Raw genomic sequence first — 72,089 nt, 5'->3', positions numbered from 1 at the left:
TCCTCGATAATGGTTCATGCTCATATGGTCGAGGTATACGTTGTAGTCAGCAAGTCATAGTGATCTATGACTGTATTTTGCCTATGATCACGTAGCTTAGTGAACTTCCCACGTAGACACCATTAGGACATGCCTCAGTACTTCATCGAAATAATGCGCAGTTGATACACAAACAATGCTGTAGAAACCTGATATGAATAAATAACCCACAAATCAACCAAGTATTTGATAGCTTAAACAGAATTTTCTTGTCAAAGAAAATGTCATTTTGTCTTTGTTTTGGTAAGAAAGGATGCATCCTTGTTGAAGACAGTTTGAGTGTTGATGTTGATTGTTTGGTTAAATGTGATAAGTGGTCATCGTTGGAGTATTTCACAGTGTTTGTTTGGTATCTACTTTGAAAAATGTATGTACAAGGTGTTGTCATGTTTTTTTTTATTTTTGATGTTTTCTGATGTTTTTGGATTTTGTGATTTTTTTTTTTTGAATGTTTTTGGATTTTGATGATTTGTTTTCCAATATTTTTGGATTTTGTGAGACGATTTTCCAATGTTTTTGGATTTTGATGATTGTTTTTTTGAATGTTTTTGGATTTTGATGATTTGTTTTCCAATGGTTTTGGATTTTGTGAGACGATTTTCCAATGTTTTTGGATTTTGTGAGACAATTTTGAAATGAAGAACTCAGTGAATCACAAGACAATGTAGCATCCACTTGCATCAAACAGGTTAAGGGTGTTGCCCCCAGTTTTAGGCATGACTTTGAAAAAGAAGGATGCAAGACGCATGAAGTACTATCCTTAATTGCAGATCAATAACAAGCCATGGTTTGGACAGGTGGATGAGTGAATGTAGTGAATGTGATCGCAACAAGTCTGAAAGACAATGGAGCCATAGCCTTTACGAGTGGCGCTTGTGTGCCAGGTTTTCACCATTGCACTTACCCAAGGTGCCACCGGAGTGGTTTGTTCACCGTTTGGATGCATGATCTTTCTTTACTATTTTGATGTTTTTGTATTTTCTTCAGAACATTTTTTAGAATGTTTTGGTGTTTTGTCGGTATGCATGGGAGCCTGATGCTCTATACAGCTTTATGTATAAAATCTTTTGAGGTGCATGTTATTGATCGGATATGCTAGCGGTTCTCCTTCTGAAGTAGCTAATTGATATGCCTCAGACCCAAATACAACAGTGATAACATATGGGCCCAGCCAATTTGACTCAAACTTTCCCTGATGTTCTCGGTTTGGTTGGTTTCGAGGATTCTCTCGAAGAACAAGATCACCTACCTCGAATGTACAAGGTCTAACCCGATGATTATAGCTTCTGCTCATGCACTGCTGATAGGCTTTGAGGTGATTGTATGCAACTTGTTGTTTCTCATCAAGTAGTTCTAAGTCCTGAAGACGTGATACTCTATATACTTCATCATCAATGAGATTATGCAATGAAACTCATAGAGATGGTATCTCGACCTCAATAGGTAAGATAGCTTCTGCACCATAGACCAGTGAGTAGGGAGTTGCGCCTGTAGGGGTTCGAATACTAGTTCGATATGCCCATAGTGCTGGATTTAATTGAATGTGCCAATCACGACTGGCATCATTGACTGTCTTCTTTAGGATTCTTAATATGTTTTTGTTTGATGCTTTAGCTTGACCATTGCCTTGTGGGTAATAGGGAGTGGAAAAGCAGTGTTAGATGTGAAATTTCTCACAGAGCTCACGAACATCCTGATTTTTGAATGGAAGTCTATTATCTGTGATGATGGACATGGGTACACCATACCGGCGGATGATGTAACTGAGAATGAATGAGGCGATCTGCTTGCCGGTGACTTGGGTAAGTGGAACAGCTTCGATCCACTTTGTGAAGTACTCGGTGGCGGTAATAATGAATTTGTGGCCATTAGATGAAGATGGATGGATTTTACCCACAAGGTCAAGGCCCCGTTGACAAAAAGGCCATGGTGTTGTGATTGGTTGCAATTCCTATGCTGGTGCATGTATCAGGTCTCCATGAACTTGGCACTTCTTGCACTTTCTGACAAAGTAGTAGGAGTCTTTTTCCATAGATGGCCAATAGTATCCAGTGCGAAAGAATTTCTTGGCTAGTGACGGACCGCTTGCATGAGTTCCACAAATTCCTTCATGTACCTCTTCCAAGGCCTTTGTTATCTCATCTTGTTCCAGACATCAAAGGACAGTACCATCAAGACTGTGTTGGTGTAGGGTTTCAGCAATAATGGTATATTGAGCGGTTTGGCGAATGAAGGTTTTACGTTGGTTATTCGATTGGTTAGGAGGAAGTGTGTGATCGCGAAGGTAGGTATAGAACTCACCGTAGCATGGGGATTCAAAATCAATAAGGTGACATATCATCTCGGATTTGAGGATATCATAAGCGGGGATCCAAAGTTGTTCTGCCAAGAACTCGTAGCGTGTTGAATTATGTGGAAGATCTAGGAGAGATGCAATGGTAGCCATAGCGTCAGCAGCTTGATTCTGATCTCTTGGTATCTGCTCAAAGGTGATAGTAGTAAATGATGCCTTTAATTTTTCCACCATTTGTTTGTATGGCATGAGTTTGTCATCTTTAGTCTGATATTCATCAGTTGCTTGTCGAATGACCAGTTGGGAGTTGCCATATACTTGTAGTTCTTGTAATTTCCATTGTATGGCTAGCCTTAGTCCTGTGATCAAGGCCTCATACTCTAGTATGTTGTTGGTGCATGGAAATTTGAGTCTGTAAGATTTCGGGATACTGTCACCTTGAGGTGTGATAAACAGAATGTCTACCCCCAAGCCATGCCTAGTGTATGAACCATCAAAGTACAGTTTCCATGGTTGTGATGTCGTGATCATGAATATCTCTTCATTTGAAAAATTGGAAATGAGGGGATGATCGCCTATGAGGGGAGCATCGGCCAACTGATCAGCAATAACTTGACCCTTAATAGTCTTACGGTCCACATACTCAATGTCAAATTCACTTAGAATCATCACCCATTTGGCCAAGCATCCTGTCAATGTTGCTTTACTGAGTAAGTATTTGAGTGGATCAATCTTTGTGATGAGTTGTACCTTGAGTGTTAACAGATAGTGCCTCAGTTTAGTGGCTGCCAAAATTACTGCTAGGCAAGCTCACTCAATAGGGGTGTAATTGAGTTCATAGCCAACCAGTGTGCGAGAGATGTAGTAAACAGCACAATCTTTCCCTTTTGTATTATGTTGTGCCAGTAGTACACCTAATGTTGTATTAGTTGTTGAAATATAGAGTAATAAAGGTCTACTCGGATCTGGTGGGACCAACAATGGTGTATTCATGAGATAGTCTTTAAGCATTTGGAATGCTTGCTAGCATCTGGCATCCCATTGAAAACGGATGTTCTTATGTAGTAGGTGTGTAAAGGGGTGACACTTATCTGCCAGTTGTGCAATAAATCTTCGGATAGATTGAAGCTGCCCTTGTAGTGTCCTTAGCTAGTTGATGTTCTTTGGAGGTGGCATGTCCATGATTGCTTTGACCTTTGATGGATCGACTTCAATGCCTTTGCTTGAGACAATGTATCCTAGAAGCTTCCATGAGGTTACTCCAAAGACACATTTCTTTGGGTTGAGCCGAACATGATATTATTCCAGTCTGTCAAATATTTTCTCCAATATGTCTAGATGACCTTCTCTTGTGAGTGATTGTGCCAGTAAGTCATCAACATAATCTTCCATTATGGTATGCATCATGTCATGGAAGATGGTGGTCATTGCTCATTGATAGGTCGCTCTTACAATCTTGAGACCGAAAGGCATTACATTCCAACAGTATGTGCCCCATGGACATGTGAAGGTTGTCTTATGTTGATCCTCTGGTGCGATCTTTATCTGATTGTATCTTGAAAAGTCATCCATGAGTGAAAGCATGGCATGTCTTGCTGTTAGGTCCACTATTATGTCGATGTTTGGTAGGGGGAAGTCATCTTTAGGACATGCTTTGTTCAGATCTCTAAAGTCAGTACAAATACGGATGCCCCCATTTGGCTTGCCGACAGGCACAATATTGGATATCCAATCTGCATAATCAATTGGTCTAATGAAACCAACATCCTGACTAGTACTGCAATCTGAGGATGCATCTTGCGAAGCTTCTACTTGACAGGTTTGGCTCCTTCTGCTATGGTGAGGTGATGCATGACTAAATCAAGATCAAGCCTAGGCATGTCTGCATATGACCATGTGAAGTTGATTTGACGCTGTAGATGTATAAAAATGACCATATTCCTAAATGAATATTTTATGTTCATTTCTCTATTTAATTAAATTCAATTTAATTGAAAAATCCACATTCCTCTATTTAATTGAGTAAATTACTCAATTTATTTAAATTAAATTCACTATACCCATTTAATGAATAAATCATTTTATTCAATTAAATCCCTTCTATCCACTTTTAATTAAATTCAAATTTAATTAAATAGTTTATCCTAAATTGAATAAATCTAATTTATTTGATTTCCCCAATTGCAACCAAATTAAAAGAAATTCATTAAATTCAATTAAATCCTATTATCCCTCCATCCACTTGCAAAATCCTACATCTCCCACTTGCTTCTTAAACCCTATTCCTAACCCCCCTTCTAGACTCTTCTAATTGCTTCTAATTAGCCTAACCCATCTCCTAAACTTTGTCACATCCCTAAGCAAAGGGAAGTCACTTCTCAAACCCTTAAAGTCTTTGATAACCATTAAAGGCTTCAAGTCTTCAACCACTTAATTTTCCAAAGTCTCCCAAACCATTAATGGTTAACTCAACCCTCTAGCATGATTAGAGACTTTCTCTAAACTCAGCCTCCATGTAACCCAAGGGTCTCATCAAGCATTCATTGCTTTGACCATGGTTATCCCTTAATCATTTGCACAAGAGTTTATCCTTGGATTAACTCTTAATCTAATGGGTAAGCCTAACTTAAGCTTAACCCTTATCTCTAGATGACCATGAGGTCATCTCAGGCATTTAATGTCTCCAACCCCTTCTCTCAACCCAACTCTATGTTGACACTTGTCACCATTTCATTGGTGCAAATTGCAAACATTGATTCCTAACTTTCAAACTCAACCCTTGATTAAACCTTTCAATCCTGACTATCCATTGCCCTATTTTTTCTATAAATAGAGCTCTCATCCCTCCATTTTAATCATCCAAGTTTTTAGTATCATGCTTATGCTCAAATACATTCAAGCTTTCATACCATTTTATGCTCATCATTTTAGCCTCTCTTTAAAATAGAAATTAATCTAATATACATTTTAGAGCATTTATATTATCATTAGTTTAAATCATTAACTAATATAGTATGCTAGGATAGTTTGTTTACTAACCTTGTCATCTTATAGTTAGTTTATTGCATTTCTAGAATCATGCATAGCTTAGGATGCATCTCATATTAAAATCAACAAAAGCATCCCTCGTTCTTGCATTTGCCATCCCTAAACCATTTTGCTCAGTGATCTGAGAGCAAAAACATTGGTTTGAGGGACCGTGTAAGATAGAGAACCATGGGACCAACCTTGGGAAGCTGAGTGATACTTTATTACTCCATAGCTTGCACCAAGAAGTCCTGTGAGTGTGTGAGCAAGCCTCCATAGAACTCCATTTTTCACATATTGAGTTCTATCGACCCGCTTTTCCCGCATACAGACGCTTTTGGAAGAACTCTACAAACTTAGGTTGTTCCTCTGGAGTTAAAAGAGATGCCAGATGTATGTGGTGAGGCATTTCAGGAGTCCCCACATTGTATTCTTTTGTTTCCTCAATGAGAATTGTTGATCATTCCTGTTGTGTACTAGAAGGGAGAATGTCAAACCTTTCATCCTCCGGCACCTCAGAGAGGTTTTCACCATTGGATACGCTCTTTCTTTTTATGTTTGTGGGATCAAACAGTACCACAGTGTGGTTTTCACTGGAAGATCCATGTTTTATTGTTATATTTTTGCAGCTGAAAGGTTTGGCATCCGCCCCGAAGTATGTTGCGCTATTAAGTTCATTGGCGAATCCGGCTTTATGATCCCCACTTGGTATGTTATCCCGTAGTTCCAAAAATCCAATGATCGCCTCATCGTTTTGGAAAAGGTGAAGACATGGGGGATTAGGTTGGTTCCATTCGATGAGTTCAGTATGGATAATGGGCATTACCTCATTGATTAGGTTAAGTTCGTGAGACGTGTCAGTGAGGGTTAAGACGTTGTGGTGAAGGTCATTGATGGTACTCTCCCTGTCAAAATCAGGCGTAGGATGGGACGTAGGGTCTGTGGAAGAAGTTTCTTGTTCAAGAACCCAAGAGGTATTTATCTGTGCTTCTCCATAAATAGGGATGTCTTTGCAGGGTGGAGGTAGTGATGTGTCTTCCTCATCTGAAGTATTAATCTGGATGGAATCAAATTCCCATTCATGTAAGTCAGTCTTTGAGTCACTTTCCAGTATCTGATTACTATACCATACTGGGATGTCCTTTGAGTTAAACACTGCAGGTGTGACCGGTTTTGTAGATGAAATTATTGGTGTTGCAGGAAGGATTATGGGGATCAATGAATCCGATACAGAGAGTATTGGTAGTGTTGACTCTGTTGCTTCTGCTGGAACTGTTGATGTCGTAGATACTGTTGTGGGTTCTGATACAGTTGTTGTTGCTAATGGTGCTATTGATGTTATTGTTGTTGTTGATGGGATTGTTGGTTTGATTGGTGGGATGAAGGGTGTTGTATATGGTTTTGTTGGGATGGTATTTGATGTTGCTTTTATAATCAAAGGTGACCTCTTTGTAATAGGCTGATATAGAGGTTGGTTGGGTTTTCCTTTGAATCTAAGCTTAGGAAAGATCTCCTTTTGAAAGCCTAGTCCTGTATTATCCTTGGGCTTTAATTCCGGTTGCAGCGGTTCATGTCTTCCTTGTTTTCAAGGTCCCAAAGCACTCTAACCATCATAACCCATTCTTTGCATAATGAGAAGGCCTTTGCCATACTAATCTGTGGGAAGCTTAGCTTGCGAAATATCAGTGATGATGGGATCTTTATAGATCCATTCTGCTAAGTCCCCATCTCTTGTTTCTTCTTCTTGACTCTTTCCCAGGATGAATGGCGTCAAAGGACATTTTGGCTTGTCCAGTGGCGTTTGAAGTAACCGTTGAGGTTTTCCATGTGTTCTAGGAGAAGTAGGCATTTGTCCCACACAAAAGAGTTGGCTCAAATTGTATTCCCCAGGACCTTCCTCTACTATTTTCATCTTAATCTTTTCTTGCTTGGGTATAGTGGTGTTTGAACTGGCAAGAGAGGCTGGACTTATGTATGATGTGGAGGAGATGGCTTCTCTATTGTTAGGAATGGTAATCTCTGGTTGATGACTGATATTATGACAATATGCAAAGGGGTTGGCATCGCCCAGGATTGTAATTTCTACACCATTATGCGGGAACTTGATACACTGATGGTAGGTGGATGGAACGGCTTGCATGGCATGTATCCAAGGTCTTCCTAACAATAAATTGTATGGCAGAGGAAGGTCCAAAACTTGACAGATGATGTGTTTCACCACAGGGCCCACTCGGATTGGTAGCACTACAACGCTTTTGGATGAACGCTCTGCATCATCATAGGCTTTGATTGTGATCTTCTTGCGGGGATCCACTGATTCAATTACATATCCCAAAGTTGTAACTAATTGTAGAGTACAGATATTCAGGCCTACTCCATTGTCGATCAAGACTCGCTTGATCCTATGCTGGTTGATAAACCCTTCAATATGGAGTGAGACGTTATGAGGTTGCTGGAAGGAGGAGTTGTCACTTTCTGAGAAAGTGAGACAAGGTGATGATCTTAGATTTCCGACCATGGCTTGGAACTGATCTGTATTTAGGTTTGTAGGGACTGACGCCTCTTGGAGAGCTTGATCCAAGATTGTTTTATGGGATGGAGATAGGCGCAATAGCTCTAAGATAGATATCAATGCGGGTGTTTTGTCTAACTGTTCCACAAGGTTATACTGCTTTGGGATAGATGGGGTGCCTTGTGGAGCTGCTTTTATGGTAATCTTGCTGTGACGTGTAACAACATTGCAAGTGGAGCTAGGTTTTTTATGGTTATAGTTGCAATCTGTTCACTGGCATCGTATAGGTGATTCACAGTGTAATTATACGTGGCTTGCGTATAATTGGTGGTATCTGTGTTTCGCCCTGAAGTGGAAGGACCCCTTTGATTTTGTGATGGAAGTGGATTTTTAAACATGAGATGATCATTGTTTGTTGTCTTTGGGTCATGTCCTTCGATTTCGATTTCACCTCGATCAATAAGATCCTGAATAAGATCTTTCAATCTGTGACAATTGCTTGTCTTATGCCCTTTTCCTTGATGGAAATCACAATGTTCAGTATCCCTCCACCATGAAGGTTTGACTTGTGGTTCATAATTTGATGTTTTGGGTAAGGTTACCAGATTTTGAGAAACCAGCTGTCGTAACACTGTTTCGATGGGTTCCCATAAGGGAGTGTATGTTCGTTTAGGTTTAAAATTTTGTTGACGTTGTCTGGGTTCCTCTTGAAATGTATTGCGTCCTTGACTTGGAGGAGCAACTGTGTTATTCTTGGGTGGGGGGTTCTATCCTGCAAATCGTACCACAGGTTGTGCACTTTTGATAGTTTTTGCATCCACAACCCCGTCGTTGACGACGTTTTTGTTTTTGTTTCAGAAGTTAGGCTTGTCACTATTGAAGCGTGGGCGAGGGTCGTCCTTTGGTTCATTGTAGATTTTGATAAGTCCTTTCTTGTTGAGAGATCGCTCACATTTCGAGCCTTTGGTGATCATGTCATTGAAAGAGTCTGTGTCTTTTACGTCGAGGTGAAATTCCATTTCGTCATTTAAGTTGGAAATAAATATTTCCACTAGTTCTTGTTCAGGTAACTGAAGAGAACGTTTGCTAGACATTTGATGCCATCGTTGCAAAAAGACTGAAAATAGCTCACCTGGTTTTTGTTTCGTGTTACATAGATCAGCCATGGTGATATCACGTTCAATGTTGTGTGAGTAATGTGCCAAGAATTTCTGGACTAACTCTTCAAATGTCCTAATGTCACCTGGTAATCTGGAAAACCATGATGTGGTTGTTCCTCCCAAGCTTTGGGGAAAAAGGCGCATTAGGTATGTATCCTCGTATGCCACTTTGAGGCAAGTTGAATGGAATTCTCTAACATGATCACGAGGATCTCCTTTTCCTCTATACTTTTCGAACTTGGGTGTTTCAAACCCTCGCAGAAAAGGTGGCATATGAAGATTCCTATCAAAGGGATAGGGACAAATGTCATTGAGTGAAAATTGATTGGTTTTTACACCACTATGAAGTTGTTGGGCAAGATTTTCGACTTGTTGCCGCAACATGTCTATTTCATTTGGAGGAGGAGGAGGTGGGGGATTACCTTGATGAAAGTTGTATCTAATGTGTTCTCGGCCTCTTTCATCCTCATTATGACTTTGGCGTTCTGATGCTTGTCTTAGTTGCGCAACATCAAAGTCAAAGGGTAGTTTAGCCCCTTCTTGAGCAAGTCTTAAAAAGTGAGCATCAGCATTACTCTTGAGTATCTCATCAAAAAGTCTATTGAAGAGAGGGTTGTGTTGCGCCCTTTCTATTGCCGCAGGAGTAGGAGTGCCTGGATTTTCATCATTTATATTTCCTCCAAGTGCTTCTTGGAACTCATTGATATTTTCTTCCTCTTCCTCTTCAATTTCTTGTTGTCTAGATCGTGATCTGGTATGAGCCATTTTGTTTATAAGTTTTTTGTTGAAGTTGGGTGAAAATGATGATGAGTTGTTGATGAAATGAAAGATTTATGGTTGGTGTGGTGTGTTGCATATGGATCTCTAGCACTTAAAGGTAGATGTGACCAAAGTTTTCTTCTTGATTTGCTTGTTGTTTTTTATGAGGTTTGATGTGATAAGGTTTAGAGGAATCTGAGATGTGTTACAGACTCAACTACCTAGTAATGAGAGGATTCACTCATAGACTAGTTTTAACCTGCATAGAAATGTTTCTTAGGACAAGTTTATCCTAGATGTAGAGACACTCTAAAAAGTGATGTTTTGTGTTTGATTCGAGCAATATTAGAATAGAACTTAGGACAAAAACCTTTGGATGTTTTGAGAGTTGGAATGGAGTTGATGAGATATGGATATGATAATGGATGAAATGTTTAACTTCAATAAAAGCTTTGTGTCACATATGGAACAAATTCTTCCTCTTCTCTTTTGGGAGTTGGTGGTGCTTCCTGAGCTACATTATATGTGATGCAAATGTCTAGAAAGAAGTCAGGATTGATCTTGCCTCCTTTGTTTTTGTGATAACTTAAAGCTCGATATTGTGTAAAAGCTCTGCGGTTTAATGACTCTAGATCAAATTCATTTGATTTCCCTTGAAGATAAAGATGCATGTGACGTAAGAAGGCTCTGTGAGAGACAAAGATTTGTCTATTAAGATAGAAGAGTTTCCTCCTTTTGATAAGAGTCTTTGAGCTCAATGGTCTTTTCTTCAAGTTAATGTGTTGATGAAGATTCTTCTTTCTCAAGATGTGAAGAATGGTCATATAGTTTGATGCTTTTGTTGTTGTTCTTTGTTTTTGATCTTTTTGTTGGTGTTTGGAAGTGTTTATGTTGGATGAATACTTGTTCTTGGAATTTGATTTTTGATTTTTCTTTGACAAAAAAACAAAGCAAGCACACAAACACAAGAATGTTGCCTCAAAAGGCACAAATAAGTATGGGTCTAGATCAACCCAATCCTTGGACTTTTTATGACCCTTTTCCTTTAAGTGTATTTTTAGGTGTGTTTCCAAAGCCTGAAGTCGGCTCAATTTGCACTTGGTCTTTGACTAAAACGAAAACACTTCAAACAATTTTTATCCCTAAGGTCAAATGGCCAGTTGCGATAAATTCAGCCCACATCCTGATATTTCTTCGACTTTGGTACTACATACCTTATAAATCTCATCATGGCAGGTAAGGATGTGATATGTTAAGTCTTGCATGAGCATAACAAATAGATGATCCCTATGATGGGGGAGTCATCACTTTTATCAAGCCACAAGTGACTTTTCTAAAGCTATGTTTCTACTCAAGGAAATATGTATGGTGAGTATCTTGGGAGCAAAACCATCTATGCTCTTGCACTAAATTGTATCACAAATATCCTCAATCAATAGAACAGGTGGGCTACTACTTAAAGGTGTTTAGTAATGTTCGATGTTTTTGGACATAAGTTCATTCTGCAGTGACTCACTTAAGAGCCTTGTAACTTGTGGTGGGACCCATTTGTCCTTTCGGCAAGTTACACTGTAGGAACAGCTATATCCAAGGCTATAGCTTTCGCTCTCACCTGATTTCTATAGCGGCTCGAAAGATTTACCGTGTGAGGTCGTTCCCAAGAGTGATGTGTCTCTTGGCAAGCCTCTCTTAAAAAGATAAAACTTGAATGTTACTAACACTTTTCTCTTGCACCTAGGACCACGAAAGTCAAGGGAGAGAATAGTGTGTGTTAGAAGTAGGACCACTCGACAAACTCTTTTGCACAAGTGTGTCAAACACAAAATACACTTGTTCTTTTTAATTTGTCATTGCAATGATATTTTATCTATTTGGAGATGTTGCTCCAACAACCATGATGTTCTTTTTAACTTCAAAAGCAATGTGTTTGAGTAAACTAGAATTGGAAATCCTGGTCAACTGAAATAAGAACACGTATGCATGAAGTATAATCGTTGTGCAAAATAAGACAAATTGATTTTTCTTTTTAGTTGCCCAAAAATGGAAGTGTGGATTGTGAATTCTTAGTTTGATGCAAGAAATAAATTTTGCTTTGTTGATTTTTAAGCACCAAATGAAGTGAGCCTATCTTGCAAGAAATGAAGTTTGTTTTTGTGAATTTTAGAGCACTAAAAAGAAGTGATCCTAACTTGCAAAGAAAGAGAGTTTGTTTTTGTGGTTTTTTACAGCACCAAAAAGAAGTGTTTTTTATTTTTAAGCTAAAAAAAGAAAGTTATTTTAAAACCTGTAAATGAAGCAAACGGTTAGAAAAAACCGAAAACATGGTGGGCTTCCACAAGCCTAAGAAAATTTATTTCATCGGTTACATGACATTTTTTACAACGTTATATTACAATAGCGCTAGTCTGTGTGAAAACAGAAGCGCTATTTTAACACAAACGCGCTAAACTGCTACAAAAGCGCTAAAAGAAAAGATGTCTATAGTAATACAAAAGTGCCAATATAAAAACACACGCGCTAATTAATGCACAAAAATGTCAAAAGATATGCAAAAGCACTAATTCTTTGACAATAGCGCTATTGTAAGAACAAAAGCACTAGAAGACAAAAAAAACAATAGCACTAACATGCGAACAGAAGCGCCAAAGTGCGACCTGTGTGTCAAGCTAAACAGTCAAACAAGTTAGTTTTGTTTTAAAAAAAAAAATTGGGTGCTTGGATTCACGTCGGGTTCACCAAATGATGCTCTGCGAAATGGGAGAAGGTTAGACTAGAACCTATGGTGAAATAACACACAACAACCCAAGAAACCATTAGTGTTAATCCATTCAAAAACTAATCTAAGCAAGCATATCAAAAGAGACACCAAAAACATGAAGAAATATTTAACTAGGAAAGTAAATATAACGAGACATCTCCAAATGCCTCCTAACATGCTCTTAGCTCCTTCTCCTTTGTTCCTCTCCTCTCCAAGTTCCAAACTAGTGTAGCTCTCAGCAGTTTTTTGCACTATGGATGCTTATGGAGGTTCAAGATTGAAATGTTTACTCTAAAATGCTATGCAAATGTGAATAAAAACTAATATTAGATGCTATGATGCTAAAATGATTTATTTTAAGTCAAAATAACAAGATATTAGTGATTTATGCTAAATGCTCTCTAGAATTCACTATAACTTATATGCATACAAGTTTTAGGATCTGGATTATGAAGAAATGGGCTCTATTTATAGGAAAAATGGAGCAATGGATGGTTGAGATTGACTAATCTCAACAAGGGTCAAGATTGAATGATATTAAATCCCTGTGATGGCTTTCAACCCAACCCTAGGATGACAAGTGTCCATATGAGATAGGTTGAGATGAGAGGGAATAAGCATTAAATGTTTGACATGACTTGAGAGTTAACTTGGGAGTTAAGGTCGAGGTTGGGTTGAGTGAATAAATTCTTTATTAAAAGAATAAAACTTTTATCCAATGGATAAACTCTTGTGCAAAGGTAAAAAGGATAACCATGGTCAAAGCAATAAATGCTTAAAGAGACACATGAGTCATATGAGGGTTGAGTTAGGGGTTAACCATAAATGGTCATGTAAGAGCCATTAATGGTTTGGAAGACTTTAAAGGTTAACTTGTTGATCACACCAAGCATTTAATGTTTTTCAAAGACTTTGAAGTTTTTGAGAAGTGACTTCAAGTTGCTTAGGAATGTGACAATAATTAGGGGATGGATTAGGTTAATTAGGAAGGGGGTTAGAAGAATCTAGAAGGGGGTTTAGGAATGCAAGTGGATTTGGTGGGTGAGGGAAAATAAGATTTTAATTAAAATAAATTTAATTTATTTCAACTTGTGGTTGCAACTTGCATTTGTAGGAAAATGCAAGTGGGGGGGGGGATAAATGATTTAAATAAATGTTTTATTTAATTTATTTAAAAGAGGAAAAGGGGATTAAATGAAATAAATATGATTTATTCATTTAATTGATTTGTGAATTTGGTATAGTGAATTAATTAAAATAAATTGAATAATTTATTTAATAAATAGGAGAATATTTGAAGATGAATTAATTAAATATTAATTTAATTAACTGATGGCTAGTGAGTTTTTAATCAAATAAATAGCAAATATTCATTTAATTAAACTGGACAGATTTATGTGACTACACATAGTACTCATTTCATCTACCTATTGGTTGATTTGTTATACAATTTGGACCGTTTGAAAATTCACTTTTATCAAATATTAAAAACATCTCTATTAACCATAATTTTATTTGGAGATTTATCTAGTAGTCCAATGTTTTTTATTGCTCAATATAGCCAACAAACATATACAATTTTTTTTTGGCTTCTAAACAACTTCTCATTTTCTTCCAAATATATAAAAAACAATTAAAAAAAAAAAAATGAATTCATTTACAAAATATTTTCTATCTATCCATGTTTCCTCAAAAGTGGCATTCTATATGACTTTACTAAAAAAATCATGTTAAGAATGTAGACCCTTTTATTCATAGCTTTTGCCCAATAACTATCTAGCACATTCTACGAGTGAAAATCATGTTAAAAATGTAGACCCTTTTATTCATAGCTTTTTCCCAATAACTATCTAGCACATTCTGTACCATGCATCTCACCATCTGCATAGTTGTCTTATTCCCTCTTCCACAATTCTATTTTGCTGTGGTGTGCATGCTAGTATATTATCAATGTATACCTTGTGGTAAAATCCTTGAACTAGTTTAAAGATATTAAGATGATGATGATGGTTGAATGATGATGATGTAATAAAGGAGATTGAATGATAATGATGCAAAATAAATTAACATGGATACTATTTCTAATGAGCAAAAGTTACATAATTAAATCTTAAGCAGCAGCTTAAAAAAGAATATTTAAGAATTATAAAATATATACAAAACATAAGTTTTATAAAAAAATTTAAAATGTATAGATTTTTTTATTTTGATTCTGTAATTTTTTTAATATCAATGGGTCATGCTTCATGATCTACCATGAAGATAGACTATTCTCTTTTCTAACATTATCTCATCTTGACGGTAGATCATAGAATATAATATGATGATCTGAAAAGTTAATAAATTGATGTTTAAAAAAAGTGTACTATCAAAATCCAGAAATCTATCTACATTACTATCATAAACTGTAAAAATTCCATGTTAATAGAAAACAAAACTAATATTTAAAAAACTAATATTAAAAAAACTTGCCATATATATATGCATCACACTAAAACTACAGCAAACAGCATGAAAAATTTGCCTGTAGGTCAAACTACGCTTCCTTCAGCTTCTTTACCAAGGCGTCTCCTCTCCAAATTTTCCTGCTGCACTTCCACTGCTATTTCTTCTTCCTCAACAGACAAAAATATCTCTACAAACAAAAGTTACAGAATTAAATCTCAAGCAGTAGCTTAGAGAAAAATATTTAATAATTAAAATAAACTCTAGAGATTTTTGGATTTTCATTCTGTAATCTTCTTAATCTTTTTAATATTAATAGATCATATTCTATATTATATGATCTACATTATTCTCTTCTCTAACATCTCATTTTGATGATAGATCATTTAAAAAATTGATGTTAAAAAATTGCAGAGTCAAAATCCTAAAATCTATGTACAATGTTATCATAAATTGTGAAAATGTCATGTAGAAAACAAAGCTAATATTAAAAAAACCTTGCCCTATATATGCATCACAAAAGAATTACAGCAAAATATACGTTAAAAGCATGAAATTTTGCCTGTAGGTAAAACTGCGCTTCCTTTGGCTTCTTCTCTCCAACTTTTTCCGCTCTTCCACTGCTATTTCTTCTTCCTCAACAGACATTTCAGCCTCTTCCAACTTCCGATCTGACTTTTTTGGCTGTGCAAAATTAATAGTTTTCATCTGTCCGTGAAGGGATCTTCCAACTCTAACGGGATTACTTGCGGTGCAAATGCTGAATGGTGAATTCCCATGCCTTAAGCAATTTTTCGCTTTCACACAATCGCACTTGATTCTCAGACGCTTCAACGCCGGTTTGCTTGCTGGTTAACTCCCAGAAGAATTTCAGCGCGCTTTCTTCTTTTACTCCTCACGCCATTTTATTTTGAATATAAATTTGAAATGGGAAAATTTTGAATGTAAATTTCAAATACACTTCATCTGCTCATTAGTGAGTTGCATATGTATGATGGTTAAATTTTCACGATAAACATAATATGATCTAGAATAAATAGACAATTCTTTTTGTGTATTATTCAATTGCTTCGACAATTTTACTCCTGGTTTTTCCCATCCTGACAAGCACACAAGGAAGAAGTGGTAATGCTTCTTGTAGTAGACGGCTTTCTTCAATATAACCAAAAAAAAAAGAGAGAGTACATATCTATGTTATATTTAATACATCAATTTATAATATTTATTATAATAGAATATATATATATAATTATGTACAAATACCAGAACTTTAATATATTTTGTTGAAAATAATTAATTTAAAATAAAATATTTTATATAATTAAGTATATCATTATTTTATAAATGCTATTTAAAAATATATCCAATAAACCCATCAAATATGACAAAGGCAGTCAAAAGAAACAAAGAAAATACTAAGATTATAAATCAACATCAACCACACCAAACATCACCTCACCAGAAGAGACTAAAAATCTGATTGATACATTAATTCTATTTTTGTAATTTTTAATTTTACTTTTTTTTTAAATGACTATTTATTTATTTATTATTTGAATAATTCTTTTGATTTATTTTTAATTTGAAAAATATAGTAAATATTACATATTTATATATTACTTTTTAATAGTTCTTTTTATAGACATTAATATATATTTTAAAATTTCGACCTTAATATTTAAAAAATAAATCTCTCACAATTTTCCTTTGATGATCACAACATCAAATACTTCTCCCCCTTCTCCCAATGTAAGTTACACCTCTCAAGAATAATTACAAGTCAACTTCATTGAGACTTAGTGGGAAAGTCTAGATTTTAGACTTAAGTATTGGTTAGTCCATTTGCTATCAGTATCTTCTGATGTAGCTCCTGAAGGGGTTCTCTATTCCATTTCTACAAAATACATGTAGCCTTCATTGGGTGTTTGGCTGGCTTAGACTTCTAGCCATGTTGAGTTCTTCTTTGTTTGCCATTTGGAAATTTCCTACATTATCCGAGGACGCGTCCCAGGTTGTTTTGTCAGGCATCCCTATCCTGAGGATAGGGGACTCCTAGGGGACATCTCCATAATTTCTGCTATAGACAGTGAATTTTGACAATGTTTTTTTGTCAGGCATCCCTATCCCGAGGATAGGGGACTCCTAGGGGACATCTCCATAATTTCTGCTATAGACAGTGAATTTTGACAATGAATTCTATAAGCAATTTGACGTTGACTCTCAATTTAACACAAATTTGCCATAAGAACTTTGCTAGTTCTTGTGTGTTAAGGTTCTCTAATGTATATGTGCATGTTTTATCCATCTTTTCATATGAATATTTTAAATTTCCTTATATATTTTAATTTTCCCTACTTTTATGTAGCCGTCCCCTTTGCCATCCCCAAAATTGACAAAAAGATCACCGTCCCAGAAACACGTGCCCCCGTCCCCTGCCATCCCTGTCCCGGAAACTCGAGGTAGCATAGGAAATTTCCTTGATGAAATGCCATATGATCAGTGTTTACAAGCTACAGATGTCGGATTCTTTATTTGTTAGTTTAGACGGCTCTCTTCCTCGTATAAAATTACAAGGCACATATCCTTACCAGACCTGATCTGTTCACATCAAAACATGCGTATCTCTCCATATAACAAAGCCTAAGTGACATTTATACTCTTGCAATGTTCTGTCAACCTTTAAGATGAGATGCAACCTCAGGCAATGGGCTCAAATCTTCAGCTTCTAATTACTTCAAGGAAAACATACTCAGAAAACGGTGTGTGTATTTTCCCTTCTAGTTTCCACGTTTTTCCATTTTCTGCAACATGGTTGTTTCTTTACCATTCAGGAAGATCATATTCATGATAGCCAACTGTCTTTGTTTCTCTTTTCTTTTAAAACTGAATTGTCTCAAGACTTAACGCATGATTCATAAAAAATAAAGGTAAATTTCTATTGTTGTCTACTTGGACTTTCGTCGCTGCATCTTCTTTATTCCATCAATTCTCTACATTTTCTCCAGTAGGAAACTCGTTGCACAGACATATGTTTCTACCGTAATGCAGTAATATTTATCTGAGAAGCCTAGGTCCATGCAAATCCTTTCACATCTTCTCTCCATACAAGCTGGTCTTCAATTTTAAGTGGTTGCTATGCATCTTTTTTCTTTTGGAGAAGAACATCATATATTACTTTGAGCAGATTATTGCATCAATCTAACAATAGGGACACAAAGGAAAATCTCTTCTTAAAAAAGCCAGAAAAGCCAACGATTATGCTTCTTCTCCTAACATTAGGGCCATTCACTAAGAAGCAAGTAATCAACCTCTTTGCAAAAACACTCAGAAGAGCCTCATATCCCTACACTGAGGTGAAGAAACCTTGTGAAACCAAATTTATTTTTTTAAATGCATGAATGAAGTTTTTTAAAATTAAATTTAGTGAGATTTCCATCAATTTTTAAAAAAATCAAATCACATGGCATTTATTATGGTTGGAAATCAAGGTTTTTTGCGCTCATGTGGGTACATTATTCAATGTGTATCCGGGCTGTGTCAGATATGTATTTGTTTCGGATACGGGAACGGATACGGGGATACGCATGCCCAGGGAGGGACAAAGGAGTTTCAAGCTACTCTGACTTCATGCCATTGTGTATAGAAATTAAAGTTAAGAGAGTGTGAAAATGGAAACACAGTAAAGAGACAATAATTGCCATTCTTGTTAGAAATAACACTGCACAGGCAAAACTGTCTAATTGAAGGCAAAGCACAAAAGATTAGGCAAGTTATTTGAAATGGGTGCATTGGATATCCTTTATTTCATTGTTCCAGTTACATGTGCAGACAACCTCATTAGATAGTGGCACCTGAACAGAGACCTATAAGGCACACACATGATTCATGGTATTGTTTGAATCCTGCAAAATTGATAATACCATTTTTTATTTTAGTACTCTCCTCAATTTTTAATTCATTAAATGAAGGCACCTGACGACTCATTAGAGATATTCCTGGAGATATAGAAATGATGATTCAACAGAATACTCTTCCTTGTCACAGACAGCATGTGAACCCCAAAGAGAGTAGCTATAGATTGTGATCCAAATAAATGTATTTTTGCCCTTATGATGGATCACAGACTTTGAACCATAATGTTGATATCAAAATGAGGACAACTTTTACTTTTTCTGGAATCTTGTTTTATAATGTTCATGGACTGTGGAAATATGTCTTTACATCATCTATATTGTTTTCTAAAGCATTCATCTTGCATTCTCCGAGAATATTAATTATGGCCTCCATGTAAAATAGCTCTATACCATACATTTGTTACAAAATGATGCAGAAAAAAAATTATGCATAGACACTTCTAATATTAAGTATTCCCAAATTTAAGGGTTGACAGTCTCCTCAAGATCCTGTCCTCTCTAATCCACCCTTTCTTCTGCAGTTTCAGCCCAGGGTGAAAAATTCAGTGGTCCCCACTGCTCATAAAGTACATGGACATTTACTAAAGAGTGTCTAATTTGTAGGAGGTACTAGAAATCCAGTGGAATCAAATTCACTCCCTGATTTCTAAGCTCACCATGGATGTTGTATCCAGCCGGAAGAGGGATGATGGATAGGGAATTTGGAGATTCAAGCAAGCTTTTATTGCAGTTTTAGCCACAGAATTTGGAGATTCAAAGGACATTCTGACTATGTCTGGCTCAGTATTCAAAAGTTTTTATAACATCTGTGGCAAGGGTGGAGATTTATGCAAGCTTCTATTTCAATTTTAACCACAGAATTTGGAGATTTAAGCAGGCTTCTATTGCAATTTTAGCCACAGAATTTGGAGATTTAAGGGACACTGACTATATCTGGATCAGTTTCACAAATTTTTATGTCATCTGTTGCAAGGGTGAAGATTTAAGCAAGCTTCTATTTCAATTTTAGCCATAGAATTTGGAGCTTTAAAGGACACTATGACTGTCTGACTTGGTTTCAAGAGTTTTTATGACATCTGTAGCAGGTATCTACAGGCTATGGGGAAAATCCATAAATCTCGAGTGCCAACTTTAAGCCAACCTGTTTATGAAGGATCTGGTTTGTGGTGAGGGGCAATGACTGGCACCTGAAGCCAACGAAAGAAATGCATATGATGGAAGCGCAGTGGGAAGTCATCTTTAATTGCTTGGTTAATTCTTTATTTTTTGGTGGCAAGAGGGGATACACCCAAAAATCATTGTTCTGTTATGACTAATGACTCCGTTGCACTTCACAGGAAATATTCTGAAGACTGATACTGATAGGGCAAATCTTGTTTTCTTGTCACTTTTTCCTAGTAATGATGATTCTATTTGTTATTAGCTTTGCATAGTTTCCACAGGACAGGTAATCTCCCACTCTGGTCTAAATGGGCAATCCTAATCATTCACCTGTTTTAGTTTTATGTCATAAAATAATATGGCCCGTTAGCCTGTTTAAAAAAAAATAGTTTTTCCAAAAGTTAAAGTATAACTATATAAATATTAAACATGCACCATGCATATCCCTTCCTCTGAAACAAAACATTTAAATTTTAAAATGAGGATAATATAAAGATTGTAGATGTCAATCAGGTTATTGGCGAATCTAAATTAGTCTTACAGTGAATGTTTGCCAAGGAGACAAATGTTATAATACCTTCTATGCAATTTCATGACCTTCATACCTGTAAGTAACCACATGGGCATTTTTTCATAGCTATATACCAAATATTATGCCGCAATAATTTCATGCAGAAATACAAATCTTTGAAGCTTCTACATCACCTAATGCTCAAGAAAACCAGCTATACTAAAACCTTCCAGTAATGAGATTCTCACTTCACTGCTACAGGAATTGCCAGCTCAACTTTGCCAGTCCTTCCATTTAGCTTTGGCTAATTGATAATCAGATTGACAGCCATCTAATCACACTTGAAAAGTTCATCCTGATGCAACAGAAATTTTTTAAAATGTCCTTTCTGATCATTAGATGTGTCCCTGATAAAGAATCAGCTGCTTTAGATACAATTTAAAGCAACTTAGCTTGCAGGTAGGATCCTCTGTTAAAAAGCATATGCCATTAAGAAAGATGGAGAAGGCACGAGAATAACTGTAGGTTATTAGCTCCCAAGATTTCATAAGTATCTCTTGAAACCTGACCAGCACAAAAGGACTAAACAAGAGGTGGAAGGATCAGCCAAACTTACAGTTTGGTCCAAATCTATACTTCATAAAGAGATATGATTCTCGGTTACAGGATAATTCCCAAAGACATTCATGATTTTATCAAGATAACTCTTAGTTTCAACAACAAAGCTTATTCCCAAAATACATGGAAAGCATGACAGGATATTTTGTCAAGAAAAATCTACAGCTTTCTCTGTCATGCCAATTCACAAATAGAATTTTTCAATGTATCATTGTTGTCCAGAGAGCTAGAGACAATATCATTTTATTTAAGAGAACAACCAAGAATATATGTTCTTTTTTGATGTGGGAGGGCCAGATTTCTAAAATGTGCCACAGAAATTCCAGCAATATCGCCTGCAAAGGAGAATTACAATTTCAGGGCAGCAATTGCTTCAGGTTTGAAATCCACCCTTAAGCTCAAAATTCTTCGAACTTCACCAGGTGTTAATCTCCATGTCATGGGCCCGGAGTTTTCTCCCCAGTAATCCAAAATCTCTGAGACCTTTTCTAGGTTCAAGATAGTTGCCATTTGTGTAAGTCGTGCAAACTTATCCCTAACAGTTCTTTGTGTCATACTAGAGAAGTGGCCCACCAGAGTTCGTGCATCTCGATCAAGCTGTAAGCCACCCAACTGATTGAATCTCTTCTGAGTCATTATCACCTCCAATCTTTTGACAATAAAGTCAATGATCAAATGCACAAGAGAATCATAATTATTTGTTGTCATGGCCGGTTGCAGCCAAGTAACATTTGTCTCTACTGCATGTAGTATTTTTTGTACCCATGGATCATTAATTTCATTTTCAGCATACTGCATTTCGGATAACTCATAGCTTATTGTGGCAACAGTATCCAAAATCGGTCGGAGGCGGGGTGTTATGCTGCTAGCTAACTGCTCCAGGCCTGCATTTAATACTTGTTTAAAGGCATTGTTTGTTTCTGCGAGCTCAGACAAGCATGACTTGACTTTTTCTCTATCAGCTGCTGCAGGAAATGCCTGTGACCAATATAATTACCAATTATAAATTATATATAAATAATAAAAACTATGAAGTATAGATTTAAAAATCAAACACAGATAAATAGAACCTCAACAATAAAATTTTCAACTTTCGAAGGGAAAAGTTATTTTTTGTGTATATGTATCTTAAATGGAAGTAAAATAACTGGTTAAGACAATGGGTACTTGCATTTTGTGTTCTCTTGGTTAAAATTAAAAACATCAATTTATGATACAATGTGTTGGTAACCTACTATCCACCCAAACGAAGCTCATGAATGAGATTAAAAGGAAACAAGAGATCACTCACCTCTGCACAATGCTCCTCAATTTCATGTCTAAGCTTCAGAACATACTCACTGCTAACATCCAGATTATTTAAAGCAGTTGCAATTTCTGTGCCTATCTTAAATACCCCTACACCCCCTAAAAACAGTTTGCTACCCAGGTTTGGTTCTCTTGTCTTCCTTTGTAAAGCCTCCGTGAATTCATTGTTCAGCAAATTAATAGCACCATTCAAAACTGCAAGCACAGACTGAACACTAGAAGTAGACATAGCCCTTCTGCAACAACTCTGCAGGACATAAAATACATCATCCACCATAGAAGTGGTGAGGCCATCAGGAATAAATTCATCAATCTGGATAGCCTTCCTCACATTCTCTACCATGAAAAACTCTTCAAGGATAATATAATACCCTGTCAATTCCTTTGCAGCTCGACTGAATGCCCCACTTCTAAATGCATTGGTGGCTCGAGGACTCAACTGGGCATCAACAGATCCAACTTCCCTCAACTTGGTTATCATAAATTGAGTATAGTCCTCACTTAACTGGGTTAATGACAGTATTTCCTCCAGGTAAATTTCAATCTCTCTGGGATCTGGCCCTTCTTGGGCTCCTACTACTGATATCAGACTGTTATTCTGTGAATTGATCTCTGATGCTAACCTTGCTAGTTTTCTATAATCCATGTACTTCTTCAAAATTACAGAGCCTCTTGAATTACATTCTTCCTGCAGTTCCCAGATTGCATGTACAATTCCATCTTCACCACAAAGACTCCTCAAAATCCCATCATTCCCTTCAATAGCCAAAACAATATCCTTGAAAAGATTTGTCAAACAGCCAACAAAGTCAGCCTGGGTCTGCACCCCTGTTTGCCCCATGGACTGCTCTGCTATTTCCATTAAACCTTCAAATTCTAATCTGGACCTTAAAGCAACATCTTTTCTTAGGTATGAAACATACAAGTGCAACCCTTCTTCCTGCAGACCCAGAGCAGGGAAAAGCTTGATAAATCTCAGAATGGAAGGATGGTCCCTCTCTTCAATAGCAGAGGAGATTCTTTTTTTGACTATACCCTCAAGTTTTTGCTTAGACTCCAGAAGCTGGTTAGTCTGTTCTCTTGCAGTCTCCCTGCCTCCTGAACCCATGACATTAGAATCACCATACTTGTCATCAAGTTTCATGAATGTTTCCACATATTTGGCAGCGCCCTCATAATCCTCAGATTCAAGTGCCTGTTTAGCACCATCAATACAATTTCCCCTTTCCACAATGTCATCAATTCTTGTTAAGGTGGACTGCACTCGTGATTGTGCAAGATCTAGCTCTCTTACCTTGCCACTGACATGATCGGCAAGATCACAAGTAGAACATACGCTTAGTAGCATTTGGTCTGAATCAGCCTTCACAATATCCAGTACTTCAGAAGATTTCTGGAGTCCACTTAACTTCTTCTCCAGCTCATGGCGCTGTGATAGTAGAGTTTCCAACTCTGCATCAATGTCCCTTTGGTATGCAATGCATTCATGTAGGAAACGTGTCATAGCACCCACATCTGTGAGGTTTTTTATTTGCTCTACTGTGTCTGGTGCTCCAAAGTCAATTAATGTAGCCCCTCCTTTTTCCTGCCCATTATCTAATCCTGCAAATGCCATCCCCATCCCTGTTACTTCTTTCTATGTATCCATACCACAAATTGTTCAGTCTACTTTTGAACAGCTACATACAATCCCTGCAAAAGAAATTTGAAGCAATATCCAATCCATATTGTGAAAAAATTAGTAAGGTACAGCATGCCCGAATCCAAATCTATAAAAATCAGAATCTATGAAAATCAAACCGAAACAGGGTGTGCGAACACACCAAATATTGACAGATCATTTTTTAACAAGGATATTCATTAGCTTTTTTCAATAAAAGGTGCATAAAGTTATAGATTTTCAAAATATAAATATACTACATCCTGATGATGGATCATTGAGTGTGATTTGAAACGTTGATGCAAATAAACACACACAATTGAATCCAGAAGTTGCACAAAGAATTACTATGGATTGTGGAAAACTGATATCACTAAACAATTACTCCTATGTACTTTTCAAGGCTGACAATATGCAAAATTAAATGCAACTAAAACAATAAGTGACAAGACCCAGCTACATTTTGTGAATATTTGTAAAACACTTTTATTGCAGTATTGTTATGGGAAGTAGGAAAGTTCAAATCCCAACTAAAAAGTCTTTGTGGTTAACTAGGAAGATTTTCTGAAGAGGAAAAATTGCTCTGAATTTTGATTTCTGATTTCTTAAAAGTTTCTTTTCTCTTTGAATTCTTTTAGTGAGCTCTACAAAATATTGAGTTTAACAACTCCCTTCAAAAATATAAAAAATAAGTTAAGCTGAATTTCAAATATAAAATTGATTGTAGAGATCTAATTAGTTTATATGTATAGAATGAGCTATGCTTTTGCTTCCTGGATGATATCAGCACATTTATTATTGTCAATAAAACTGTTCAATGATTAACATCTAGACTCTAGTGATCAATGTATCTTCACACGGTGTATAGCAGAACTTACTCATGCACTAGAGGAACTTGAATTATTTATGAAAAAATACTGCAAGGATGGATGACAAGTACAACATGCAAATGCAGAGTCGTCAACTTCTAATGGCCTCACTTGAACATGGAGTGCAAAAATATCCAAATCCAATTCAAGTATCCCTGTCCAATGACAACTCAGTAAAGAAAATTTGACTTTGCTGTTATCAGTAGTAGAATTGCTGGTCTTAAGTATGCTCTTGAAGTTGCAAAACATAGATCTCTGCCAGTCATCACAAAACCTAAACTCCATTGAAGTAATACCAATAACAAAAAAAGCAGTGTCGGTATGGTTCTGGAGCCCTTTCAGTTCTGTTGAGAATCATATAAGGAATACTATTGTTGCTGGTGTATACTAATGCGATGAAGAAAATGTTTAGATGAGGTGCATGAATTTTTATGTAGTTATCCTGACTTCTTGGATACACTAAAGTTTAGTTTGATCTAAAAATATCAATTGTATATAGTACATGTATAGCTAATTGAGCATTTTTGTGACGACAGTTACCCATTTTTTGTCTCTAAGTCAAAAATAGCCTTTTTGGAGAGTCGTGTTATTTAAAAAAAATACCCAATCGGTTTCAAGTAGATCTAAGAAGTCTAAAGGGTGAAATTTATTATTATTGAAACCTTTTACATCCTTATGTTTTTGTGTTTTAATAAATATGGGCACATATCTTGAGTAAAAATCAATGATTATCCAAAGGGTTTTAATATCTCTCAATTAAAAGCCATGCATAGTTTTAGAATGAATTTGAAAAAATAAATAAAAAAAGAGCATTCCTCCACGTTGAACTAAGTCAAAGATGAGTTTATTTTAAGTTTGAGAGGGAAATAAGAATCTCAAAAAATGAGTTCCCACGTTGAATGTAAAATCAAGTGTAAGTCTCCATGTCATAAGCCTTTTCCATGTGGATTAGGGTTCAAAGAATGAAGATTGACTTGCATTTGCAAAGAGAAAACCCTATCTATGCAGCATGATAATGAGTAAGTGAAGAAATAAGTCCAGATCTAGGTGGAAGAAGTAGTCAGACAGGAGTTTTGAGCGTGAAATCTACATCCGATTGGTGAAGGGCATGCAAGAAGATTTTTCTTGCACTCCATAGACTAATCATGCATACCAAGAAAATAGGTTCACTTGAGTTCTTCAAGTCTGCCCTATTATCTCATACATCCACCGTGGAAATGAAGTCCTTCCCGCCTCATGAGCTACATACAAGGTCTTATTACAGCTGATCTATTATCAAAGAACCATTAAGTAGCAGTAACCTGTATCACACATCAAGTTACATGTGAAAGGAGCAGTTACAAATGATCAAGAGACAGTTAAGGGTTTGCTCCATGAGTTACAGATGCGTAATGAGCTTTTGTTAAAGGAACAAAACATCGAAAAGATCAAACAAGACATGGAGATCACTGAAGTTGTGTCACGCATGTCATCAGCCTGTCAAAAAGAGGTTTGTTTCACGTTGTTTGACCTAGGGAAGCAAAGTTGTTTGAGCATATCAAGGCCGTGCATCAGATGATTTTCTTCATTTTTGTTCTTGATACAAATATAGATTTGTAAAAGCATTCAATATTTTGTCAATGATGATTAAGAGATTCTCTTTTATTATCAAATTCTTTTACAAGTTTCTTCCTATTATTATGATAAACTCTCTGTTCAAACCTTTATTGATCAAAAGTCATCAAAAGGTTTCATAAAGCAATACAAAAGCCTTAGCATGCCATAAAGATAGAGCAAGATAGCATATGATATTATGAAGCCACAGAGAAAGAGCAGGGGTTGCTGCAATAGTGAAGAACAGTGAGTACTTGTCACAGCCAATAGAGGGTACAATGCAGATACAGCTCAAGGAGTCACAAGTAAAGGGCAGTGAAATGCACAAGATATTTTTTGCCTAAAGTACAGCCACAGACTTAGCCACTTTTGTCTCAAGATCCTGGAGCAGTCCAAGCCTTGTCTCAGACCTAAGGATCTAATCACAGAGCAGCCCTTTGTCCTTTGTCACAGAATAAAAAGACAGTGACCTGTAAGAACAGCAAAGAGGACATTCTTGTTGACCTTTGATGACAGTTGGTGTCAAAGATTTTTGTCCAGACACTATCCATCAAAGACCTAGGTTGCAGTCATAAAAGTACATCCACATGTTACGGGCAAGTATCAAGGTGATGAGCAAATAAGAAAAACTCTGTTAAGACTAGTTTTGAGGGCAGCCAAGTTTATGACAGAACATTCAAATTTAGGGTTTGTTGCAGAACAAAGTACAGTGACTAAGTTCTATCAATGGAGTTATTTGGCTACATTACAAATGAGGTAAAAGCTCAGGAGGCAGTCCATTTGAAGAGATGAAGATGGCCTTCTCTTCACAATCAATACATGGTGCATCCATGGCATCAAAACCTCTTCAAAAGATGACATAGACTGGAAAAAATGAGCAGCAGAGAGTGTCTAAAAGAAGCATTGCAGCATCACCAATCTCAAGAGGTCCATACCTCTGTCATGGTAAAAGTTGAATACAATTAATGACTTTGAACAAATAATGTACAAGTTTCTAAGACAAACCATGAAGAACACAGACAATGACAGACCCTTGTCAAGGAATTCCTATCTGTCACCAAAAGGACAGTTTGAAATTGTTCAAGCTCATTCACACACAGTGAGAAGGGAAGGCATACACAAAGACAATGACAAATATATAGTGCATAGTCTAAGACTGCCAAGACAGAGCAAAGCATGGAGACAGCCCTAGATCAGCTTCAAGATCATACATATCATGACAATAGTGAGAGCAGTGACATCAAATGAAGCCACAGTGAGCCAACCATTGCAGGAGCAGTCCTTGGACAGAGGGGTTAAGAGCATAAAGATAAAGGCTTAAAGACAGTCCACCGTACCATCTTCAAGGCACGAGACAGTCCTAGCAAAGGTCATATATGATGCAGTGATGATATTTAAGCCATAATCACAGTCAACAGAGCACCAAAGTCCATCAAGGAGCAGAGCTTGAACAAAAAAGAGCCTTTGCAAACATTTTTGAACCTATTTTAGGTTATAACTGTTCATTGCCAAGATACAGAGTATGCCAAAATACATGAGTAATAGATACTTATCAAGGTCAATTAACAGTCTTAATCATAGAGTAGCGAACAAACTTTTCAACTGTCATGAGCTTAGATGCTTAATAAATAGTGAGAAAACAGAGAGGATCAGACAAAGGCATTTATAATAGTCATGGCATCAATCAAAAAGGGACTGTGGCAAGGATTCTCAGTCACTGTCAAAGGTATCCATAAATGAAAGTCCAGTCATAAGGCTATTGCAATAAGGTTCTTTACCACTGAACAGTGCAACACATAGAGTTCAGTCATCAGAAGCATGAAAGATTAGAGAATGCAGTCCTTAAGGGGTGATGAAAAGAACAGAGTAGTGAAGAACAGTAAGGAGGTGCATCTCAAATGCCACATACACAGTCAGAAGACATGGATACAAAGTATAGTCACAATTAGATAATCATACAAAAGACAGCCCTAGAGCAAGGCATATAATGCCCATGACTGATGAAAGGGTCTAGATAACAAGAAAGGTGCAGTCATTGTCATTTAGCAGAGTCCAAGGGTAAATAACAGTCACCCATTCAAGATACATTAATGAAAAGACTCTACACAGTCCTAAAAGAAGTCAAAGGGTCACTGTCAAAAATAGACTCAGAAACAGTCTCATAAAGAGATCATTGCCTTTCTCAAGAACAGAAATGGAGGCACTATCAAACCCTAAGGCAAGGTAGATGCACTATACAAAAATGGCATATCTTTCTTTTTTGTAACATAAAATCATGATCAAAAGTGCAAGTCTATCAAGATTCTTAAGGGGTTTAGACATGAATCAGTTTATAAGCAATAATGGGCAGAGCTTAGCTACAGTGCAGCATCAAGAAAACAATAAGAAGTCCTTCATGTATGAAGAACTTTAGTCACAGATAGAGATGAGAGATTTTAACACAAAATAAATCAGAACAAAAGGAAAGCTAGAATGGGAAGATTACTTGTTTAAAAAAGGGTGGAGACCATGCATAGTAGTAAGTCTCAACATATATGAAATGCAAAATTTGTTTTCATGTGCCTATCTAGTTATCAATCGTTCTCTAGCAAGACAAGAAAGTAGGGGACTGCACTATAGTAGACTTTCCTGACCTTGAGGAGAGCCATAGGGTTCCTACAATTATATTTCCCAGTTCATCATTGAAATCTACTTGGAGCAGTAAGCTGATTCACTCACTTTTTGGGATCATATTTTCCAATGTGGGGATTCAAAAGAAACTAAGAAGGGATCTCTTGAGAATTCATTTTCATAACTTGACATGCAAAGACATAGTAATTTGGACGAGCAATAACACTCTGAGAACTCCTAGACTATTTGTTAATGAAGTTTTTAATATTCATTTCATTTCATATTGAACTTTTAAGCAAATAGCTTACACTTTGAAGCATCCTAAAGGCCGCTCTATCCTAAAGGGATGTTTAATAGCATAGTTTAAAAACTCGTGGACTCGCCACGGACTCACAGGAGCTACGAGTCGACTCGCCAAGGACTCGCGAGGCGAGTCCATTTGAAAGACTCGCGAGTCTTTTGCAAGGACTTGCGTGAGTCTTTTGCACGGACTCGCGAGTCTTTCAGATGGACTCGCGCGACCCAGAAAAACCACCAGGCAAGCTTTAAAAATGAGTTTGTTTTTTTTGCCTTCATTTGGCGTAACTCCCCCCCTTTTTGACTTTTTTGGGGGTTAAGGGGTAACCCTAATTGGACGTGGGCCAATAGAAAAATAACACCCGATGCCTTTATAAAATAATAAAAGTATTTTTGGCCTCGCGTGACCCCGCAAAGGGCAATGCCCCTTGACCCCAACTTGGGGGCGCTGCCCCCAAACCCCCGTGAAAAAATATAGGGGGAAACTGCGCTAATGGAAGTAGGGAAAATTTAACCTCCGAGTCTGATTAGGCTCCATATAACAACATAATTAGCATTGAAGAAATCTTGGTATTATACATTTTAGAGTTGAAAGTTTGAAACTATGAGTATGAATGATAAAATTTCAAATATTGCGCGTTTGTTGATCATATGACATGTGTAATGTTTCAATTATGGCTCTTATGTTCTCTAAATGCATTAATCTCTTTATGTTTTTTTGTAAAACTACGGTTTTTTTTTTTTGTCGAGTCCTTGCCGAGTCTTTCGCGAGTCTTTCACGAGTCCGAGTCGGAGTCCAAATTTTTGGTTTGCCGAGTCCATGGCGAGTCCGAGTTTTTGAACTTTGTTTAATAGCATATTATCATATACCACATGCATTCTGTAATGTCCCCAATTTGAAATAGGAATTAATAATAATTAATAATAATTGTGTGCGGGAAATGAGGGCGACAGAAACGTAAGTCTGATTCAAAAAGGCCCACACACCAATGAGACTCTTGGTGCCAGTTATAGGAACTATATTGAAATAGTTCAACTTCCCAAGGGGTGTCCCATTGTTCTCTATCTCACAGGATCCCTGAAGTCAATGTCTTTGCTCTCAGATCACTGAGCAAAGTGACTTAGGAATGACAATTCCAAGAATGAGTGATGTTTGATTATTATGCATGAATGCATTCCTAAAACATGTATGATAGTGAAACTAGGATGATTAAACTAGTATGAAGATAATGCTATGATAAAAGATTAGTAATCTTATCCTAACATGATATACTAGTCTAACATGGATATGCTATGATATTGAAAATGCTTCTAAATGCTATTATGATTAAACAAAGAGAGGCTAAATGCTTAGTAATTAGACTATAAGTTTGATGCATGAAAGATTATTGATTAGCAAAATGACTATAAGTTTGATGCATGAAACTTCTATATCACTAGCAAAATGACTATAAGTTTGATACACAAAGACTTCTATATATAAATGAGAGAATGAGAGCTCTATTTATAGGAAAAATAGGGCAATGGATGGTCAAGATTGGATAATCTTTACAAGGGCCAGGATTGAAAGTTAATCAATCCATGTTTACAATTCTCACCAATGAAATGGTGACAATTGCCAACAAGAGGTTGCTTGAGAGGAGATGAACGAAGCATTCAATGCTTGAGAAAACATGGAGGTTACCTTAGGAGGTAAGGTTAAGGTTAGGTTAGGGTTATCCAATGGATAAAGCTTTTACCCAAGAGGTAAACTTTTGTGCAAGGGTTAAAAGGATAACCAAGATTAAAGCCATGAATGCTTAATGAGACCCTTGGGTTAGATGAGGGTTGAGTTAAAGAGAAAGTCTCTAATCATGCAAGAAGGTTGAGTTAACCATTGATGGTTATGTAAGAGCCTTAAATGGTTTGAAAGACTTTGAGGGTTAACTTGTTGAGGACATAAAGCCTTTAATGGTTTTCAAAGACTTTGGATACTTTGAAAAGTGACTTCTCTTTGCTTAGGATTGAGACAATATTTAGGAGATGGGTTAGGCTAAATTGGAAGTGATTAGAAGAATCTAGAAGGGGGTTTAGGAGGCAAGTGGGAGATGTAGGAAAATGCAAGAGGAAAAAGGATTTTAATTAAAATAAAATTACTTTAGTTCAATCAAATAGATGCAACTTGCATAAATACAAGTGGGGGATTTAAATAAATAAATTAGATTTATTTATTTGCAAGGATCAATTTAATTAAATGTAAATTTAATTAAAAAGGGAGAAAGGGGAATCAATTAAATAAATTGATTTATTTAATTAAAGTTAGAAAAAGTTTAGGTGAACTTCATTAAATAAATCGAGTAATTTATTTAATCAAATAAATGAATAAAAAGAAATTAATTAAATAGAATTTAATTAATTGGGGGAATGGGGTTAAAATGAATATAAATATTCACTTGGGAAAGTGGTCAGATTTATACGTCTACAATAATAAAATTAAAATACAAAAGAATAAAATAACATTTAAATTAAAATATAAAATTAGATATAATTAAAATTTAGCTAAATTAATGAATGGTCAAAAGGCATGAAATGAAAAGTTGTGACTCCCTCGGACATGAGATATAAAAGGGAGAAGAGAACCTCAATTGAGAGGGGAGAAGGAGGAGAAAAGAAAGAAGGGAGCATGTGAATCAAGGAAGAGTCAATGGAAGAAGGAAGGAATGGGAAGTAAATAAGGAAATGACTATTCCAAAGGAGGGCAGAAATTATGAAAGGTTGTGACTCTTTCGAAGGGCAGGCATGTTGAAGGGGTGTGACATCTCCCTCACAATGAAAGATATAAAGGGAAGAAGGTATCATTTGAGGAGGGAGGCAAAAAAAAAAAAGAAACATCAGATCTCAGGCATCCAGCACGGAGGACATTAACCCTTGTGATTTGGCATGAATAGATGAAAACAATATAATAATATGTACTTATAATATCCATGCACTTGTGATATTCATGCACTTAAAATGTTTATGCGTTTATAGACTACTTTCTTGGAATAATCTAATATCCATGCACTTCATATCTTTGCAAACATGCTCTATGTATATTGATAATAAAGATAATGCTGCATAATGTTTGTGTATTGTGATGCATAATTTGTATGTTACTGATGTCACCAACTGTGGTGGAGGGATAAGAGACACAATAGGGGGAATGTGAAAGATTCCTCACTAGGTATGGCGGCTCGTAAAGATGGTTAAGGACCATGAGGCCACCTCGTGATGATGGTTAAGGACCGCATGAGGTCAAGTTGGATAAGGTCCTAACTTTGGGCCTAGGGTTAAGTCAAGGGCAGCCTATTGCAACCTTCCCTCCAAACCCTATAGGGTTATTGAGGTAGACAAGAAAGGGGATCCTCAATCATAAGGGGAGAGAAGAATAGCATGATGGAGGGGAATAGTGTATAGGCTCCGCTAGGCACGCCAACTCATGAACATGATTAAGGACCACATGAAGCCAAGAGGGACAGGGTTTCCGCTCTTGGCCTAGGGCTGAAGATATTTAGGGCACCTCATCGTGACCATCCTATCTCCATCCTCGTTATGGTTGAGCCCTTAGTCACCGCGTTCGCCAAATTTTCGGCTTCAAATTTGAAATTCGGCGAACTTATCAACAACATATGGAATTCACAAAAAGTCGTTTGAAATTCGCAAGATATCAGGTAGAGGTTTTTGTCGTCGATGGATGAACAATTCACTGTTACCGTCATGAAGCATGAGGGTCGTGGAAGGTCTAGAGGTCGATGCTCTGCCTTGCCGCTAGTAGGGTTTGCAGACGGCCACGTCGGGAGACACGAGGGATATAAACATAAAAATTAAAAGGACTTCATAAACTTGCCCGATTTAAATATAAAACATGTTGCCCGATATAAATACTAACTAATATTAAACATTTCATAGTATTAAACATCTAGTATAAGTTGTTGCCTGATATAATGTTAAGTTGTTAACTAATATTAAACATTTCAAAATATTAAACATCTAATATAAGTCGGTGCCCCATATAATGTTAAGTTGTTACTAATATTACACATCTAATTTAAATGTTAACTAATATATTAACATTTATTATAAAAGTTGTCAAATTTAATATTTAATATTTAATATATTAAAAATTAAATATTTTAGAATATTTAATTTAAATTTTCAATTATTTATATATAAAGTTTGACAAATTAAAATTAAAATATATTAATTAAATTAAATAAGTTTAATATTATTTATTTTGATATTTTTTAGATATATTATTCATATTTTTCTAAAAACTCAAATTTATATAGTCGAATTTAATGACGAATTTTTTTTCGAATTTTTTCCTCTTGCCGAATTTCATTCGATTTTTATTGTTGGCGAATTCGAACTCGGACATGAATGCGATGACTTAGGTTGAGCCTATGAGATCATTTGGACTTATGTGCAATAAGTGTGTTTCTCCTTTAGCCCTAGAGATAGATATATTATATGTCTTATGTCTACATTCAAATTTATCTTGGTTGCAGGTTTCCAAGACAGACTTACCTCATTCTATTCTTAGGTAAGGATTATCTCTCTAAGTAAGTTGTGTTCCTTGTTTCATTTGGATCTTGTGCATTTAGGGCAAATTACAAGGTAATCCAGGAAATGGACATTACAAATGGTATCAGAGCATGATCCTACTAGCCTGCAGAGTAAAGAAAAATTAATGGATGCATTTTAGTCAATGAGAACGAATCTAACAATATGTGTATTTGCATGTATGCTTTGTGTTTTCATAGATCCATGTAAATGCTTTGTGCTTTTGTGTATGTTCTGTGCTTTGTTCATACCTGATGTGTTTCTAGTATGTCTACTCTATGAATATCTATGATTAATGTAAACATATTCCTATCATCATGAGATTTCTATTTTTGGCTGATCTAGAATATGAAAATAACTAGAGTGAACCAAAAAAAGATATGACATTGCTTGAGGACAAACAATTTTGGGAAGGGCGGACTATAATGTCCCCACTTTGAAATAGGATTCAATAATAAATAATAATAACAAAATTAGAATACAAAAGAACAAAAATAACATTTAAATTAAAATATAGAATTAAATAAAATTAAAATTTAACTAAGTTAATGAATGGTCAAAAGGCATGAAATGAAAAGTTGTGACTCCCTTGAACATGAGATATAAAAAGGAGAAGAGAACCTCATTTGAGAGGGAAGGAGGAGGAAAAAAGAAAGAAGGAAGCATGTGAATCAAGGAAGAGTCAATGGAAGAAGGAAGGAATAAAAAATAAATAAGGAATCAACTCTTCCAAAGGAGGGCAGAAATTATGAAAGGTTGTGACTCTTTCAAAGGGTGGTGATTGTAAAAGGTGGTGACTCTTTCGAAGGGCAGGCATGTTGAATTGGTGTGACTTCTCCCTTACAATGGAAGATATAAAGGGAAGAAGGTCTCATTTGAGGAAGGGGGGGAAAAGGAAGAAACATCAGATCTCAGGCATCCAGTATGGACATTAAAACTTGCTAAAGATGGTTAAAGACCATTGGTTAAAAACCACGAGGCCACCTCATGATGATGGTTAAGGACCATCGGTTAAGGACCACATGAGGCCAATGAGGATAAGATCCTAACCTTGGGCCTAGGGTTGAGTCAAGGGCACCCTATTGCAATCTTCCCTCCAAACCCTATAGGGGTTAGTTATTGAGGTAGACAAGAAAGGGGATCCTCAATCATAAGGGGAGAGAAGAATAGCATGATGGAGGGGAATAGTGTACAGGCTCCACTAGGTACACCACCTCATGAGCATGGTTAAGAACCACATGAGGCCAAAAGGTATATGGTTTCACTCTTGGGCCTAGGGCCAGAGATATTTAGGGCACCTCATCATGACCAACCTATCTCCATCCTCGTTATGGTTGAGCCTATGAGATCACTTGAATTTATGTGCAATAAGTGCATTTCTCCTTTAACCCTAGAGATGGATATATTATATGTATTAAGTCTACATTATTATCTAACTTGGTTGCAGGTTTCCAAGACAAACTTACCTCGTTCTATTCTTAAGTAAGGATTATCTCTCTAAGTTATGTTCCTTGTTTCATTTAGATTTTGTGAATTTAGGGCAAATTACAAGGTAACCCAAGAAAGGGGCATTACACATTCTACAACAGAAGAGAGTGGATAATTTGAGACTTCAAACTAAAAAGAAGCACAATAAAGGATCCGCTTGTGCAAACCCAGCCCAACAGAAATGAAAAATGGGATAAAACTAGTCCAATATTAAAAGCCACACATATTTTACAACCTCAAACCATAAAACAGCAGAACCAAGGCTACCCAACATAAAATGAAACCTAAAGTAAAGCTAGTCCAATACTAAAGTCCAAACTAGCTAATTTCAAAGTTGTTTAAGGATCAGGTCTTTCATATAGAGCCTCAACTTAAAAAAAAAATCCATATAAGAGATGATAAGTGTTTCTGAAATTGAGATCGTACTGATTTTGATTCCATATGAAGCAAACAAAATCACATGCAAAACACAAAAATAGGTGTGGCATACCCTAAAAACCAATCCCTAGTGATCGCATCAAAGCATTCTGTTACTCAGAAAGGGAAATTCAACTAATCAAAATAAAATAAAACACTTAAAACATCAAATCCTTCATAGTAGATATCCAGGTTCCAACCCCAAAAGAGAGGATAGAGTAATTTTTTTTAAAAAAGGAAAACAAAAATCAACCTCCTGGGTAGGGCATACCCAGTGGATCATACTATATTTAGGCCTGCAAACTGGCTAAACTGTTAATAGGGCGCAGCATACCCTCATAACAATCCTCAATCACGGCATCCAAAACAGAGAGTTACTCTTACAGAAGAGTTCCCCAAATCAAAACAAACAAATCAATACTAAGAGAAAAAGGGACTAGGCAATCAATTCTAATACATGGCCAGATTTGAGAGTGGCAACAAACAAAATGCTGCCAAGCGAGAAGATCAATGCACAACGGAAATTCCAAGCAACGCAAAAACCCTGACCCTAACCCCCGATTATAACAACAAATCAGATAATATGATAAAGGTTTTGCTTCTTTAACAAACCCCATCCAGCAAATCAAAGACCCATTTGAAAAAAATTAAAAAGAATCGAATTAGAAATCCATCGCATATTGGCTGGGATCGAAGAAATTCACCATACCTTAAGAGAACAGCGGCTGAACGAGAAACACCATTACAGCAAAATGATAATTCATTCCTGGTGACTAGAGGAACACCATTATTCGTGATTATATTTCTTGGTTGTTTTTGCTACTGAACTAGAGCAAACATACATTTATTATTATTATTATTTTATTGTTATTATGTAATTAATTTGTACATTTTTTCCACTAATAAAAATAATTTTCTGTATAAATCTCTAAGCACTGTTTTAAATTCTCTTTCAATATAATTATTTTGTGTCATTGTAGAGATTTGTTAGCTTTCTAACTGGTTATGAATCATCATGAAATAAAAAGGGGGATTGCAACATCCAAAGTCTTAAGAAGAGGGATTGCAACAACCAAAGTCTTAAGTTATCTCTAGATAAAAACCATGTGCCATGATCAATACTAAAGTTGCTAGTGTGTGCATGATAATTCTCTTCTCTATATATGTGTTTGATTGTAAAAGCCTTTAGTTTGTTGAATTAGGGTCAAAATTGATTTTCAATTTTGTTGATTTTCTAATTCTCGATCGCTTTTTTCTTATTACATTTATAATAATGTGAGAGTCACCTTCTATTTGCATCTTCTTTATGCCTAGGCGTGAACAAGTTTGTAGGCCTAAAAGGAGTGCCATGGCTTCTGATTTGTTATTTATTCTCTAACTAAGACCCATCGAAAGGTACACCAATTACATGTTCTTGCATGCTCTTCATGGTCTCTCATAATACAACCAGACCCAAAGATGCTTGGATTGCCCCTAAAACCCCTACCAAAATTTAACTTTCTTATTACTTAAAATTATTTATTTTATCACAATATAATACAAATAAATTGTAAATTTTAATTGATAATTATTTTACTTTAAATTTTAACTGATAATTATTTTACTTTAAATTTTAATTGATAATTATTTTACTTTAAATTTTAACTGATAATTAGAGAAAATGTTGATCTATTTTTTTGCATATATTTGTGTAGTATATGAGGTCAATTGGTATGCCATTTAGTAATGATGTTGTTTGTGCAACAAAGGTCTTAATGGAGAAGTGACAGCTTCAAATAAACTATGCATCTACTTATAAAGACCCAAACGTGAGTGAAAAATAACCTCTAAATCAAGAAGATAATATATTTACATTACCAACATTTCCCATGTTATGTTTGCAATAGGGGGAGAGGGGGAGAGAGAGAGGGGGTGATGGATGAGGGAAGAGTGAGAGAGAAAGGGATAAGGAGATGGAGATAGACATGAAGATATATATATATATATATATAGAGAGAGAGAGAGAGAGAGAGAGAGAGAGAGATGTGGATACAAAGAGATAGAGAGGAGTGAGAGGGAGATAGGGAGAGGGAAATAGAGAGATAAATATATAGAGTATGGGATATGGAGTGAATACGAAAGATAGGAAGAGATAATGAGATATATAGATAGAGATGGGTAGTGAGATAGACCCAAAAGTAGGCAAGAGTGAGAGAGAAATAAGGTGATAGAGACAAGTAATAAAGAGAGAGGTATAGAGGGGGGAAATAGAGATAGAGATAGAGATAGAGAAGTCAAGGGGGGAAAGGGGTGTGTGCATATGAGTGAGAGAGATAAAGAGGTGGTAGTCTCCTCCTAAGCATTACACAGTCAACGGGATCTGTGGCCAAATTTTTCCATGTTCTTGTTGTATGATGATGAGTTGATGCCACTTTCAATTGTTCAGGCGAATGAAAAATAGTCAAGATTGAATGATTGGGGTGAGTCTAATAATCTTGCATCTCATGTCTAACATTCTAGGAGTGAGGGAGGGAGAGATAGAAAGAGGGGAGATGGAGAGGGAGTGAAAGATAGGTAGAGGAGGGATTGAGAGAAAAGGGGAGAGAGAGAAGGGGGGGGGGGGGGCGAGAGGGGATATGAAGAGATAGAGAGGTATACTGATAGAGATAAAGAGAGATAGGGAGATAGAGGTAAAGAGATATGAATAGAAAGAGATAGAGGGAGATAGAGGGAGGGAGCAAGAGAGAGATAAAGAAGATGCCAAAGACAAGTAATAGAGAGAGGGAGAGATGGATAGAGAGGGGGAGAGATATACATAGAGATGGGAATGGAGAAATAGGGAGTGTGTGTATATGAGTGAGATAGATAGATATATAAATAGATATCTAGAGGAGGGAGAGGAAGGGATAGAAAGGGAGAGAAAGAGAGAGAGTAGAGAAAAATAGAAATCAAGAAAATAATTAGGCTCCATTACCAACATGCACATGTATGTTATGTTAATTTTATTTTATTTTTATTTTTAATAATTATTCTATTATAATACATGAATAATAAGTTATATGTCTAAAAAAAAAAAATTATTTTTTTTATTTTTTTATATTGCATATAAGGAGAGAAGACTATTACAAAGACATGTATTGTTTTTCTACATGGACCGTAGGTCCAAACTTCGCAAGTCTAGAAGATTACTGCAAGCTATAAACAGAGATGTACTGAGTTATACATATGATACTATAAAGCATAATTTCAAAAAAAGGACACAATGCTCATATTTGCCGAACTGAAATGCTATGTCCAGGTCACAATAGCGTCTGCTCCTGAACTACTTCCATCCAAGTAGTCCACCCCTGGGAACCCTCCATCCACACAGCTTGCTTGCCTTCGAGTAGTTGTGAGAGCATCTGAATCTGGTCTTTAACTGGGTCTCTGACTTTGGCAACCTCTAGTCCAAGGCTCTCCATTGCTAGGTCAACGTCCTGCTTTCCTCTTGCTGCCTGCCTCCATTTGTATCCATTCTCCATCTCATGAAGGTACATCTTTGCATTTCCATCCTTAATGAACCTAAGGAACTTATGCTTCTCAATGTTCATTGTCATAGAGACCTACAAAAAAATGCGGTGAAGGGTGAGTCCACGAAAAGACTCAGTAAGGGCCCTACCTATGCCTTGAAATTTATCTTCATTTATGATTTTCCATATATACCATAAAATTTCAGTGGAAAGAATATGCCAAAATAGATTAGTGTCTTTTTTCAGACCCTTAATACACCCAATTAGAACATCAAACATAGTAAATTGGTTAGGAATAGAGATACCAAATAACAACCATATTTCTCTAGCAATACTACATTAAAAAAAAATGTGTCTAACTAATTCAGGAACCCTGCAAACATTGCAAATATCACAATTATTATGGTCTTTTCTGAAAGTCAGCCTATTGATAATCATAAGCCATTTAAAACATTTTTCTTTGGGTGCTACAGGACTACTCCATAATCCTGAAAACACCTTCTGCCACTGTTTTACTGAAAAATCTGCAAGCCATAACTTGTTAATATGTAATATAATGGATTCATCATATGTTAGAGTCTTATAAATATTGATAGCTTTGATATTAGACATGGGTATAATATTATTCCACAAAAAATCTTTAAAATTGTCATTAGTAATCTTGCACTTTTTGGGCAACTGAAGGTTACCGTAAGCTTTTTCATCATGTTATAGGTCCACTTGTGGAAATCTTGCAAATCAAATCTACCTCTGAGGATTTCCCAACTAAGAAGCCTATCATCCTCAATAATATCTCTAAAGAAGCAAATGCCTTTTGCGGCCCAGGCTTTAGCAGAGCACCCTTGCATAAGGGCAAGAGGTCTAGAGGAGTGAAAGAGGTTCCACCAAATGGATCTACCCCCATGGATGAACTCATTGTTGTTGACCCTACTATTGTTGATGAAGGGCCTAATACTTTCCCAGGCCTTTCAAATAGACTTAAAGACACTTGAGCCCTGCACTGAGACTGCAAAGAATCCAGCCACAAGGTCACAAAAAGGTAGGGATTTCCAAGATTTGGCCTTTTTCGGTATAGCCCTCGGGATGTTGTTTCTTACCAGAATTTTCCAAGGTTCATTTCCATCAAATTCCCGGAAGATCCATTTTGCCGCAAGAGCAGTCCCTTGGATTCTCAAGTCCTTTAACCCTAGTCCTCCCAGACTCTTTTGCTTGTGACGCCATTCCCATCTAACAAAATGCATCTTTTTATTTCCTTTCCCATCAGACCAAAGGAAGTTCCTGATGGTTTTTTGAATTTCCAAGATTTGTTAGTTGGGGAACATCCACACCGAGAAGTAATATATGCTGTAAGAAGATAAAAAAAATTGACACACCCGCACTCTTCCAGCGAGCGAGAGATACCTATTATTCCATTTATTGAGCTTTTTATCAATCTTGCTTCTGACCCATAGCCACATTTCCTTGAGGAATGGTGAGATGACAAATGGAATTCCCAAATATCTGACTATCCTATTTGTGCCCCCCCCCCCAATTGGACCCAAAACTTTTGTAACCACTCTGGACGTTGATCCTCCCAACCAAGCATGGTAGATTTAACCTGAAAGACTTTAGCTCCTGAGATCTCCCCTAAAAACTTAATTTTGCCCTCCTAAGCCTCCATATTCAGTTTACTGAGTTCTATAAAGAGTGTCATGTCATCAACAAATTGAGCATTAATTAGCTCATCACCATTCAGAAGTTTGACACCTTGTACTTTAGGGGAGATGGTAAGGTCCCTTAGGATGTAGTACAGGGCATCAGAGGCAATAACGAAGAGAGCAAGGCCTAGGGGGCAGCCCTGTCTAATAGACCTGCTAAGAGTGATATTCTGCGAAAGGGAACCATTAACTTCCACTTGGGTCAATGCATCTTTGAGGAGAATAATCACCCATTTGCAGAATTCTCCTGGAAAGCCAAATGCTTCTAACATCATCAGTATGAATCCCCATTCCACCCTATCATATGCCTTCTCAAAGTCTGGGAGGAACATGGCTGCATTCTGCCCTGATGTCTTTACCCACTCCATGGCCTCCCAGCTAGTGATTAAATTTTCAAGGATGTATCTTCCCTTGATGAACCCTATTTGCGTGGGACAAATGAACTTAGGCAGTAAAGTCTCTAATCTAGTAGCAAGAGCTTTAGCCAATATTTTATAAGAGACATTAAGAAGCGTTATTGGTCTCCAGTTTTTAATAAGAGACTTGTCTCCTTCTTTGGGTAGCAACTTAATAATCCCTTTGTTAATTCATTCTCCTAGGGAGCCAGTCTCAAAGGCCTCTGAGTAGAGATCATGAAGGTCTTGACAAACCCATTCCTCATTAGCTTTGTAAAATTCAATAGGCAAACCATTCGGGCCCGGGGTTTTGTCATTGTTCAGACTTTTAATAGCAACTTTCAGCTCTTCCACTGAGATGGGACCCATCAACGCTTGAGTGTCCTTTGCAGTAATTTTAGAGGGGATAATCATCCTGCACTTTTCTCTAGCATCCTGAGAGTTAATGGAGTCTTCTAAGGTGAAAAGGCCTTTGTAGAACTTGTATACGGTGAAAAATGGATAACAACAATGTTGAAAGACTAAATGAATTCAACCACAAAACCCTAGCCTAACATCAACAAAGATCCACCATAACATATGAAGATTACCTAAGACAATGCAAATCAAATGAAATCGCAAAGATTATACCATCACATGTCCAATAGGGTTTGAATCTCCATTCTTCCTATCTCCATTGATCTTGCTTGATATATTTGCTCTCAAAATTTATATGTGCACAAGAGCTCAACAAAGAACGGAAATGTGGTTGCAAGTAGGCTTGATTGCATATGCAAGTTCGAAAGCGTAGTCGAGGGTGAATGCATAATGAGGGTTTGATAATGAAGGAAGCATCTCCTTATATAGAAGACACTATAAGAAATGGAAGGATAAGATTGAGAGGTGTAAAAGAGGTCGGATATGATTAGAGGGTAGGTAAAGAAAATAATAAAATAATGAGAGGGTAGGTAGTGTATGAATTAAGAGATGAATGACATGTGTCATAGGTAGAAAAGGCTAATGAATTAATTAAATAAATAAAGATTTATTTAATTAATAGAAGAAATAGGATCAATGAAATAAATAAGATATTTATTTAATTTAGAAAAAGGGTAATTTAAATAAATAAATGTATTTATTTAAATGAGAAATAAGGCTAGAAGAGGATAAATGAATTAATTAAATAAATAAAGATTTATTTAATTAATAGAAGAATTAGGCTAAAGTAATTAAATAAATAAAGATATTTATTTAATTAGACATGACAATTTTAGGTGTCTACAGAACTGATAAAAGGCCTCCTTAATATCATCTAGTGCCACAACTTCTTTGTTATCTATCCAAATCCTATCAATTTGCTCTCTACACTGCTTTTTTTTTTAACATATTGAAGAAGAATTTAGATCCTTTGTCATCGAATTGCATCCAATGGGCTCGAGCCCTGATCATGGCCCCTCTAATCTTAGATTGCTGGTGTTTCCTGAGATTGTCCCTTGCTAGGGCTACTTTGTGAGACAGTTCTATATTGCAGGGACTATCTTGGATCTCTGCCTTACATAGGTGAAGTTTATCAGTGTTCTCTCCTTCCACCTATAGTCTTTAGCCTTCTTCTGCCCTATAGTTTACAGAAGCACCCGCCAACTATTGACATTTTGATTCCATCTGCTTATGTTAGAACTCAAATCTTTATTGCCTTTGTTGAATAGCCTAACAATTTTTAGTGCGCTCAAAACATCCGGGTCCTTTAGTAAATTGGTGTTTAGGAAGAATTTGTCTCCTACATTTCCTTGCCTCTGTGAGGAGTCTCTGAGCCTAATCTGAGAGATGATCGGGTGATGGTCTGATAGTGAGGTTGGATAAACTATCACAGTGTTACCATTCTTTTATGGATCAAAGGAGAATTGCTCTCTGTCAGCATAGAACCTGTCCAACCTACAATAGATCCTATGTTTCCCTCTCTGGTAGTTGCACCATGTGTACCAAATTCTTGTGGCCTCCTTCTTATTGCATAATAGGGGGTCAAAAAGTTTTTTTCGGCTTTTCATTCTCTCCTAGTGTAGTTTCTCCGTTCCTTTCCATTCCATAGGAACACCACCACATTTATCCTCATGAGATTCAATCATATTTAAGTCTCCCCCAACAATCCATGGTATATCTGGGAGGGCTGCAATCCAATCCCACAAAGCATTCCTCTCCCTGTAGTCATTGGAGGCATAGATTGAACATATGTCGAAGATGGTTTTGTTAATGTCTAAAGAGGCCCAAACCACTCTGTTACATGGTGAACATCCTTGGTCCTTCCACTTGTGATTGATGAGTATCCCAACACCTCCTCTACCTTTATCATGATTTGAACAAACCTTAATAGAGTCTTTCCATATAAACTCTAAGTTGATTTCCAAGGTAAATTTAATAGCCTTAAGTTCTTGAAACATAACAATATCTACATCCTTATGTTGATTGAAAAACTTCCTGACTATCTGCTTTCTGTCTGGTGACTCCAGACCCCTAATGTTCCATGAGATGCACTTCATCATAACAAGATGCGATATTTTTACTCTTTGGGTGCCTTAAACTTGTTAAAGCATCTAGAGAGATCTTTCTTATCATCATTATTCCTTCTACTAATTGAACCCTTATTTTTAGATCCCAGTGGTCTACCTCTTCTTCTTCTAGGTAGAGCCTCGGGATTCTCACTATCTGTTATCCATTCCCCTTCTTCCCCTATGAAATCATCTTTCTGATATTCTTCCTCAACCTCAAACACCTTCCTAATGTCACCCTGACTGGGGACCTCACGGATCTCAGAGCAGGGTTCGAGTGCCGTCAAGCTACTGGAAGTGTCTAGGGTTTCTACCTCACTTGCTAGGTTTTTGGTATCAACAACTTTAGGGTCAACAACAATGACCTCAATCACACAGTTGTCCTCTATTTCAACAAACTTCTTAGGAGGAAGGGCAGCGACCATGTCAGGGGTGAGTTCTGCAAGGGAGGGAGGGTCAAATACAGAGTTCAAGACATCTGATGGGGCAAAGTCAAAGGAGACATCCATGTCTGTCGAGTTCTTGTGAGAAGCTGAACTCACAATCCCAGGACTACTCCCTTCCTTACCCAACTCACCACTCACACCATCTCTCCCTTCGACACTCTGAATAACATAATTATCTGATCCAAAGGCTAAATTAGAGAATCTCACCTTTGGGGGAACCTCTTGCACATCGTCATCCATAGGTGATATCAAACTGTTCTCCACAGATAGTTTATTCTTACTAGAGTTCAAAATATTAGGGTTATTTGCTCTGATTTTCTCTAGAGCCGACTGTTGTGCGTTTTTCCTCCTTCTTTTCCTAGGTTTTTTCCCCACAACTTGAAACCCATCATGTGGATCTTCACTCATCTGTTTTAGGGCATGTGAAATAGAAGAATGAGTTGTGGAGTCAATTCCGGAGGTACCAAAGTTAGTATTTTTACCAGACTTCAGGGCTTTATTGTTTTCCCCATTTAATATACTATTGATTTTTTTGCTAATGGCATTAAGATTATCCATGTTCGGGATATGCTTCTCGTGTGCAGGAGCCAGGTTGTTTGGTTCACTGTGGGGTTTCTCCATTCCCTTGAATCGATTAATTATAGGGCAATTCTTACAGATGTGACCCTCTTTTCTACAGAGGAAACAAGCATTAACCCCGTCGAGGACTTCAATTGGGCATGAAACAATTTCAGATTCTAAGTTGATGTTAACGGATTTGGGTAGATCACATCCCGGGTTGATTGAAATCAGAACCCTAGCATCCAGATGAGGAATAAGAGAGGCTGAGTTATCCACCCGGATAACCCTTCCAATCGGTTCAACTATTTGTGGTATAAATCTCCATAACAATGGAGGCACATTTTTAATCAAAATCCATCTAGGGCACGAAAGTGCCAGGATTTCCTCATTGACCACTTCCAGCGACCATTCTAGGGCACGAAATGTGCATTTCCCCATAGTCCAATATTGTTTATTAAGAACCTCTCTTTGCATTTTATGATCTTAAAAGAAAATTACAAACAAACCTTTTTGAATAAGTCTACAAAATGAAACAAGATTTTCTAATTTAGTATTCCAAACATTTTTGAACCAATCATTAAGAAATTTACGAGCAGGACATTTATCGACATCTACGGCCGTAAAGAAAATAGCAGTATCTTTAAGCCTATTTTTTTCAATGTTAATTTCATTGCACATTAACACATTGGGGGAAATGGAGATGGATTCCAGTGCACAGTTAGGGCCCTTATCTTCTCCACGGGGACTGCCATTACAACTACTCACAAACCTCGCACCTTCAATGACAGGGAGAGAGGAATGATGAACCAGGTCCTTGAACGATTTCTTCTTTATTGCATCTGTTGTCACTCCTTCATTAGCTTTTTCGGCACCTCCAGATGAGCTTTCCATCAAGTCGCATTAACTATTCCCACAGAGAGGAGAGAGGTTGACGATGAAGAAGGACGAGGGGTAATTACACCTACATGAAAAACGAGTAAAGGCACGAAGCAAAGAAGCCAACTAAACACTTACCTACGTGGAGGAGGACAAACACACTCCCCCACATTAGCGACTACAACCCTGCAACCCCTGATGCAGAGCCCTAGTTGCAGGCGGAATTGCAGAGCATTTTTTCAAACCAATTAAGAATATGACTTTTAGCATGTTTATTTATTTTAATAATTATTACATTACAATATATAAAATATATTAATATTTTTTAATATATTATTTTATTTTAATTTATTTTGGTAGCCATGCCAAAACCCAAGTTGAAGGTTTGGGGAGCCTTTCAAAACCCCCTGATCCTTGTCTTGCATTTGTTTGTCTGGGAGGATTAGATATTTCCATATTATTCTTTAAGGTTTTTCTTCTTGACTTTGGTTGTTATGGTTTTGGGATCCTTGCTAAAACCAAATGATTAGGTTAAGGATGTCTGGAAAAACCCTTGGATCTTGATGCAGTTTAAGGTTGCCTTGGTAAAACCCTTGGATCTTAGATCTAGCTACGTTAAAAGGTTACAGGAGCCTTGCCAAAACCCTTGTTTCAGGTTAAGGGATCCTTTCAAAACCCTCATCCCTTGTGTTGCTGACATCTCTTGTTTGAGGGCTTAGGTCGGGTGGGTGGCTTTGCTTGTTCTTAGCCATCTTGCTAATGTTTGGTTGACAATTGGTTGTTGATAGTCTTTGTTTGTATCTTTTGTAGTGTTCTTCTTGTGGGTTCTAGATTCCTATTAATTCTAGAGGGTTTCAAGTCACTTCAAAACTTGTTGTAAGGGGTTTCAAGTCCCCTCAAAGCCTATTTTATCCCTATTCCAAAATATATGTATTTTATAAAAATTTAAATAATATATATATTTAATTTTTTTTGGAAAAATGCTACCATGGGGGTAGCTCCCTTATTATCAATACAAAAAGATTTTACATTGTTATTTACAAAAAACATGCAACAGAATAGAAATAACTTCAGTAACTTATTGAAGTTGTTCTATCCGTGCAGGTTTTAGGACATCTTTATGCATATGTGCTCATGCAGTTCTCATCAATGTCATCCTTCATTACATTGATAATGGTCTTGAGATCACCATTAGTTTTTGTTCCCTTGAGACAAATTACATCTTGTATCAAACCCTTTTGGGGATGCATTGAGACATTGGCCAATGCCTTAGACGCTTTCACTAGTAGTTGTTAATGGACCAAGTGTTCAATGGCCATGTGATTGTGTTTTGTGTCCCTGTGGTTTATAATACTATGTAAAGAAACTACTCAAGTAGTTTAGAGTTGTGCAGATGAGCTTGTGTAAATATCTTCTCTCCAATAATATCCCTAATCACTCCTTCAACATCTCCCTAGAAGGAAAGGACTTCCTTGAGATGCTCCTCCCCCAACTTTGTGAGAAATTGACCCCTTCGATGGAGAAGTAGTCAGACTTTATCACATGGGTTGTAGATGAGCTTGCAATCTAATCTGAGATGGAAAAAAGTTCCCATTCATTACCCATTTTAAAGGTAAAACACCACCCTCAGGATTGTGGTGTTGTTAGATATCCTAAGCCCGACAAATCCTGGTGAGATCCAGGCAAATCCATTTTGAGGTATTATTGCATATTGATCACCAATGATCATTTGATCTACTTTGATGATACTCTTGTAGACACCTAAAATTAATTTGTCAACATAATTAGCCAGTTTAATTGTGTTAATTCCCTTCTTCTTAAGGTTAATTAAATCAAATTTAGTCAATCTTATCACTATAGTCCAATAATTAATAAATTAATTATTTCCCCATTCTTCTAAAGTCACCTCAACCATTATTTCTTCTAAAACCCACTTAGTTAATTAATTTTAATTAATTAACCTAACTAGAGTGATTCCTACAAATCACTTTCCCTAATCTCCACTTAGCCTAATTAATTCTTCCTTAAAGCATGCTTATCATTATTCTCCAATTTTATATTCCTCCACTCATTCTCTCTCCTCATGTCACATCCTCCTAACTTCCCCACTTGCATTCTAATCACTCATTAAGCCACCTAATAAATCCCCTTAATCATTTGCACATCCCTAATCACCTTGACCTTTCAAAGAAATTCAAAATTCTTTGAATCTCCCCATGCATCCTCTTCCCAAGGAATTTTTAATTCCTTTATCCATTTAGTCTTCACATACATCCTCTTATTTTGGAATTTTTAATTCCTTCTTCCTTCCCCCAAGGAATTTTATATTCCTTTTTCTGTCCCGAATGTATTTGGGAGCTCTTCCCCATGTACCTTGAGAGGTGTGGAGACAATAAATGCCTTTATGGCATATCTCTTGGTCTCCACACCTTTTCCTCTCAATCCATGTGCTCCCTCTCAAATCGATCTCAACCCTTCATGCCAAAATCAATATTGGCCCTTCATTTTGGCCTCCTCCAATCTATAAATTGGAGTCTCCTCTCCTCACAAATCATCCACTTTTCATACATTCTTATGTTGTATTATCCATAATCATCCTTTGAATCATATCCTATATTGTTGTGTAGTGGAGAGCATTCCACATCCCCATCAAGGACCAATCCAATCAAGTGAGTAAGGGGTGCATTATTCACTTCACCAAAGGTCTAATCCGAAGAGCAAGAGATCATCTTCATGAAGGTATAATGGTTTTTGGTATATTTGATTGTGTTTTATGCTTATTTTGATTCATTCTAACCATTAACCCTCTTGTGGATTTCCCCTTGGTTCAACTCTGAATTTTGTTCTAGTGATTGATGTTATTTGTAATAGTATTATCCATCTAATTAACAATAGGCTTTGATAGGCAATTTGCCACCATATTTGCCTCCCTGAAGACATTTTGGAGGGTGCAATCTAGAATGTCCTCCAGAAGTGTCTTTATACAATTCACCCACACTTGAAATTTCCAGCTGGGTTTTTGGTTTGAGATGATAGCCTAGATCACCAACTTCGCGTTCCCTTCAAGATTAATCCTACTATAAAGTGGTGAAAATTAGGATTTCCACCACTAGGGTAATAAAAACCACTAATTTTTCTTAGGGACCAACTTACATTAAAGAGGGGTGAATCCAATAGATCTAGCTTCAATCCAACAAAGATAGGGCTAAGAATTTTGATTAGATTCACTGATTAGAACATGATTCCCTCTTTTTGAGTTGAATTGTGAAAATGCTAAAATTAGGGTAAATATGAGAATGTTGAAGAGATTGGGCATAAACAATGAGCTACAATCATCAAACGGAGCCATGAACTTGGATATGAGCAATATGTGGATGTTCAGATCTATTCCCAAAAGGTCTACTTGAATTGTTGGAACTAGAATGCCCGACACTTTGGTCCTCCAAACTTTTCGTTGTCCAAAGGGGAACTTGTTCGTCTCTACGAATTATGTTGATCCTTAAAGTTATAGATCTATACCTATTCCTACACATAGTAGAGAATGGGAAATGGTTGGGAATATGGGTTTTCCTAAGTCAAACCCTAGTTTAGGAGTTAACCTTGAATGAAATAATATAAATACTAAAATAAATAATGAAAATATATACCTCGGATCTGCAATTGTTGATGATAATGCTTTGCTTCTTGAATGTAATTACATATGTTATATGAAATGGCATGAACATGACAAAACCCTAATCACACACACATGCTTGCATATGAATGATATATTTTTTCTCCATAATGGTTCAATGAGGAATATGTAGCCTTGAAGATCTCTGAAAATGCTTGATGATGAATGTTTCACAGATACAAGGAATTGATTGCTTGAAGATACAAGTTAGGATGAAATTAGGTTAATGAAATGTCTTTATATAGGGGTATCTAGGTCATTTATCGATTAGGTCAACCTCCAATGGTCATGCAAAGCCACAAAGTTGAATTCCCAGTGGAGAGATAGGACCCCTCGCCTCATTTCAAAATGGGGCCGAACTAAGAGGGACTAGGGCGATGGGCACTCTGGTCCAGGACTAGGGTGTGGGCACTCTGGTCCTTCTCAATAAGGAACCTCAATTAATCCCTAGTGAGAAGGATACCCCTCTGTGAAGTTCATCACTAGGTGTACATGGCATCAGAATTGGAGTCTAGGCACAAAAAAGACCTAGATAGGAGATGAGGGTAAGACACACTAAAGTAGGGGCATAAACATGAGGTGTGAATTGGCCCGATGACTTACGATGTTACATTCAGCCCCCACTTTAATGGGAGTATGAGTCTATGCAAATATCATGGTAAAGTAGATGATAGAGATGAAAGGGAGGACCAATTAGGAGCATAATCACAAGGAGTATAAGACATCACTAATTTAAAGGAACTAAGCCCCCAATCTTAAGATCTTAACTCACTCAATCATATGCAAGGGCACACAAAACAAGACAAAAAACAAAAAATGGAAAACAAAGACAAAAATACAAAAGACACACAACCCAAAAGCTAAAAACCAAAACAAGACCTCAAGTCAACTAGCTGAAGAGACCTTGATATCAAAATGTCTCAACCAATAATATCATTCTTGAAAAATGTCATCTCAAGAACACAAGTGATCACATAAAAGAGCAAGAGCATGCATCATCCATGAACTATAAATAGAAAAGCTATGATCTCATGAGAGGAAAGCATGGATACACATTCTTGATGTGTTTTTCTAGGTGATCTATGAGAAGAAGAGAGAGGACATGGATACACATTCTAGATGTGTTTTTCTAAGTGATCCATGTTGGGGAAGAGAGTAGGAATAGTATAGCTATGTTTTGCTAGTTCCACTCATCCTCGTGCGTGTGCAAGTGATGTCCAGTTTTAGGCGTTAATAATCCCATATAAGAGTTTGTTTTATTTTGTTTTGAGCATGCAATAACCTATGTAAGACATGAAATGAGAAATGTCAAGGGGCGTGTGTCTGGTATCAGGAACATCTCGTATAAGAGTTTGTTTACTCTGGTTTTGAGAATGTGTAGCCACATGTAAGACAAATATATGTCTGGTTTCAAGGACATCATGTGTGAGAGTTTATTTTCTCTAATTTCAAGAATGTGTAACCATGTGTTAGACAAATATATGCCTAGTTTTGAGGACGTCTCATGTAAGAGTTTATTTGCTATGGTTTTGAGAATGTGCACCTCATATAAGACATATATGAATATTGTGTCTGGTTTCCAGCATGAAGCATCTCATGTAATAGCTTATTTTCTCTGGTTTTGAGATTGAACTCCACGTTTAAGACATTGCAAAAATATAGTACAATATAGTACAAAGAGGACGATATGTATGCCCCCACCTTACGATGTCAACATAGCTCTATGTTGATGTCTTAAGGAAGCTAGATACAAGGATACCCACCTTCAACACCAAGGAGATATCCTTTTAGGAAATAATATTCATAAATTCGAGATAAAGAGGCAATACTCTTACAAGCAAGGGTAAGATAGTTGAAAAAGAGATATCTTGCAACAAGTGTAAAGAGGATCCTTGGAGGAGAAGAGATCTTTGCTCAAAAGACATCTACCTCCAAGAGGAGTTCTTCAACATACATAGTATCTTCTACCAAAAGAAGGGAAGTAGAACAACAATGTGTAGCTTCCCCCTATTGGTAGGTGAAAGGGATTCTTGATGAAGGATAACACACTTTTGACCCAAAGTGAAGGGTTTGTTTATAATAGATATACATTGCCAAGTGTAAAGAGGTTGTAATCAAGGATACACACCTCTTGCATAAGAGAAAATACTTGAACAAATAACAACTTCACACAAGGAATCACATCAAATCATAAGCAAACACTACTCAACAAAGAAAAAGTGGATCCTTAGAAAGGATAAGAGAGAGAGATCAATCCCCCCTGAGCATAGGGATAATGAGAAGAATTATGCAATCTCTAAGGAGATATTATACATAAGAAAATGAATAATGTGATCACATGAAGGAATATTCAATGCAATAAAAGACATTAAAATGTGTAAAATGGAACTCTAAAGAAGAGGTAATCTTCAAAGGGAGAAGAAAAAAATTAGATTAAGGATCACAAAATCCCCTAAGGAGAGATCAATCATAGGAGACATACCATTCCATGTAAGAAAGGACATCATAACATGAAAAATGCAGCCCCTTAAGGGAATAGTGAAACCTTGAATAGAGAGAAGGAATAGGATATAGGCAAGATTGAATTATGTTGCTGCCCCAAGATATTTGTAATTGAAATAGCATCACTTCTTATGAAAAAAAGCCCCCAACTAAGTTAAATACTTGTGCCATATGGTGAGTAGAAACATGGAGGGTGAATGGAGTGCTAAGGCACTACCTCTTCACTAAGGAAGAGTGGAAGATCCATTGTAAGACCTATGCGAGCCCTATCATATAGGTCCTGAACAAAAGTTTTAAATGTTTTACATTTTACAAGAGAATGAGAGTAACTACAATGAAAAAGACAATGTTCATCACCTTCCTTATGCTTATAATTGTATTTAATTTTAATGAAAGGAAAGACAACATTCTTATCATATTTCAATCTCCAAAAGATTCTAGTAGCTAATTTCTTTTGGTCATCAATAGGAGTAGGTCTTGTCTCCTGTGATTTAGGACAAGGGTGGTTAGAAGAAGATGGATTGTCATCTATGATTTTAATAGTTCCATTATCAACTAGTTCTTTCATACCTTTTTGAAAATCCAAGCAATCATTAACATGATGATCTTGAGTTTGATGATATGAACAAAAATGAGTATTTGAAGAAGAAGCACCTTTAGATGGACGATAAGTCTTATGTCTTGCAAGACAATCCTTAAAGTTTTGAATTTTAAGGAGATCATCCATAGGTGAATCATGATAATGTCCTATCCCTTCAGTAGTAATTTGTGTTGGAGATGTTATCACCTAAACTTGCACCCTATTGCTAAGCTATCAACTCAATAGGCTTGTGACACATGGGAACACTCCTAGGCCTATGGGTTGCCTAAACTTGGAGTGAGCCTCCAGAGAAAGTTGTTTCTTAAGGGCTTCACCTAAAAATAACTACTCTAATGATCTTTTTTAGAAAAGAGGAAGAAGGAATGCATTAATCAAATCTAAAAACTAATAGGTGATGCACCAAATTATACTCTAAGACATGTAAACTAGTTGCATACACACAACAATCAGTAGGAAAAAGCTTACTATACACAACTCAAGCCTATATTTTCTTGCATAAATATTTCACAAGAAGGTTATGCTACATAAATCCTAGAAGGAAAGAAACTTCCACAACTAGAATAGTTTTGCAACTTAAACACAACTTATAACTTGCAACATAAATATAACTCTATAATAGGTGCTTGAAATGAGACAAAACTACTAGGAAACAAATTTTTTCACAAGTAATAACATCAATCACCAACACACACAATGAAATAGAGGAATGAGAAGGTAAATCCTTTATCTTCTATTGATAGTTGAGGTAAATACTGATATATAAAGTTTGAAAATATGAGTTACAAGTCTATCTCTCCAATAGAAAATTCTCAAAATGAATTACAATACTGCTTATGAAAATAACAAGAACTAACTTCACAAAATAAGTTAGAAGCATACTTATGCTTCACTTGAGCAGTTACAAGAAAACAGGAGCCCTAACCTCCTTGGTCAAATTCAACCAAAAACCCTAAAATCTAGCCACTAGATTTCTTTCAAAAGAGCTCCAAATGGGTGAAAAAGTCAAATTTGACTATGTCAAACATGATGAATCCTCAAAATACATTAACCTTTCCTAAATTGACTCAAACAACCCCTAAATTTGCTCAAACAACCTCTATATTCCCTCCTCATTTCTCTCAACTTATTCAACCAAGTCAAGCTTTTCCCTACACATAAGGCACTCTCCATGACAACTCAGTTTGACTCATAATTAAAGATATTTATTTATTCTTGCATCATAAGTTACGTTAAAGTGAGTAACAAATATCACTTTAATATAATTTAATCATAATATGGATGAAATATAAATAAAACCTATTTTGCATACCCCCTCTTTATATTTTGGATTATTAACCATATTAATAAAATAATTTATAACAACACAATTTATTAAAATGGTTTTACAATGCAATTACACCAAAACATAAAAATAAAATCTTAGTGTTTTTGACCTAACCAAAAACATGTATACATGTATACACCACAAGAGCATTATTTTGAATGAGCAAAATAAAATAAAAAGCATAAAATGCCTTTTCAAAAGGAAACTTCCTTTAGGGTTTGGAAAACCTAAACTACGGTCATATTTTCATTTTGCATTCTTTGCATCATTTGCTTGTCTTTGCTATGAAGAAGTCACCACGAGGGTTTGATGCTGTGAAAACTAGAATGGATATTTCTAGAAGTATTGTTTGCAGATCTGGATGTTGACAGGCCGAGCTGGTATGTCTCTATCTGTAATTCAAGGGTTTCCCTTAGATTGTTTCCTATTATTATTGTCGTTGTAGATGTATCTTTTCCTCTCATTGCAATGCTATGATCTTATTGCTTAATGAATATCTTTGAATGTTGCTCTCTTTCTTGACTGTCATTAGCTCTTTCCTATCATTAGTCATAAACCAGTCTGACTTCATTTGCTTCCACCTTCTCCTTCAAAAAGTTATACTTGATAGATATGTGCTTTGTCTTAGAATGAAATACCAGATTCTTTGATATATCAATAGCAGTAGAGTTATCACAGTGAATAACTACCGGTTCATTACAATCCATCTTTATATCCTTCAACATTTGCTTCATCCATAGAACTTGTGTACATTTAGTAGGAGCAACAACATACTCAAATTCAACAGTACATAAAAAAGTACATGACTACTTCTTGTTGATCCATGAAATTGTTTATCAACTCAGATAACCAGAGGACAACTGAGAGGGGGGGTGAATCAATTGTCACTAGATTATAGAACTTTAAGCATTTAAATACTTATTACCAGAACACATAAACTTAATACCAGAATGCATAAACCAAATACTAGAATGACTAATAAAGCATTTAAACATAAACATAAATCATAGAACAATTACCATCCATCCATAACACATGACACCAAGATTTGTATGTGGAAAACCCAGTAAAGGGAAAAACCACAGTGGGAAGCCTACCCACAGTCAGATAATACTTTTGTAGTAAATATGTTATTACAATATGAGGGGCTTGCACATGCAGGAAGGCCAATAGCCTAGAGAGCACTACTCATCACAAAAGGAGCCTCATTGACTACATAAACATCAAACTACAATCTGGAAAGAAGAGTGAACTGCAAGTATAGCATCTCCTATGCCTAGGTACAGTTCCAGTTAAGCTCAATACTAGAGGCCTTAAACCTCTCTTACAAACCCAATTTGATCACCTATGATTGACCAAACCTTCTGCATATGATTACAACATTATTCACACATAGATCATCCCATAACTTTGATCTATCAACCTATGATCTACAAAGAGATCTTACATCATATTTATACCAACCTGAGACCTAAACAATTAGGTCGGCCACCTAAAAGGTAATACAATAAGTTCATAATATAAACCCATAATTGAATGATCAACCAAGTTGACTTAGGCTGAAAACAATGTAAACCAATCATTAAATCTCGTCGATAACACATCAGGAACATCCTCCAACACTACAGAAACTGGTACATAACCTAGATAACACCGGACCCAAAATAGGTTGCCATAAACCAAATCCAACACCACCGATGAACTGGAACATGAACAAGATAACCAACTGTATATGGTGAAAATGGATAGCAATAAACAACAATATTGAAAGACTAAAATGGATTCAACCACCAAACCCTAGCCTAACAATGAACAAAGATCCACCATAACATATGAAGATAACCTAAGACAATGCAAATAACTCAAAATCACAAAGATTATACCATCGCATGTCCACTAGGGTTTTGATCTCCATTCTTCCTATCTCCATTGATCTTGTTTGATATGCTTGCTCTCAGATTTTTATGTGCACAAGAGCTCAATAAAGAACGGAATGTGGTTGCAAGTAGAATTGTAGTGTAGCCAAGTCCTCCAAAATCAGTCATTAGGTTTTGTCAATGAAGAAAGCATCTCCTTAAATAGAAGACACAATGAGAAATGGAGGGTTAAGATTGAGAGGTGTAAAAAGAGAGGTCGGCTAGGATTAGAGGGTAGGTAAAAGAAATAGTAAAATAATGAAAGAGGTAGGTAGTGTAGGAAATAAGAGATGAATGACATGTGTCATGTGTAGAAAAAGATAATGAATTAATTAAATAAATAAAGATTTATTTAATTAATAGAAGAAGTAGGATAATTAAATAAATAAAATATTTATTTAATATAGGAAAGGGATAATTTAAATAAATAAATGTATTTATTTAAATGAGAAATAAGGCTAGAAGAGGATAAATGAATTAATTAAATAAATAAAAATTTATTTAATTAATAGAAGAATTAGGCTTAGATAATTAAATAAATAAAATATTTATTTAATTAGACATGACAATTTTGGGTGTCTACATTTTGCCCCTCTTTGAGACAATGCGGCTTGTCGCGTTGTTTCAAAGAAGATAAGATGAACTGATACAGAGTTGCCCCAGGATGGGAATTATATGCCCCCTCGAGAGATTGGATGAAAATGTCTGGAAAGATTGCAGACAATCTCTCGATAAGAAAGAAAGGCCAGAATGGAATGGCAGGATAAAGTGACAAAGTCACGGGATTAGAAAGACTGACTCGGGAAATGAAGGGCAGGGCTAGGGTAGGCTATAAGATAGACCACGGGCAAAAGACATCCTCATGGTCATCCACACCCTTAGAAGATCACAGTGCAGAGCGAGAAAAGAGCAGCAGCAGTCAGCAGCGATGGCATTCATTCACAGATTCGACCGTGTCCGCCGATTCCAGAGGCCAGCAGATGCAGGAGAGCCGGTAAGTACCTGAAAACCTCCTCGTACTTTCACGCATTTCGAGTTTTGTCATAAATGCATGTTTAGGAGCAATAAATGCGCTAGGAATAGGATAGTTTAAAAGTGCAAAAATGCGCAACCGCGTCTGTGTCAGCGCCAGGCGCGTCTGTGTCCAACAGGCGCGTCTGTGTCGGATCCAGGCGCGTCTGTGCCTGGAACCGCGTTTGTGTTGAATGCGGACGCGTTTGTGAAATGTAGCAGCGTCTGTGATTTTTAGTAGCGTTTATGTCATGTAGGGACGTCTGTGTTCCCTGGTCGCGTTTGTGTCTGGCATAGGCACGTTTGTGTTCAGAAAGCGCGTCTGTGTTGCATAGGCGCGTGTATGCAGTCTATAAGCGCGTTTATGAGTTAAAAGCGCGTGTGTGTTGAAACAGTGCGTTTGTGTGTTTAAATGCATGGTTTTAGTCCTTTAGGTCAAATCGACAGTTCTGTGATGAACATACGCTGTCGATTGGATAAGCTGCTGAGAGGATACACTCAAGCAGGTCCTCTAGGAAGATTAGGATAGATCAAGGCACTTTGTGATGAACAGGGAGTGCGAATGTGAGTGACACTTTGTGATGAACAGGGAATGTCACACACGTAGTACTTTGTGATGAACAGGGAGCACTACTAGGATAAATAGCAACACTTTGTGATGAACAGTGAGTGTCACTAGGGTAGATAGCCATATGCATTTAGGTAGCGAGTAGCATTTTGTGATAAACAGTGAATGCCACGATAACTTACAAGATTGATTTGCTTGACTGCAGGAGTATTTGCCGATGTTGGAGTCACAGGAGAGATTCCCATCGACTCAGAGACTGCGACCAGAGTTGTCTATCCAGGACATGATTTCCATTGAGGAGATGGGTCTCACACATATGCTCTATGTGCCCGAGTTTCGGGCAAACATGGGGTTGCTGACTGCGTTGGCCGAGAGATGGCACTCAGAGACATGCACGTTTCACCTGCCGATGGGTGAGATGACAGTGACATTAGAGGATGTATATAGGATTCTACATGTTCCTATTGATGGAGAGTTGATCCTCTACGACCGTGACGGTGATAGGGAGGCCTTGAGACGGGTTTTTCAGGATCCTGAGTTGGAGATGCGAGCAGGTCATGTAGCCTGGGACACCATGACTGCCACAGGATTAGCATTGCCGGCAGTTGTTGGGGGAGTCATCAGTGGATATTTGTGTCCAGACAGGGCCACACGAGGATTGGCAGTGGGCTGGGGAGGGGCCTTGGAGACGCTGATGGCAGAGCACACTAGGTATGCATGGGAGCCATGTGTCCTAGCACATTTGTATTATGAGCTGCATCAGTTTGTATACCATGGATCAGTGGGTTTGGGCTGCGGTGTGACTCTCTTGCAGGTGTGGGCCTATGAGCACCTTCCCATCACACGGCCTATTCATTTCAGAGGTAGAGGACAGGGACAGAGTTTTGTGCACCTATATGCCATGATTACATCCCAGCCTCGGATTGGGAGATTGGAGCACTGGAGGAGAGTCATTGATGACATTGACATGGTGATCTGGAGGCCGTACCTGGGGTGCGAGGAGTGGGAGGACGACGCATTGGAGCTGCCCTACACCTTCCGGAGTAGGTACCTGATTGGGCGGACGCCCTATATATTAGAGAGACAGCTGGTGGACAGGGTATGCAGGCAGTATGGCAGGATTCAGAGGATGCCACGAGGCTCGGGCATGTATGCCCGTACGGTTAGAGATCAGGTGCAGCTTGGCCCACTGCTATCATATGATCAGGCAGTGATGCAGCTAGCGGAGATGATGCCGATGCCATGGGACATGTGGCCAGAGGTAGATGATGCAGGGATGGACGCAGAGTACTCTGCGTACTAGGCAGAGCATCCATTTCCTAGATTGACAGATCCAGCAGAGCCAGTGGATGGAGAGGGTGGAGGAGAGGATGATGATGGAGGAGGGGATGGAGGTAGGGGCCGGCGGAGGCAGAGGGGAGTGGTGGGAGAGAGACGGGTAGCACCTCGGAGGGAGGGAGGACAGGAGAGAGCAGCTCTAGTGGTGAGAGGACGGGGTGGACTGCCCCTACAGGTGCCAGCAGCACAGGGTCCCAGAGAGGGACAGAGACAGGTGCAGCCAGAGGGACAGAGATAGGTACAGCCACAGGTACCTATACAGGCACAGGGACAGGTGCAGGAAGAGGCACAGGGACAGGCACCTGTAGAGGAGGAGCCACAGGCAGGGACGGAGAGCGGAGACTCCGAGGAGGATGAGGTGGTGAGGCTGCGGGAGATCTGCCAGGGCCAGGCAGATGAGATTGAGGATTTGGTTCGAGAGAGGAACCACCTCAGGATCAGGGTCCGAGACACAGAGCGGGAGAGGGATCAGGCCATCCAGAGATACACAGAGGCCGAGACAGCTCTGAGGGCAGGGAGGCGGGCAGCAGAGGATGTAGGGGCAGGCTACGCATATGTTTTGCGAGCCGGAGAGGAGATCGCCTACTGGAGGGATCTATACTATGCAGTCGTGCCAGCAGATCAGCGGGCTAGGAGCTTCCATAGATCGTCGCGCACAGCGACGGCTACGGGAGGGAGCCGCAGGAGGCAGGCATCCAGCGGTGGGGTTATGGGGCCTCCACCACCACCAGAGAGACAGGGGGATCCAGGGGCGGGTCCATCTATAGCTCAGACTCCGTCGAGGTGAGGCGGCTCCGAGGGAGGGAGTTCCTCATAGCTATAGTGGGCTCCCATTGTATCAGTAGATGTACCATTGTTGTATTGTAGACACCTGCGGGTGATTCTTTTGTAGCCATATGATTCTTTTGACATCATTGTATTATGACACATTTGATTATATATGAGATGATTCATTTTTGCGGCAGCTATATGCATGCGTACCTTATGTGATGAGATGTTCTTATGTGATACCTGTTTTATGATATAGATGCTTATATGATGCAATGCAATACATCTTTGTTCTTTTATGTTGTATATGTGATGCATGATGCAAATGTAAATGTATGTAATGCAAATGAATATGATAATGCAAATGATTATTTACTTAATGAAAATGTGAAATGTGCTAACATGTGTTGTATGCAGGATGTGATGCAGTTGTGATATCTATATGTATGTATAAAATGCTTATATGTGGTGATGTAGGTGTAACTATATGAAATGCAAATGTTTTTGGTGTGTCATTATACTCAGTCATGTGATAGTAGGCTACGTGGACTCGAGAAGGACAATGGAAGTCAATCAAGAAAGGGGGATGGAAGACAGAAGATATGAACATGAAAGAGCTTCTTGTGCGTTATCATCATTGAGCTTTATTGTGGCAGAATAGGTTATGACAATCGAGGCATTTGTTCGGCCCAGAAAGTCATTGCACCTGTTTGCATGGAGATAAGACAGTCACAAACAAGGAATGCCCCAGTTCATACTAGACTCACAGTGTCCTCATATCCTTGGACAAGTCATAGCATTACTAAAAGACAATCCACAGACAGCAAATGCAAATAAGTGACGATACCCCATCCTCGCCTTTCTAGTCAAAGACATCCTGGAGATAGAATCTCTAGTCAAAGACATCCTGGAAAAGCTAAAAGACATGTCACCAAAAGATAAAATCAAAAGAAAACCAAGACTCGACACCAACATCCACTGTAGTCCTCAAGTTTAGTGTCTCTTGTCACTTGTATAAGTCAAATTTTGATTGTGGTCACAATGTTCACTTTCACAAAAAGGATAGATAGCACTGAACCATATGTTGTCTGAGTCTGTTAAAAGATTTGATTTGTTGAAGCCCATTGTTGCTGCTGTGTCTCCTTGGAAACTGACTGAATCCATGAAACTGATACTTTATTGTGGAGAAGACGAAACTTTATTGCGGATTTGCGATGCAAATGTTGCTTTATTGCGGATTGTGCGCGGATAGACTGAAGAAAGCTGAAAGAAACTGTACTCCTCGAAACATGTGATGTTCTCAGTTCCACACCCATTACTAGACGTAGGAATTGGCCGTAGTCACAGATAGGATCTGATTTATTATGGATGGAAAAGGGAGTGAAAGGGGAGGGTTATGGATGGCTAACCAATCTTGGGTAGATCAATAACAAGCCATGATGGGAATGGGTAAGTTTATTGTGAGCGAATAAGTTGTGAGTGTGTGCAAAGTGAAAGGATGAAAGTGAATCCTGAAGGAGGGAGGAGCAAAGTCCCTACGCATGGCGCTGGTGACCCAGTTTTCACCATGGTACTTGCCCAGGGCGCCACCGAAGTGGTTTTCACCGTTGGACGAAATTATTTCTCTTTACTTTTTTGGATTTTTTAATTTTTTCGTTGTCACAAGGCGCCTGTTTGCCAGGTTTTCACCAAGTAACGATTTTTTTGTTTTTATAATTTTTTTGTATTTTTGAATTTTTTTTTTTTTTTTTTTTTGTATTTTTGAATTAGGATATTCCGAAGAGCTTATGTGTAGAACCTGCGAAGGTGCATGCTGTTGATAGGATCCTCTAAGGGTTCACCTTCTGTAGTTGAGAGCTGATATGCCCCAGATCCATATACTGCTGTGATGATGTAAGGACCCAGCCAGTTGGGTTCAAATTTGCCCTTCTTTTCTCTATCTTGCTGATTCTTGGGGTTCTCTCTGAGGACTAAGTCACCTACCTCAAATGTGCGAGGCTTGACCTTGTGATTGTAACTGCGACTCATTCGTTGTTGGTAAGCCTTGAGATGATTAAAAGCAGTGTGTCGTCGTTCCTCCAGCAGTTCTAGTTCTTGTAAGCGAGAGACCCCGTAGTCTTCATCGTTGATTATGTTTCTCAAGGAGACCCGTAAAGAAGGTAACTCGACCTCAATAGGCAAGATGGCTTCAGCACCGTAGACAAGTGAGTAAGGTGTAGCTCCTATAGGTGTGCGGACACTGGTACGATAGGCCCAAAGTGCGGGATTGAGTTGGACATGCCAGTTACGGCCAGCGTCGTCGACTGTCTTCTTAAGTATTTTGAGAATTGTTTTGTTAGACGCCTCAACTTGGCCATTACCTTGGGGGTAATATGGTGTGGAGAAACGATGAGAGATATGGAAGCGCTCACAGAGTTCACGAACATCCTGGTTCTTGAAACGACGCCCGTTATCGGTGATAATGGAAGTAGGAATCCCGTATCGGTAAATGATGTAGTTCAGGATGAAGGTAGCGATTTGTTTCCCAGTAACTTGTGTGAGAGGCACGGATTCAATCCACTTTGTGAAATACTCTATGGCTGTGATAATGAATTTATGTCCATTGGAAGAAGGAGGGTGAATCTTGCCTATGAGATCGAGTCCCCACTGACAAAAGGGCCAAGGAGATGCAAGTGGCTGTAGTTCCTGCGCTGGTGCATGTATGAGGTCTCCATGAATTTGACACTGCTTACACTTCTTGACAAACTGATATGCATCTTTTTCCATAGTAGGCCAGTAATATCCAGTCCTGATAAGTTTCTTGGCCAAGGTAGGACCACTAGTATGCGGACCACATATCCCTTCGTGCACTTCTCGTAACGCAATCTGAGCTTCGTCACTCTCTAAACATCTAAGGAGGGTGCCATCTAGACCTCGTCAGTATAGGATATCAGCTAGGATAACGTATCGGGAGGATTGGCGGATGAAAGTGCGGCGTTGGTTGTTCGATAAATCGGGAGGTAAGATGTTGTCGCGAAGGTATGTGAATATGGAACCATATAACTGGGATTCAGGACCAATAACACATATCATTTCCGTAGGAGTGATCTCATATGACGGAATCAGCAGGTTGTCCACCAGGAACTCATAGCAGGTCTCATTTTGCGGTAGGTCAATGAGCGAAGCAATTGTAGCCATGGCATCAGCAGCACGATTCTGTTCTCTTGGTATCTGCTCAAACTCTATCTTTGCAAAGTGCTGTTTCAGATCATCTACCAGTTGTTTGTAAGGCATTAGCTTTTCATCTTTTGTTTGATAATCATCAGTTGCTTGACGGATGACAAGTTGAGAATCCCCAAAAACACGAAGTTCTTGGATCTTCCACTGAACTGCAATCCTTAGCCCCGTTGTTAATGCCTCGTATTCCGCTATATTGTTGGTGCAAGGAAATGATAAGCGGTATGAATTTGGTATAGAATCACCTTGGGGAGTTATAAAGAGTATACCCGCTCCTGCCCCATGCTGTGTGTATGAGCCATCAAAGTATAGTTGCCATGGCTTTGCAGGTGATATTGTTAGAATGGACTCATCTGGAAATTCTGACTGTAGAGGAACATCATCTATCATGGGAGCATCTGCCAGTTGATCTGTGATGGCTTGTCCTTTTATGGCTTTTCTGTCCACGTATTCAATGTCGAATTCACTCAAAATCATTACCCACTTGGCCAGTCGCCCAGTAAGTGTAGCTTTGTTGAGCAGATATTTTAGTGGATCAATTTTGGCAATCAACTTGGTCCTATGAGTAAGCATGTAATGTCGTAATTTTTGTGAAGCGAAGACCACAGCGAGACATGCACGCTCAATTGGTGTGTAGTTCAGCTCATATCCCACCAATGTGCGATTGATATAGTAGACTGCTTTTTCCTTGCCGTCAGGTATTTGCTGTGCTAGGAGTGCCCCTAGTGCTGTCGGAGTAGCTGATATGTAAAGTAGCAATGGTTGATCTTGAATTGGTGGCATCAAAACTGGCGGGTTCAAAAGATAGTCTTTGAGCGCCTGAAAAGCCTGTTGACAGTTCTCATCCCATTTGAACTTAATGTTTTTGTGTAGCAGGTGCTGGAAAGGATTGCACTTATCTGCAAGTTGTGCTATGAATCTTCGTATGGACTGGAGTCTCCCTTGTAAAGATCGAAGTTGACTGATATTCTTGGGTGGCGGCATGTCCAAGATAGCCTTGACTTTTGCTGGATCCGCTTCTATTCCTCTTTTAGACACAATGAATCCTAGGAGCTTCCTGGAGGTTACTCCAAAGACACATTTCTTTGGATTTAATCTTACCTTGTATTTTTCCAGCCTATCAAAAGTAACTGAAAGTATATCCAAGTGTGTATTTCTGTCTATTGATTTAACCAAAAGGTCGTCAACATAATCTTCCACCGTTACATGCATGAGATCATGGAAGATAGTAGTCATGGCTCGTTGATACGTGGCACCTGCATTTTTCAGCCCAAAGGGCATGACATTCCAGCAGAAGGTTCCCCATGGACAAGTGAATGATGTTTTATGTTGATCTTCAGGTGCAATCTTGATCTGATTATATCCAGAAAATCCGTCCATTAAAGATAACATCTCATGGCCTGCTGTGAGATCAACAATTAAATCAATGTTTGGTAATGGGAAATCGTCCTTCGGACAAGCCTTGTTGATATCCCTGAAGTCTGTACATATTCGGATGCTGCGATCTGGTTTGCTAACAGGTACTAAGTTGGAAATCCATTCAGGATAATCAATTGGGCGTATGAATCCGACATCTAGTAATTTCTCCAGCTCTGCCTTGACTAATAATGCCACCTGTGGATGCATTTTCCTCAATTTCTGCTTTACTAGTTTTGCCCCCGGTTTGACTGTTAAATGATGCATTACTAAGTCGGGGTCTAGTCCAGGCATATCAGCATAAGACCATGCGAAGTTGACTTGTCGTTCCTTAAAGAAGCTTATGAACCTTGCTTTCTCGGCCTCTGTCAATGATTGAGCCAAAAATATGTTGTGTGGAACCTCTGCTGTACCAATGTTTGTCTTTATAGTCTCCTCTACCAACATGGATGATTTTTCCTCGTATGATGCTGGGAGAATGTCAAGCCTTCCATCTTCGGGCGCCTCAGAGAGGTTTTCACCCTCAGATACGTCCTTTCTTTTTACTTTTTTAGAGTCGGAGAGCGCCACAGTGTGGTTTTCGCCATAAGACCCTTGTTTTGTTTTTATTTTCACATTTTTGCGACTAGAAGGCCCGACACCCTCACCAAAGTATGCCATGTTATTTAGCTCTATGGCGTATCCTGCTTTATGATCTCCAAGAGGAAGATCTTCGCGAATGCCAAGATAATCAACAATAGCTTCGTCATTTTGAAAGGTATCAAACTGTGGTGGTCCATCCTGATCCCAGTCAATGAGTTGGGGGTGAACGAGGGGAAGGTCTTTAGTGTTTTTAGAGTCCGCAAGGCTAATAGTGAAGATGTGGTTATATTCAGGTATGTCAAGGTAGTCATCGAGGTCGTCAATGGCACTCTCCTCATCAGTGTCGATCGTGAGTGAGTCCAAATTATCATCACTAGTAGCACCCTCAGGGACAGGTGTCCTCATCCTATGTGATCCTGACCTAGGGCCTTGAAACGAAGCTTGTGCGGGATCCTTATGGGTCGGTTCTTGACCAACTCTGAATTTCTTGTAAAACTCCTCCTCCTCTGTAGGTTCATCTAGCTCTCTAAATGTCTCATTGAGTTCATAGTCGCTGGAGGATTTGTCTGAACCCCATTCCCACTCATTGGAGTCTGTGGAATAATTATCCTCTTGTTGAACTTCAGCCACTTTGACTCGCCATATTTGTTTTGTTCTCTTATTTTGAATCTTGGGATTTAGAAAACCAAGCCCCTTGGAGCGTTCCCTTCTTGTAGTTAGCTCAGGTTGTAGAGGCTCCATGACACCTTCTTTGCGTAGTCCGAGAGGGCTTTTTCCATCATACCCGAATCTCTGCAGAATTTTGAAACCTTTACCATAGTTTTCACAAGGTATTATAATTTGATCATGTGTATCATCTTCAGCGTCCTTATATAGCATTTTATATAAATTTTCTTCCTCTAGTTCACCCCATTTTTGAAAGACGGTAGGATCCCATTTGAGTAGCATGATGGAGATTTGCTTATTAGGATGTGGCCTCCCATATTCCTTGGGGGAGTTCATGACTTGTCGTAAGAACATTGTTTGATTCAGAGTGTATTCTCTCATGCCTTTGTCTTGAAACTTGGCTCTAAGTTCACCTTGTTTGGATGTCGAGGGCTTTAATGACTCAGGATCAATATATGCTGAAGAAGGAGTAGCCTCATGATTGCTGGGAATGATAATCTCAGTATGTGATCTCAAGTTATTGCAATATATGAATGGATTTGGATCACCATTGACCGTTACCTCGACTCCATTATGAGGAAATTTTATGCACTGATGGTACGTTGATGGGACTGCTCTCATTTCATGAATCCACGGACGTCCTAGAAATATGTTATATGTGAGGTCTAGATCCAGGACTTGACAAATCACGTCCTTTGTGACTGGCCCTATTCTTAGTGGTAAGATGACCGTGCCCTTGGACGAACGCTCTTCATCATCATAAGCCTTAATGGTGATTTGGTTCATAGAATTCACAGCTTTGTCAGAATATCCCAATTGTCTGATGGTGCTCAATGTACAAATATTAAGACCTGCTCCTCCATCTATCAGGACTCGTTTTATTCGGTGTTTATGTATGAAGGCTTCAATATGTAGAGGTGCATTATGAGGCTGACTTATGGAGGCGTCATCGGCTTCTGTGAATGTGAGGGAGTGTGGAACGGATAGGTATCCCACCATGGCTTGAAACTGATCCACGTTCAGATCAGTAGGGACAGCAGTATCTCTCAAGGTTTTATCAAGGATAGCTTTATGTGCAGGAGATATACGTAAGAGCTCAAGAATAGAGATGAGTGCGGGTGTTTTCCCTAATTGCTCTACAAGGTCGTACTCAGGCTTAGTTGACGGAAGATTGGTATTCTTAGTAGAGGTACCTGGCAATGTGATCTTACCTCGACGGGTTGTAACATGACATTCAGAGGTAGATGTGGATGAAGATCCCACACCTTTTAGGACAATTTTGGGTCGCTGAGGAGGATTCTCAGGATTTTTATTTTTGATAGTAATGGTAGAAATATGATTGTCCATTGAGATGTGATTAATAGTGGAATCATAATTGTAAGATGTTCTGGTGTAATTGGCTTGATCATCTGTGACTTTGCCTTTTCCCTTGTCATGTTTTGGGAATGGTTCCTTAAACACCTCATGCTCTTGGTTAGATGAATGTCCCTCAATCTCAATATCTCCTCTGTCAATGAGATCTTGTACAATGTTTTTCAATCGATGGCAATTACTTGTCTTGTGACCCTTGCTCTTATGAAATTCGCAATATTCATCATCATTCCACCAATTCGGTTTTGCCTTTGGTTCATATGGAGGAAAATCTGGGACCGTGATCACTTTGTTTGCTACAAGCTTTTTGAATACTGATTCAAGTGGTTCTCCCAATGGAGTATATTTCCTTCGTGGTTTAGCAGCCGTTTGATTGTTCACTTGATTGTTGGTAGAACTTGATCCAGAAAAGACGAACTTTGGTCTCACTGTGTTGGCATCAACAACACCATCATTAACTGTGTTCTTGTTCTTGTTCCAAAACTTTGGTTTGTCCTTTCCCTTAAAGTCCTCTTTGTTTTCTTTAAATAGTTTGATAACTCCTTGTTCCATCAAGACCTTTTCTGTTGCTAGGCCCTTTTCAATGACATCCTTAAATGTAGACAAACAAGCTTTTCTGAGATCATAGCCAATAGCCTTGTTAACATTTTGTGTGAACATCTCCACCATTTGTTTCTGCGGGATTTCACAAGAGCATCTGCTAGCTAAGTTTCTCCATCTTTGTAAAAATGACGCAAAAGATTCTCCTTCTTTTTGTTTCGTATTGCACAAGGTAGTAACTGAGACATCTGTTTCAATGTTGTAAGAGAAATGTTGGATGAATGCCTCTGCCAAGTCGCCCCATGACTTAATACCAGGAGGTAATTGAGAAAACCATTCCATCGCTTGATCTCCTAAGCTCTGTGGGAACAACCTCATTAAGTATGTTTCTTCTGCGGCTACCTCAATGCAAGCTATGAAGAATTGTCTTATATGTGCCTTGGGGTCTCCTCTCCCTCTATATTTGTCAAATTTTGGCGTTGTAAAGTGCAGAGGAAACGGAGGCATTGGAATGCTCTTATCAAATGGATAAGGGCATATATCTCTCATAGTATATGTGGGTTTTGATGTGCCCATGTCTTCCACTTTCTTTTGTAGATCTCTAATTTGTTGCTCCAAATTATTTTTGGGAGGAGATGGATTTCTTGTAGCATACCCCATGTTTGAAACACCCATTTGAGGAGGAGCTTGTTGCATGTATGGATGATACTGATCGTAGACATGTCCATATGGAGGTCTATATTGTTGCGACATGTATGGAGCACTTGGCATAATTTCTTGTTGGGGAACCCCATATCTGTTTTGTGTATATAAACCATATTCAATAGGCCTTTCATTTTCCATTGTGTTGCCCCCAATTTTGGCATGAGGTCTCCTTGTGTCAAAATTTTGAGGAAGTCCTTGAGTATCCATTTGTCTTGGTTGACCCATATCTTGAGCATGTGTTTGAGCATAGGGCCTCCATGATGGTCTTTGAGTGTAAGTATCATGCATTTGAGCTTGTGCATGTGGGATTGCTGGTTTCTGAAGCAAAACTGATGGTGACTCCGGCATCATATTATTTGGTCCTCCACTATTAAGTTGAGTTTGTTGTGAAGGTCTACTTTCCATAAGTTGAGATAAGTCAAAATCATGTGGTATTTTAGCTCCACTTTGTGCCATCATGTTTAGGAAATATTGATGATCTCTCCTCATTATCTCTTCAACCAATCTATTGAATTGAGGATCCATTATAGATTCTTGTATGTCTGCTGATAGTATTGAAGAATTGTCCACATTATCATTGTGTGTAGCGTTGTGTATAGCGTTTGCGCTTTCCATATTTGGATTGTGTCTATAAACATTCATGTCTGGTAATGTAGTGTGCTCAGGATTGTAGAAGACATCATTGTCATACTCATAAGAACTCATGTTTACGGACCCTTGAGCTTCTTTAGCTTTTCTCCTAGATTTTTGAAGACGGGTTTCAACCATGAACTAGGTGTTTAGCAATATGTGAGAGACTTAGACGAAAATGACAAGATTATGTAAGACTAAGAGTTGTATGGAATGTAAATGAATCTGAAGTTTACTTGCAATGTCCAAAGTGTAAGACCAAGTATGTATGTAGTAGAGTAGGTGTGACTTCCAAAGAGAGGATAGTTTCTCTTGATGAGGTAAGCTGACCTTGACTCTAAGTAAGACCAAATGAGACCCAAAGGTAAGAAACCTTGATGAGGGACCACTTAGCAAAGTGTTGTAGTGTGTTGACAAAGTATGATGAGGACAAGCAAGTGACCTTTTGACTCAAGTTTAGACAAGTCTGAATGTAAAATGAGGTATGAAGCAATGATGGACTGTGTAAGACCTTAGAACAGGCTGAATGCTAGATGAAATCTGAAGAGACAACCTAGGAAGCTCAAGTATGTCGAAACTGATTTCTTTGTTTGCTTGACTGTTAAACTTTTCAAATCCTGACACAGACGCCTCTGTATACTTCACAGACGTGGTTTTAATACACAGACGCTATTCTGTTTGACGCAGACGCGATTATGAGATTTTCTGTTGATGTTTGCTGGGACTGTAACAGTTTTTTGCAATTTTGGACACAGACGCGCCTGTATACTTCACAAACGCGATTTTCAGACACAGACGTGTCTATGTTCGACACAGACGCTGATAAAAACACAGACGCTATTCTGTACTTCACAGATGCGTTTATCAGACACAGACGCGATTTTAACCGACACAGATGCGTTTCTGCAATCTTAGTGCAATCTTTCCTATCTGTGAATTTGTTTTGCTGTGACCAAATCTGATTTTTCGACTGTTTTTCGTGACAAGAGGACACAGTGTTGATGACCCAATGTTTGCAGACTGTTTAGACTCCAAAAAGTGTGTTGTTTGATGTAAAAAGTTTTTGCATACACTTGAAGACACAAAAGACACAATGTTTTGCTGTTTTGTCTTGATTGTTTGAATGTTTATCATAAGTCAAGCACAATTCTTATGGCTGGCCAGGACAATAATTGTTGATCCCACATGGGGTTTTACCCCCGAGGCTACGCTATTCAGAGCGGATACTTAGATGCTTGACCTCACTGGCTCCACCCTCGGCACTCACTTCTCGGGTCAGCCAAGCATCAGTCCCCATGAAAACTCCCCATGGCGAACTTTGTATCTCTACTAAGAACCGTATGTGTGTGGGCCGCTACCAGAGGTCCGACCTCCTGCCTCAACAACTAGAAGGATTTGGGCCTCTAAAACAATGAGGTGCTAGTAAGGGCATCCGCTCGTGTGGCCATACATGCGGCACTTTCAGCTCTGTAAATACAGAAGGCTCCCAGCCGGTAGGGGTTACGCCCTACAAATGATCAAATAAATTTGATCAAACGGGTTTATGGGGAGACATAGTGTCGGTATGAACTAATCAGCACACGTTATTCATAGTTTTCACCATGAATACATTTGATTATAGTGGTTTGGATGAGGTGGGTTTTCCTCGCTACCACTTGGGTCGTTCTCTTCTCACTAGTAGTCCTAATGACCACACGGGAAGACAGGCCCTCTAAAGAGTAAACAAAAAGAGCCTATTGCTCAAGACACAAAAGACAATGGTTCAATTTTAGTGCACCAATTGAAGTGTTTGCTAAGCTATGAAACAAGGCACACAATAAAAATTACAAAACCCTAGCTAAGGCCCTGCAACAAAATGGTTAGTAGTTTGGGTTGTTTCAAATGATAACCCCTTCCTGCAAGCACACAAGTTAGGTAAATTTTAGAAAACCCAAAAAGACTTTGTGAAAAGGGGCCTTCAACAAAAACGTATTTGCCTCCAAAGCAAGCTGCACAAATCAGGTTAGCTAGATCTGCAAAAGGTTAGCCAAAAATAAACCAGATCTGGAACCCTAAGTACAAAAATCCGAAAACCCGAATCGAAAAACTTGAAAAATTTGCAAAACAGAATGCACAGACGCTGTTATACCAGACACAGACGCGACTTTCCGACACAGACGCGGTTCTGTGATTCGCAGACGCGATCTAAGAACACAGACGCCTCTTTCTTCTACAGACGCGATCAGATGGTGCACAGACGCGATTCGGGATCACAGACGTGACTTTCGAAAACCTGCAAAAATAGAAATGACAGAAACACAGACGCGATCCAAGATATCACAAACGCCTCTGAAATACAAAAACGCGATCCGAACACTCGCAGACGCGGAAAAAAACCTAAAATGTCGTCGAAATCGTCCGATCTGCAACTTCAAAAATGCAAAATCTGCAACAAAATGTTAAATGCAAAGGGACAAGAGTCCCACCGGGCGTGCCAAAATGTATATGGTGAAAATGGATAGCAATAAACAACAATATTGAAAGACTAAAATGGATTCAACCACCAAACCCTAGCCTAACAATGAACAAAGATCCACCATAACATATGAAGATAACCTAAGACAATGCAAATAACTCAAAATCACAAAGATTATACCATCACATGTCCACTAGGGTTTTGATCTCCATTCTTCCTATCTCCATTGATCTTGTTTGATATGCTTGCTCTCAGATTTTTATGTGCACAAGAGCTCAATAAAGAACGGAATGTGGTTGCAAGTAGAATTGTAGTGTAGCCAAGTCCTCCAAAATCAGTCATTAGGTTTTGTCAATGAAGAAAGCATCTCCTTAAATAGAAGACACAATGAGAAATGGAGGGTTAAGATTGAGAGGTGTAAAAAGAGAGGTCGGCTAGGATTAGAGGGTAGGTAAAAGAAATAGTAAAATAATGAAAGAGGTAGGTAGTGTAGGAAATAAGAGATGAATGACATGTGTCATGTGTAGAAAAAGATAATGAATTAATTAAATAAATAAAGATTTATTTAATTAATAGAAGAAGTAGGATAATTAAATAAATAAAATATTTATTTAATATAGGAAAGGGATAATTTAAATAAATAAATGTATTTATTTAAATGAGAAATAAGGCTAGAAGAGGATAAATGAATTAATTAAATAAATAAAAATTTATTTAATTAATAGAAGAATTAGGCTTAGATAATTAAATAAATAAAATATTTATTTAATTAGACATGACAATTTTGGGTGTCTACACCAAC

The 72,089-nt window shown here is 37.8% G+C and overlaps 2 protein-coding genes across 2 annotated transcripts; both read right to left on the bottom strand.

Moving 5' to 3' along the window:
* Positions 1 to 20,521: 20,521 nt before the first annotated feature.
* On the bottom strand, positions 20,522 to 36,861 carry LOC131056540 (conserved oligomeric Golgi complex subunit 4). Its single transcript, XM_057990852.2, has 3 exons — positions 36,730 to 36,861; positions 22,489 to 24,197; positions 20,522 to 22,175 (listed from the first exon to the last, which is right to left on the bottom strand). The coding sequence occupies exons 2-3, from the start codon at positions 24,124 to 24,126 to the stop codon at positions 21,546 to 21,548; spliced, it is 2,268 nt and encodes a 755-aa protein (XP_057846835.2). The 5' UTR covers positions 24,127 to 24,197; positions 36,730 to 36,861; the 3' UTR covers positions 20,522 to 21,545.
* A 4,295-nt stretch (positions 36,862 to 41,156) lies between these two features.
* On the bottom strand, positions 41,157 to 41,573 carry LOC131876237 (secreted RxLR effector protein 78-like). The gene has a single exon (XM_059221131.1). It carries the CDS (start codon positions 41,571 to 41,573, stop codon positions 41,157 to 41,159), a length of 417 nt encoding a protein of 138 aa, XP_059077114.1.
* Between the last annotated feature and the right edge of the window lie 30,516 nt (positions 41,574 to 72,089).

The sequence above is a fragment of the Cryptomeria japonica genome, chromosome 5, assembly GCF_030272615.1.
Source record: "Cryptomeria japonica chromosome 5, Sugi_1.0, whole genome shotgun sequence".
In the NCBI taxonomy this organism is placed as follows: domain Eukaryota; kingdom Viridiplantae; phylum Streptophyta; class Pinopsida; order Cupressales; family Cupressaceae; genus Cryptomeria; species Cryptomeria japonica.
Note: the sequence above shows the minus strand (reverse complement) of the source record. Positions and strands in the feature narration are given on the sequence as shown.

Bases quoted from the DNA above. Each gene is read 5' to 3' on its own strand.
- LOC131056540 (XM_057990852.2), bottom strand. From the start codon at position 24,126: ATGGGGATGGCATTTGCAGGATTAGATAATGGGCAGGAAAAAGGAGGG. The intron at 22,176-22,488 runs GTGAGTGATCTC...TATTGGTCACAG, and splicing joins TTGAGGAGCATTGTGCAGAG to GCATTTCCTGCAGCAGCTGA.
- LOC131876237 (XM_059221131.1), bottom strand. From the start codon at position 41,573: ATGGAGTGGGTAAAGACATCAGGGCAGAATGCAGCCATGTTCCTCCCA.